Below are 72,089 nucleotides of genomic sequence, written 5' to 3' on the forward strand. Positions count from 1 at the left end.
TTGGATCACTTATGAAGAAGAACAGAAGATTAGAAGGATTGAAAGCCTTCTCCACTAGTGCAAAACTGTCCAACTCTTTCTGATCTCACAACGTTAAGCAGTTGTCCAAGATTAGTTGTGCCCTGGCCCCTTCATACAAATGAGTTCCATGAGGTGGATTTCAGCATGGTGGTACCTGTGGCAGAAATGGACAACTTATAGCTTATAGGCTGCATGAGATTTCATGCCCCCATTTTACTCCCCAAGTCTGCACTGCATTAAAAAAATATTTGGTTGGTGTGAGTTCCCACATTTCTCTTACCCTAAAAGGTGCAAATGTTCAGACTCTGTAAGGCTTGAGACACTATTTTGCATTTTGTCTCCCTCCCCCGCTCCCCATTTTTTCCTAAAAACAAAGAAGGCTTGAAAATTTCCCCAGCTCCTTGTGATATTATAGCATCAGTATGTATATTCCCTGGGCTGCTTAGGGAGAGGAAATCAGCATCATCTACAGCTACAGTAACAATAATCAGAAGCTGCAGCAACAATAACAGCAACACTTATCCTGGCCTAAATGGACATAAGTGCAATAATTAGTTTGATACAATTTAACCTTCACCATGAGCTTATTTTTCAAGCTGAGGAACTACCTTATTTACTTCAGGTACCTAGACTGACATGTTGGGGACCAGGCATTAAAAACATGATTTTAAATTATTCCCAAGTTTAACCAGAATTTTTCCTGTAACATGCAGACTGTAAGTCCTAGACATTCTTTCTCACCTCTAAGCACAGCGTACAGTTTGCCATCCACAAAAGGATGTGGTCTGTTATAGTCTGCTACTATGTGTTATTAGCAGTAAAGGATTCCTTTATACTTAGAAAACCAAATGACTTTAAATGCATGATGGGTTGGGTGTCCAATATAGGCTTGCTGACAAGCAACCTTAGCTGAATGATCAAACGTCTCCTTTCATTAATTTCTATGATGAGTTGAACATCTTGCACTAGTATGGTGCTGTTCTCCTCCTTTTCCTTTTCCTTTTCCTTTTTTTTTTTAATATATGTATTTTCCTACAAAGGACAACCTTGGTTTCTTAAATATTTCTCTGTTCCCATAGCTGAGTTATAATTCTCCTGCTTGCAACCCTACAATTAGTTGTAGAGATAGTTCAGATATATTGTATTTATGAAATTATTAGTATTGTAAGATAATATAAAAGAAGCAGGACAAGAAGAATCAAGCAGCATAAATCGTACGTTAATGCAGATGCCTGTTTGAAACAAACAAAAAATATTTAAAAAGACATGCATAAAATGTCTTTCTCTCCAACTTCAGGAGGCCTCCATACGGCGTTGTCACCATGTTTCCTGTCGTTGCTTTTAAAGAAAACTTTCGCAATGTCTGGAGGCCTTGATGTCCTACAGATGAAGGAGGAGGATGTCCTCAAATTCCTTGTTGCAGGAACCCAATTGGGAGGCACCAGTCTAGATTTTCAGATGGAGTAATATATTTATAAAAGAAGAAGTGATGGTATTTATATCATCAGGCTGAAGAGAACCTGGGGAAACATCCGTACGTTGCTTGCTTGGTAGCCATGTATATTTATTTTGTATTTTAATTGTTTTAATTGTAATTGTTTTAACTGTTTTATAGTTTTATTGTTGTAAGCCTCTCAGAGTCACTTGCTGTGATGGGTGACTGTAGAAATTGAATGAATGAATGAATGAATGAATAAATAAAATTAAAAAGAAGGCAAATAAACAAAACAAATAGGCACATGCAAACTTTTTTTTTCAAAGGCATTAATATTTGAAAGAAGCTCGATATCTTGATTCAGGGTCTTCAATCATTTTCCAATTGAGACAATGTTTTTATCAGTCTAAATTTAGGAATTGTACTCCTATGACATGGATGACCAAGTCAGCTAATAGTCCAACCAGATCTCACCAAGTGGTTGAAAGGTTGCCTTTTTGAGAATACAGTTATTTTTCTCCAGAAAGTTACCAGGACAATATAGGCAAGGTTTTGTCACTTTCCTCATGGTCAGACAGGCAGCAGTGGATTTTAAAAGGACAGAGAGGAAAAAGGAGGAAAAAAACCAGAAAAGCTGGCAGTGTCCCAAACCCTGATTCATTTAAAGATCACAACTTAAATGTTTATGCTATTTGGATAATTCATTAGGTTATTTTTTTTTTTGTTAGTTTAGTTGGCAGAAGGTTAGAGGTTAAGGCACCAGGCTAGAAACCAGGAGACTGAGAGTTCTAGTCCTGCCTGAGGCATGAAATCCTGCTGGGTGACCTTGGGCCAGTCACTCTCTCTCAGCCCAAGAGCCAATCAGGCATGGTAGGAGAGTTCTAGTCCCGCCTTAGGCCTGAAAGCCGGCTGGGTGACCTTGGGCTAGTCATTCTCTCTCAGCCCAACCCACCTCACAGAGTTACTGTTGTGGGGAAAATAGGAAGAGGAGGGAGTATTAGGTATGTCTGCTGCCTTGAGTTATTTTTAAAAACAGTAAAGGGAGGATAGAAAATAAATACATACATACATATGAAAAGAACAGCCACAAGTAACTCAAGACATATTCCCCACAAGGAGAAGTAGGCCCCCCAAAATATGGTAGCATGTTATGCACCCCTATTCTATAATCTATATCAGATATCTAATCTGATATCTCCAAATAGTGTTATTTACAGAATTTCTGTTCACTTTACAACCCAACTCTATCATCCCAACTTTTTTCTTGGCAAACTAAGTAGGCAACTACCCCATTTTGACTGGGTTAGGGTGTTCCCAAGACAGAGCTGATTTGAGAAGGGTAGTTTGGGGTTCAGATTGCTTTGGTTAGGAAAATATTTGCTACAGTTTGTTTGATACGAGGCTTTGCTAAACTTAAGAGTTTTATATAAGCTGCTTTATAGATCAGATTACAGTAGGCATAGTGGAAATGTGGACATTAATAAAAAATGTGTGGATGGAAGCTGGATGGCTTTTTTTTTTCAGAATAACTGTGTGAGATAACTTAGACAAAGAGTCAACAATACCAAGGTCACTGAACTTTAAGACTGAGTTATGGTTTGAACCCTGCCCAAAATCCAGCATTCAAAATCCAACAATTCACTCTCACTCCAACCATCCAATGACTCCTGGTTATTACCCAGTTAAGTGATGCTTCCATGAAATAATAATAATAATGATAACAACAACCATGCAACCTCCAATCAAGCTCCTGCCAGCTAGAATTCATTGGTTCAACCTGCCTCTCCTAATAGAGACCTGGGCAGCCAAAACCTCATTTACCAGTGCTCCTATCTCTGCTCTCATTGACCACAAGGGACATGACCTAATAACTCACTCTCCAGCAGCAGCAGCAGCCCTATATTATCATCTGTAGCCATATTAAAGGTGGCACCTTGCTGGCCAGCCTCTGCAGAATTCCGAACAGAGCAATAATTTTCTGACATGGCTCACCATATTGTAGCTTTGGTGTTTGGGCAACATAAGCACTGGTCCCTGTTGGGATCCTTTAACCTGGCTAAAACTTCCACTTCAATTCAAATATCCTAAAGCCAGCTAAACAGTCTCAGACTCATCTACTGTATATTATGCCACTGATCTTTGCTTTGATTTCCTGTATATTTCAATTTGTAAAGTACTGATGGGACAAATTTGTGTATGTCACATATCTTTCAAAGAGCTGGGATTTACAATCTAGGATACCCACTGTACATTCAGAATTAAATCCAGATTCTCCATGTACAGAATAAACAGTAAACAACAACAACAAAATTCATATAGCTGTCATTGGAAGGGAATAATAGTAGCAATTAGTCATAACCAAAGTGACTTGACCCTCTGTCACGTATGAGCACACACACACAAGAAAGTAAGTGATCAACTTTAGGGACAAAAAAGAAGCATTAGCAAATTATTTGAAACAAGTGAGTACTTGAAATAGAAGTCATCTCCATAAAAAAAAAAAAGCTTGCTAATTGCAATTAGAGGCAAAGAATGATCTCAGCAGATGCTATATGATGAATTTCAACTCATTCCAATTATTTGGTTGCTTGATATACCTGAAAGAATATCAGCTTGTTTGAGCAATGTGTAAAGCTGTTATGAGAAAATTCATCACCACATTTGGCTTTTCTGAGAAAGACATCAAGACTCTAAACCTGACAGTGCAATTATAGCTGATATTCTATTTTTTTTTAATATAATTATGTGTAATTTTTCAAAACTGAAATATAATTAGTAAATCATCACCACCAGGTGCTGGATTACTTAACTAATTAAAGAAGGGCAGCATTCTGAGAACAGAAGAGAATGATGACTGATATTACAGGTGATCAAACGGAAATCTTTATTTTAATTGTCCTTATTATATTTTCCAGAAATTATTATTGATTTTACCAACCACTGTCTCCTCCTACTCCACCTATATCACTTTTAGTTTATTAATGCAAATCAATCACTAGTTAATCAGAACAGTCACTCCAGGGTAGTGTAGAAACTCCTGAGACATGTAGCTTGCGTTAACAAGGAATACCATAACATCCAGCCAAATTCCTCTGTTTGGCCTCACAGGGAAGATTCTAAGGTTTCAGGCAATTCTCTCTGGACCCAAATGAGAAACAGCTGGTTTGACATACCTTGGCTGCAAAAGCCTGGGTGACCACTTACAGTAGATGGGAGCAAAGGATATAGACAGCTGTAATTCTTGCTGCTTTCTAGGAGTTGCCTGGATGTTTGCTGTCAAATATGACAATCCTAGGAACATCAAACACAACAAGACGATCCATTGCTCTCTCCTATGTCTGCTCACAACTCACATTCCAGGTCCAAAGAAAGGGGAAATCATGACTTGAGAATATAGAAACCGGATTCGCACAATAGATTTCAGAAAATTGGGCTAATATAGGGTAGGGCAAGTTGTGGTTAATCATGGAATGAAGCCAAGATTTTCTCAGCATTTTTATAAAACAGGCCATTGTGTTGATTTATAATCTGGCTCATATGTTTGGGTATAGTGTGCCATGTGAACATGGTGATTGCAATTTGTTAACCCAGTCACCCTGTTCCCAATCTTGTTTAACACACCTCAGTATTCATAGGCCTGCGTTGTCTGTAAAACTGTGAGTTCTTCTTACTGAAAATATTCATCCAGCTATTGCTTTGAAGGTGAGGGAAAAGTGACTTAGATTCCCCAAATTTTGACATTTGAGCTGTTGAAAAGGATGGAGACAGAGGTCAGCAAGCAGTAGTTCTTGGCAGACTCTAGTGGAAGCAGAATTTGCTATTTTCAAAGCCTATGTGATTTGATAAAATCTCCAAGTCAGTCCAACTTGCTGAATCTATTTTGAGCATTCAGTTGGATGTTTCCAAATGCACCTGGGGGGAAAAAAATGTATCTGACTTAGCCTGGCTTGATTTGCCATACCAAATCACAGATTTGATTTTGATTTGACTTTCAGACAGATTTAGAATTTTAAATCCAATCAAGTCAGATTTGCACACCCCTATTATTTTGTGATAGAGCTAGTCAGTATAGAGGGTTGGACCACTTCCTAAAATATTCTAGGAGAAAAATATTCCTGTAAGTTGTTCCCATTCTCTGCCACTGCCTGCCTGTACATTTTAACTGAATCAGAGATGTCTGATATTACTTTCTCATAGTAAATTAATTTTGCAAAATAAGCCTTGAGAATTTCCATCTTTAGCTTCATCTACAGCTAAATTGCTGGACTGCTACTGCTGGACTGCATTTATACCCCTTAAGGCCAATCATGTTCTACTTGGTTTGATAAGAGTAATCTGAAACCACAAGTTAAATAACGTTACCAGTCAATGGGTTATGAAGAAATGGGCAAATATACTGCACACAATGGGGAAATCTGGCAGCAATTGATGAGAGAGCGAGAGAGAGAAATGTGGGTGGGTGGGAGAAGTTATTTGAATGTAGAATAACCCATACTTTCTATGTCTGACTTCTCAATAATGAAGGGCCCTTTGTACTCAAACCCACTATGAATTCAACTATGCACATATATGTCCACCATAGCCTGAATTCATGGAACTTGAGTCTGAAGGATTTCCCACTTCCCTTCTAAATATTAGCCAATGGCAATTTTGACTATGAGTGAAATGAACTAAAGGCATTGTCTTTTCTATAAGAAGTATGGAAATCAGCCCTGATCTGATCGGAACTGAAAAACTGAGATTAACAGGTGGCATGATTTGATTTCATACTTTGAGCCTTGGATGTAACAAGATCAAATCACTTTGAAAATGCTTGACAATTGACTATAATGATGAATCATAAAATGCCTGTATCTTCTTTATTTTCTGCCAGAGGTAGGATAGACTATTTGAAGGAAATTAACTTCTACCTTTCTTCAGCAAAGGATCATTACTTTGTCGTGATGCTGGAGCTTGAGCACCTCAATGATGCCATGAGCTAAACCATGAAGGGCCACCCAAGACGGGAAGGTCATGACAGAGAGGTCAGACTAAATGCGATCCCTGGGGAAGGCAATGGCAACCCACCCCAGTATTCTTGCTGTGAAAACTAAATGGATCAGTACAACCAGAGATATGTCGGTATACCATCGGAAGATGAGACTCCAAGCTCAGAATATGGTCAAAATGCTACTGGGGAGAAACAGAGGATGAGTTCAACTAGCCCCAGATGTGATGACACAGCTGGCTCAAAGCCGAAAGGACAGCTAGCAGCCGACGGTGCTGGTGGTGAACGGCGAATCCGATGTTCTAAGGATCAACACACCATTGGAACCTGGAATGTAAGATCTATGAGCCAGGGCAAATTGGATGTGGTTATTGGTGAGATGTCAAGATTAAAGATAGACATTCTGGGCGTCAGTGAACTGAAATGGACTGGAATGGGCCACTTCACATCAAATGACCACCAGATCTACTACTGTGGACAAGAGGACCACAGAAGAAATGGAGTAGCCTTCATAATTAATAGTCAAGTGGCTAAAGCAGTGCTTGGATACAATCCAAAAAACGATAGAATGATCTCAATTTGAATTCAGGGCAAGCCATCTAACATCACAGTGATCCAAATATACGCCCCAACCACAGATGCTGAAGAAGCTGAAGTAGAGCAGTTCTATAAGGATCTGCACTACCTACTGGACAACATGCCTAAAAGAGATGTTATTTTCATCACAGGAGACTGGAATGCTAAGATGGGCAGTCAAATGACACCTGGAATTACAGGTAAGTATGGCCTGGGAGAACAAAACGAAGCAGGACACAGGCTAATAGAATTTTGCCAAGACAACTCACTCTGCATAACAAACACTCTCTTCCAACAACCTAAGGGACGGCTTTACACATGAACTTCACCAGATGGACAACACCGAAATCAGATTGACTACATCCTTTGCAGCCAAAGGTGGCAGACATCTATACAGTCGGTAAAAACAAGACCTGGAGCTGACTGTAGTTCAGATCATGAACTTCTTATTGCACAATTTAGGATCAGACTAAAGAGATTAGGGAAGACCCACAGATCAGCTAGATATGAGCTCACTATATTCCTAAGGAATATGCAGTGGAGGTGAAGAATCGATTTAAGATATGGTCCTGGAAGAACTATGGACAGAAGTTCACAACATTGTTCAGGAGGTGGCAACAAAATACATCCCAAAGAAATAGAAAACCAAGAAGGCAAAATGGCTGTCTGCTGAGACACTAGAAGTAGCCCAAGAAAGAAGGAAAGCAAAAGGCAACAGTGATAGGGGGAGATATGCCCAATTAAAAGCAAAATTCTAGAGGTTAGCCTGAAGAGATAAGGAATTATTTTTAAACAAGCAATGCATGGAAGTGGAAGAAGACAGTAGAATAAGAAGGACAAGGGACCTCTTCCAGAAAATTAGAAACATTGGAGGTAAATTCCAGGCCAAAATGGGTATGATCAAAAACAAAGATGGCAAGGACCTAACAGAAGAAGAAGAGATCAAGAAAAGGTGGCGAGAATATATGCAAGACCTGAATAGGAAAGATAACAATATTGAGGATAGCTTTGACGGTGTGGTCAGTGAGCTATAGCCAGACATCCTGAAGAGTGAGGTTGAATAGGCCTTAAGAAGTATTGCTAATAACAAGGCAGCAGGAGATGATGGTATCCCAGCTGAACTGTTCAAAATCTTGCAAGATGATGCTGTCAAGGTAATGCATGCTATATGCCAGCAAATTTGGAAAACACAGGAATGGCCATCAGATTGGAAAAAATCACCTTACACCCCATACCAAAAGAGGGAAACACTAAAGAATGTTCAAACTATCGAACAGTGGCACTTGTTTCACATGCTAGTAAGGTAATGCTCAAGATCCTGCAAGGTAGACTTCAGCAATTCATGGAGCGAGAATTGCCAAATGTACAAGCTGGGTTTAGAAAAGGCAGAGGAACTAGGGACCAAATTGTCAATATCCGCTGGATAATGGAAAAAGCCAGGGAGTTTCAGAAAAAAAACCCCATCTATTTCTGTTTTATTGACTATTCTAAAGCCTTTGACTGTGTGGACCATAACAAATTGTGGCAAGTTCTTAGTGGTATGGGGATACCAAGTCATCTTGTATGCCTCCGGAAGAATCTGTATAACGACCAACTAGCAACAATAAGAACAGACCACGGAACAACAGACTGGTTTAAGATTGGGAAAGGAGTACGGCCGGGCTGTATACTCTCACCCTACCTATTCAACTTGTATGCAGAACACATCATGCGACATGCTGGGCTTGAGGAATCCATGGTTGGAGTTAAAATCACTGGAAGAAACATTAAAAATCTCAGATATGCAGATGATACCACTTTGATGGCTGAAAGTGAAGAGGAACTGAGGAGCCTTATGATGAAGGTGAAAGAAGCAAGTGCAAAAGCTGGCTTGCAGCTAAACCTCAAAAAAACCAAGATTATGGCAACCAGCTTGATTGATAACTGCCAGATAGAGGCAGAAAACATAGAGGCAGTGAAAGACTTTGTATTTCTAGGTGCGAAGATTACTGCAGATGCTGACTGCAGTCAGGAAATCAGAAGACGTTTAATCCTTGGGAGAAGAGCAATGACAAATCTCAATAAAATAGTTAAGAGCAGAGACATCACACTGACAACAAAGGTCCTCATAGTCAAAGCAATGGTGTTCCCCATAGTAACATATGGCTGCGAGAGCTGTACCATAAGGAAGGCTGAGAGAAGGAAGATAGATGCTTTTGAACTGTGGTGTTGGAGGAAAATTCTGAGAGTGCCTTGGACTTCAAGAAGATCAAACCAGTCCATCCTCCAGGAAATAAAGCCAGACTGCTCACTTGAGGGAATGATATTAAAGGCCAAACTGAAATACTTTGGCCACATAATGAGAAGACAGGACACCCTGGAGAAGATGCTGATTCTGGGGAAAGTGGAAGGTAAAAGGACGAGGGACCAACCGATGGCAAGGTGGATGGATGACATTCTAGAGGTGACAGACTCGTCCCTGGGGGAACCGGGGGTTGTTGTTGACCAACAGGAAGCTCTGGCGTGGGCTGGTCCATGAAGTCACGAAGAGTCAGAAGCGACTGAATGAATAAACAACAAAAAAAACTTCTACCTTTACATCAGTCATTCTTGGAATATTTCTCTTACATTTCTTTTAAAACAGAGATAGACAGAATTCCAAACTGTTCAACAAAGAGCCCATATGGAAATTCTGTTGGACAAATAAAATGTACTATTATGATCATTCCCCCATGCCGCCTCCTCCTCCTCCTCCTCCTCCTCCTCAACATTTTTAAAAAATAAGCTGCTGTATTTCCATTCATGTCTCTGGCATGGCAGGGTGACTGGCTGGCAAAAAGATCCTAGGAAGGATTTCCTGATTACTTGCTTCTCTGAGCTGGCAGACTTGGCATGGTGCATTTGCAAACCGAGCCTCTTCTAAACAAGATGCTTAAGATTGGCAATCAACAAGCTCTACTGCTCTACTAATTAAGGTTCCAAAAATGAATAATGGGAGGTAACAATATCACATGGCATGCTGAATACCCTTTCACTTGGAAGGCTGGTTGGCAGGCATGATATGTGTTCTTGGCCAAACATGGTAAGATCCTGCTACATCTGGCTTTGCTTGATGAATGTCATTGCACAAAATTGCACAAAATTCAGTGTGCTAAGCAAAGTAAGTGGCAATGGACACTCGCTCATCCAGGATTTCGGATTCTGGTGGTGGAGTTTTTGGCTTCTGCTGAAAGCCCTGCTAGCCATTTGTGGATGCTGATTAGAACATCAAGAACATGCTGGCAGAATGACTGCCAAATTAAAATGAAACTTTCCCTTCCATTTTTTTCTGCCATCAGTTTTGAGTCTCTCAAGCTTGTCCTTCCCCTGCTTCAGGAAATTTTGATATCCTTCTGATAAGGGTTGCACTTGTCAGTCTGTGTAAGGCTTCTCCCTGGTCACTGGATCTAGATGCCTCATGATCTTCTTCACCACAGCCTGCACTGGTGAGAGCAATAGCCCTGGAACATTGGTGAGGAGAAGCTCTCCATCTACTGCTTTTTTTTTTTTTTTTTTCCATGTCAGAAGCACCTACCAAGGCACTTCTGTATTGAAAGGATTTGCTGATGACATCACCGTTGCCTGGTGGACGCCCAAGGGGGCTCCTTTCATGTCCCTGTTATTTTCCCAGAAGTGGTACCCATGTATCTACTTGTATTCGCATGCTTTTGAACTGCTAGGTTAGCAGGAGCTGGGGCAAGTTGACAGGAGCTCACTCTGTCATGTGGCTCGCACTCTTGGGTTTCAAACTGCTGAGCTACCAACCTTAATGGTCCTCTGACTCAGTGTCTTAACCACTGAGCCACCGTGGCCCCAACTACTGCTGGAATGATTTTACAAGAAGTGTCTGGTTGAGGAGGGCAGTGTTAACATATATGATTATGCTCTTAAGAAATAAGGTGAGGACCAAAATTATTTGCTGTTCAACTCCTGCCTGCTGAGTGGTCTGCTAGTGCCAATAACTCCCATGAAGGCTACTTTGTGGATTACTTGCTGCTTGGCCAGACAGTCAAGCCTCAGTCACATGGTGTTCCATCAGATTACCATGATACAGTTGGGGCTTTGGGAGATTCATCACAGTCTGCTTCTTCTGCAACACTTCGTTGCCTTTCAGGCTGTGAGGAATTGGGTTTTCAGTTTGGCCTCATGACTCTATGAGATGGTCTACACTGCCAATACTGGTTGGTTTACCAGTAGTTTTGCTCCATTTCCACAAACCCAAATGTCCAGATGAGAGATAGGAGCGAGCCAGTGGATGCTCATGGGTTGTCCAGATGAGAGATAGGAGCGAGCCAGTGGATGCTCATGGGTTGTACACTGCCTTGACCATTTTGAAATTATTTTTATAACTATAGATAAGGTTGCCTTTTCTTCCTAGCCACCTATCTAACTTCTTATTTATGGTGTGACTCAGCTCACACACCATGTAGGACCTATCCATCTCTTTGCATACAAAAGTACATACAAATAGCCTGCCTCCTGGCTCACAATACTTTCACAGGGCAATGATGAAAATGAAAGTAAAAAAAAAGTATCTCCAGCTCTGCTGCTTCCATGCATGGGAATTGAACTGTGACATTAGAAATGGCAAGGATTCCCTGCATGAAGTAAACAGGACAGCACCATCATTTGGCTGCTGATAGTGCACAGGGTTATGTTGTGCCCTGAAACCACTAGCTCCACTAGATCAAAACAACATCATGGCCCACCATTCTACAGGACTGCAATCTAACGATTACATCATCCCTATCTTCTGAGTAACGTCACTTGCTTTGGTAACCTTCTGTTTTTGGCCTGCCATGCTGCAAATTGGTCTTCCCTTGTGTGCTGAAAAAGAGCTTTGGAATTAGAGGAAAGAGCTTCTTTCACTTGCCAGAGCTACTGTCATCTTGTAAAGGTGGAAAGGAAAGACGATCCTTTCCCAGCACTATCCTGGCAGTAGATTCAGACAACAATATGGGCATTGTCTTCTGACTGATTCCATATAATCTTACCTGCATGATTCTGGGATGAGGGTGTGGTTCCCACACACACTCATTACCACTGCAAGCCACAGGTTCAGTGGAAGTAGTGATATGGCTGCCTGCTGATGGAGAAGGACACCTTGAAGAGGACTGAATATAAGATTCCATTCTCCTCCCAGGAGCTTTCTCTCCTTGTCACAGATGTCCTCCTTCACCATGAAAACAATCTCTGCCTCCTGCTCCCTTTAACAGTTGTTTTTTTTTTTGATACAAGTATCATAGAAACTGTCTCCGCACTATTATCACAAGCCACATTAAAAGGCTGCAGACAGTGGTTTGTCATTGTAGGTATTTCAGAAATTTCATTGGTACCTTGCCCTTCTCAGCTAGAACTTAAATTTGGAACACCACCCTTCATATATAACACAATAAGATAGATGTGCTGCAGTGCCTGTACATTTTTTAAACTATATGTTATGCAGCATCATTATTGTGTACTGTATATATTATACTATGTATATTATACTACTGTATAATTAAACAATCCATATCCTGTTTTTTTAATTTTTTTAGTAGTAAATTTTATTAGGTTTCCAGAGAAGAATAAAAACTACAAAAAACAAAAAACTACAAAGAAAGAAAAAAAACTAAAAAAGTGCAGAAACAAAAGAGAATTTTCCCCCCAAATTTACAAAAAGATGTGGTTTTTGACTTTTAACAGCAAGAATATACAAAAATTTCAACCATCAATCTCTTACTCTATATCAAACCCCAAACACCACATCATTTCTATAAATCATTCCACTTTAACACATAATAAAAATTATTAAGTACAGTTACTCCTCCCCTTTATATTAAAATAAAGAAAAAAAAAGTTCATATAAACCTCCTAAACATCTTTCTCCCCTCTGAAAGATAAAACATATTTAATCATTCCCTTCCTGCCACTATTCTATGCATTTCTGTCTACTATAATAAGAATCAAATTAAAAAGCACATAAGTTGTCTGCTACTATACTTAATAGTACAACAATGTTAATAATCCCAATCTTAATAAACACAAAAAATAAAGACAATTCAAAACAGTAATTCCATATCTTTAAAAGGGAATAACACCAATCAAATCCTTAAAGCAAACCAGATAAACATTATTTAACCCTAATAAAACAGTTTTAATAATTTTAATCTTAATAAACCCCAAAAAACAAAGCCAATTTAAAACAGTAAATCCAAATCTTTAAAGGCAAATAGCATCAATCAAATCCTTAAAGCAAACCAGACGAACATTCTTCAAGCCTTATCCCACTTCAAAATAAACCAGAGCAGTTACATATCCCCACAATGTGCACAGAGCTTTCCTCTTGAAAGAATCAAATAGCCCGACTGCCCCCCTCAAAGATTCCTGGTTCTTTTCATGGCATTCCACCAGGAGATCGATTTTACTTATGGCTTGCAGATCACTCTCTCCCTTAGATTTCTCCAACTCCATTATCCAATCTTCATCCAGCATCTCGATAAAAATCCCAGTCTCAGTCTTAAAACCTTTCTATCACTCTTAAATTCCTCAATTTCATCCACCCCATCCCCAGCCTGATGGCACATTTTAGATCACATATTTTCCACAATGTCCTGGATATCTTGCCTAAAAGCTTGATAGAAGTCAGAAGAAATCTGTTTGAAATCCTCCATGTCTCACACAGTAGATTATGGCGCTTCCTAGGGGCTTAACCAGCAATAGTCGAAGATATGGAAGAGTTCCAAAGAGTGTTTACATAAAGTGAGAGTGAGATAGCAGACAATGCTCAAGGGAAAGTGAAAACAGAAATCTGAAGGTTCAAATCAGCCGATTCAACATGCAGGAAAATGCTAACATCTTCAAATTTAATACAAAAATAATAACAGGAAGACAATTGTTTACTCTCATTCTTTGGAGTTTCCTTTGGAAGGAAACAAAATCCAAAACTTAAAAGATTTTTTTTTTAAAGTAATCCGAAAAATAATATTAAGCACCAAGAGAACCAGCTTCTCCTCTCTGTAGAAAGCCTCTCTTAGGGTACATATACTTAAAAAAAAAATACAAATTGGTGATTTAGAAATGGGGTGGCCATCTTAGTGTCCCTTCAAGGCTACAGCACAGCTTGGAAAGTGATGAAGTTCCCACCTCCCAGCTGGCTCTTACCAGTTGAATGTGAAATGTTGTTTGTAATTTTCTGGCTGCAACCAGCTGTCCGGAGCACAGATGGGATGATTCCAGATATTCTCCTTGATCCAGAGAATATTTCTGGGCTTCAGGAAAACCTTCCTGAGCCCCAAAAAGTTACTGTGTTGTCAGCTCTGCCTGCTGAACCAGCAGGCACAGCCGTTCAGTCTGCCATTCCCACCAGAAGCCCCCACAATCCATATCCTGAGGCAAAATAGGTAGTTGAAAAAACATTCTGGAAGAAGGCAAGGGCAATCCATGTCTGAATCATGACAAGAAATCTACACAGATGTGTCCATTTAAGACACCACAGTTGAGCTAAACTCAAAGTCATATTTTTATTTATTTATTTAACATGTTTCTCTGCTGTCACAATAAAAAGGTATGGAAAGAATTAAAGTGTATGGATTTGAGGACATAGTGAGCCTCACGCACGATAGCAAACATAGGCAAAAAAAACACAGCAGAATTGTGTCAACCTGTCTGAGCAAATTCTAGAAGAAGCATGAGTTTCAAATATCTGAGCATCATCTCCTCCCCCAAACAGTCTGATAAGCAGATGGTAATGCTCATTGGCCAGCTATTCGTGTCGATATAATAGAGTCCATCATGCCACTCAGAATTTTTAAATCCAAGCTTTCTGTATTCTAATTTTATGTGTTTTGACTTGCAATTTGACTAATTTTCATTAAGAGGTAGCTAAGATGTTTTCAGTGTCTTCTATTTTACTGCATATTCATTTCTCCAATAATCTGCAACCTCCCTCTGTCCCCACATTCAATTAAATCCCATTCAATGCAATTCAGCTCAGCGGCCTTAAAAGAACAATTTATCTTTGCTACTTTGCAAATATAAGATAAGCTTAAAATATTACTGAAATAAATTCTAAGGAATTAAAAGAGAAAGGTGAAGCCCTTTTCACTGGGGAAGTAACCTTTTTGTAGCAGCATTAATTTGGGAAGAAGCAACATTAAACTCAGTGAGAATTTCCTCTAAGTGGATCGTATAGAATTGAACAGTCACTAATAGTCACTGAGATACATGCCAAGCAGCAATAGAGACCATAGGAATATACAAAAGACATTAAATAAGGTGGTAAAGAAAACATACACATCCATTTTGGCTCCTCTCAAACAGTAAATGGTACTTGGTAGTTTGTGGTTTTTAATTCCCAGTTTTATTGAAAGCATTAATGCTAGCATTGTAAAAATTTGTTTGCTGATGGAGACAGTCTTGTGGACTGCAGCCTTCAAGATGCTGAAGCATGCATCTTGGAAATGGAACTGGCAGTTAGTAAAAACCCAAATGTGCTCTTCAAAGGAGAACTAGTACCTTTGTCTTTCCTCAAGGGTCACTCTATAGACTAGGAGATGATCCACAAAATTTGCAAGGTTGGTAAGAGGCTCCCTGAAGAAGTAAAAAATGTAGCCAAATGAGCCAAGAAAAACACACCAAGTAGTGTTGGGGATAGGCTAATACTCTAAGGGCAGATGGAGTTCTTGCAGAGCAGCTTGTAATTATTTCCCACACCATCTGAGTAGCACGTTTCAAGGGACTGTCAGTGCACTGGCTAAGATAAAGATTTTAATATCCATTGCTGAAAGCATCTGTACCAGCCTGATGCTTTGATTTAACCAGTTTTGCACTGTGCTTGTCCAACGAGTAAACTAAAAAGGCACAGTAAAAATTCCAATGATGCTTCTAAGAAGTATTGTGCTCATTCATTCTTTCACTCTTCTGGTTACATTTAAGGTAACTGTTTTAGTGTTGTTTGATCTTTCCATTAGTTTCCTTGGTTTTAATATATCACTGTACATTTTTACTCTTTCATACTGTTATTTTATTGCCTGATAGTTATACATCCTGCATTAAATTAAATTTACCTGGATGAAGGGAAGGAGGGAAGGAAGGAAGGAAAGGTCAGACCTGGGTAGTATTTGGATGGAAGCTGTCAGGTGTCAGGAAATTGGAGAGTTGTAGACTGGACTGGGAAGTCAAAAGACAGCAGTGACAAACCACAACCATATTACTTCCACAAAAGCTATGTGGACTTGCACAGGTACCCAATGGAATATAACTTGAGGAAGTCTCTCTTTACCAATTAATTACTACCTTACCTGTTGTATTCTGTTCCATTTGTCAAAGCTACACCGCCAGCTTACTGTTACGCCATGGGACTTCTGCAATGTTTATTCTTTCCAGCTACATTGTGTTAAGCTGACTGAAGTCTTATTTCCTTTCACACTTTTCTCCTCCAAAAAACTTGCCCATCAGAAAAGAGGTGGTAGGATTTTCTTCATCACTTGGCATGATGTTACAGACTCCCATTTTTATCAAGGGGGTAATCAAGATTTACATTCATTCAGCCACACAACTGAAATAGCTAAACTTTAACTGACTTCAATGCATCATTTGAAGTTCTTATCTCTCTTTCTTGACCTCTTCTTTACACCTTAACTCTTGTATCATACAACTACATCCTTTCCTCATATAGTTGCTCTCCAGCCTGTCAAATAAGCAAGCAAGCAAGCTTTTCCGCCTTCTCTTTTGGCTGGAACAGAACACAAAGGCCAAAAAGAAATGCTGTGGTTCAAGTCAAACAGGAGTGGCTAAAACCTTCTAGGTAAAAACTATTGGTTTCCTCTAAGGAAGGTTTTGCATATATTCTACACAACTTAGTGGCTGTGGGTGAAGTATTGAATTTTGAATAACTAACCAGCCCATTTTAGATGTAAGTCACAACTGAAACTTTCAGGGCCGAACTGGTGAGCAATCCAAATTTCATATAATAATTAAGGAATAATTCACAAGTCTCTGAAAGGTTATTGGCTCAAAATATTTAACATGAGAATCATGAGTAATCTATATTATCTTCACTGCCTCCAGAGCTAATTAACTGGCAGGTTGGGAGCTTATAATGCTATTACAGTCTGCTCAGTATGCTGTGAAACTTCCTTGTTAGTAAGGAGCAAGTAGCAAAGTTTTAAGTGGGGATTCAATACTTTGAACTACAGCTACATGAGAATGCTTTTATTCAAAGAAATATACAGTAGAAGATGAGTTTTTCAAACAATTACTTGATAGATGAAAGCCCTCAACAAGAAAAGGGAAAAAGGGGGAAGATAATGGTTATTCTACTGATGATTAATGTTGTTTCTGAATGCAACTCACATTTTCTGAAGAGCCTAAGCCTCTGCACAATGTAGGAATCCATATTCAACATGTTTTTATTGTTGTTTTGTTTGTGCCTCTGAATCAGTGTTGACTGCTAATTGCCTGGACTAGTCCCTGCAGTTTTCTTGGCAACATTTTCAGAAGTGGTTCACCATTGCCTTCTTCCTAGGGCTGAGAGACAGTGACTGGCCCAAGGTTACTTAGCTGGCTTCATGCCTAAGTTAGGACTAGAATTCACTGTCTCCTGGTTTCTAGCCTGGTGCCTTAACCACTACACCAAACTGGGTCTCTTATTAAACACATCAAGACATTTAAAACGTTAAGCATTCCCAGCCTCTGCTAACATCCATGAAGAGGAGCTGACTACCTTTCTGGGCAAATGGTTCCACTATCAAAGTGCTTTTACCATCACAGGTAGTCCTGGCTTACTGACAGTGATTGGGATCAGGAACTCCATTGCTAAGTGATGCAGTCATAAGGCATGATGTCACATGACTGTGATGACTTACAACGGCAGTTCTGGCAGTCCAGTTGCCATCATTAGGTGAATCCCAAAGAGTTGCAGCATCCTGTGGTTACATGAGCACCATTTGCAACCTTCTTGCATTTTCCCATTGACTTTGCTTGTTGGAAGCCAGCAGTGAAGGTTGCAAATGGTGATCACGTGACTGCAGGGACACTGTGGCAGCCTTAACTATGAGGACCCATCATAAGTACCCCCTGTTCAGCACCATTGTAACATCAAATGGTCACTGAACGAGTGGACATTAAGTGAGGACTACCTGTACAATGCTTCTTCATAATATTCATCTGCCCTCCTGTAACCTGAATCTATTATTTCATATCTTGTACAATTAGACACTAGAGAAGAGATCTTGATCATTTGGGTAACATTCTTTCAAATATTCATATCCCTTTGTCCTCAAATAATCTCTTCTCATTCCCAGTTCCTTAAAACTTCATTCTAGTTTCCTGATCACCCTCATTGCTCTTCTCTGAATTTGTTCCAGTTTCTCTAAATCCCTTATAAAGTGTGGTGCCCAGCATTTGAAACAATATGCAAGGCTGATCTGACTGATAACAATTAAGGTGGAACTATTGCTTCCTAGGATTATAAATGATGTTTCTATTGATGCAGAGCTACACTGCATTTGTCTTGTGTCTTGTGTTTTTCTCTCTTTTTTGCTCATTTCTATTAGATTTGAAATCAACTTATGTTCCAAGATTTTCACAAGTACTATTTCTCTCTGAATTTGATTTTTCTTTTCCTCCATAATTTTGCATTTGTCCCTGATACATTTCATTCCATTATTTTTGAGCCCATTTTTCTAAAACAATACTTTGGATTTTTATTTTTGTCTTGTAGGATATTAGACTTCAGCAAAGGATCGTTACCTTGTCATGGTGCTGGAGCTTGAGCACCTCAATGATGCCATGAGCTAAACTGTGAAGGGCCACCCAAGACGGGAAGGTCATGACAGAGAGGTCAGTCTAAATGCGATCCCTGGGGAATGTAATGGCAACCCACCCCAGTATTTTTGCTGTGAAAACTAAATGGATCCAGGAAGCTCTGGCGTGGACTGGTCTATGAAGTCACGAAAAGTCAGAAGTGACTGAATGAATAAACAACAACAGGATATTAGATGTTTCACCCAATTTTGCATTCCGTCTACTTCTTCATCTGTTAATTAAAAAAAATGTTTTGAAGTTCTAGGCCTGAATCTTTTGGCACCTCTCTTGATACTTCTGTCCAGTTTCTTTTGGACTTTGATGAACATTTTTTGAGTTTAGCTTTTGAGCCAGCTATGTATCCACTTAATTGTTAGTCCATCCAGCTTTCTCAAAGCAATTCCCTAATGTTGCGTTGAGGATTTTTAACACAGTATTCTTTATCAATGCATCAAGCAAGCATCTATGCCCTAATTTATTGATCTGTTTTGATTGTGTTATTATTCCTTAATGTGGTTAAATGCTCTCTTTCCTATTTGTTATTCTAATCTCATATATTTATCTTTACTTTACACCTTTCCCTTGTCATGTTACAACTTTTTCAGTTTACTAGCTCCCATATATTTTTTGGCTTCCCTTTTTTCAGTTCCTCCCACAAATCAATCTTTTTCTACTTGATCCTAAAGAAACCCACTTTTTCAAATTCTATCTGAAAAGTCTTTAGTTGACTCATGTATTCAAGATATGGCATTCTTGTTCTCTTCAGCAATTGTGAAGCAAGGATAATATGCTAAATGATAAATGCTTATTCTTTAATGTATCAGTTTCATTGGATCCTCCTTGGATGCATTTAAGTAGTTCATAGAATTCCCCGGCATGCCTGCTTTTACCTGTCTGAGACCTCATCAGGCTTTAGAAAGAGAAAACCAAAAAGATATGAAGGTTTCAACTCATATGACAGTCTTTTTAACAGAACCAGCTGCATGATTCTGCCTTATTTTGAAGATATTATTCTCTTTAGTTGTTAAGATCCCACCATTATATCATTTATGAGTGCTGAGTGAAGTGTAGGCACAGCACAGTCCATTCTAAATCAAATGATACCATCTCACAGAAATAATTCATTTGCTCTCCACAGAAAAAATAAATGAAAGCCATTTTTTGTTATTAACTTTTCCTGGACTTTAATTTCATCAGGTGCTGAAGGAAAGGTCATTCAAAAACTTTGACAGTATAACCAAAAGAACTGTAAGGAATATAACATTAAGCATAAACAATAAAAATATTGTTAAAAACCCCAAATAAGAACTGTAAAGGAATGAAATTTGGTGGAACAAATGCTCTCAGCATTACTTATAAACCAGTAAAACATAATACCTTATCCTTATTATGAACTGGGGACTTCTGTAGCACCAGTTCTGTAGAGGCCTTTAAGCTATAGGTTTTTAAAAAGGCTAATGCATTCAGAAAATTCAAAAATGAAACTCTAATAAAAGCCAATCAAACAATTTATTAACTAATATTTGAAACTAATAGTAAAAGGACTATAAAATAAGCAGTTGACAATTTATGGGAATTTTGCTCCCAGGCTATTTAAAGCTAATATATAAAGCAATCAGATAAAAGCAGTGATAAAGAATTAAGCCCATTATTCAATTCAATCAGAGAAAAGATAAAGGGATTAGAGAGTGGCTCATTTCTATGGTTTGGAGATCAGCAATTTTATTCAATTGAACAAAAGCCTGGCAGGGGAAATGGAGACTCATCACAGGAGTGTTTGTTTATAGAAAAAGGCAGAAACAGAGAAACTCAGGTGGTGACAAAGAAAGCCAGAATTTTGGAAGCTTCTTGCTACAAGAAAAAGGGAGAAAAAATGACAAGTTGTAGCATTTGCACACACACGGCTGTGTAAGAAAGAACATCTTTTACCCAGGCTTCAATTCCCTTTGGAATGGAGAATAAAATAGAACATTTCTAGATTGAAGGGAGAAGGGGCAGAGGGAGAATCAGCCTTCCTTTGCAGCTTGCACAGAAACCTTGAAGATTAATATAGAAGAATCTTCTAACAGTTGAAAGGGGAATAAAATAGGGGATCCATATCAGTGAAGGTGTTACCAGTGCTCTTTGGCTGGGTTTGTTCAGTGTGCTCCTTGGCTTCCTGAAACCTTGGTTCTCCTGGAGCTTGGGACTCAGATAGCTCAAAAAATGGTTTTGGTATATTTTTTTGGATGCTGTGAAGCTAGCTGACTGATGCAGGGTGACCACCTGGCTCTTCAAGGATTCAGAATTCCTGGGCTTTCAAAGTCTAATAAGGCAACCTTCCTCCTGCAGACAGCCCTACTATACTTATGGACATCCAGTGCAGGCTAAGTTACATTTGAGAATCATTAGTGGGAGGTTAGTCTTCTCAGAAATGTTCACGTTGCTGAGATTTCCCTATTTTTGAATGCCTGGATGGGGCTAGAAAGAAAGCTGATAATTCTAATTCAATTTTATTTTCTGTGTAGACTTTGGAGTCAAGTCTGAGAACAGAATAGGACTCTTCTATCCATTCTATTGAAAAAAAAAATGAATGACTTCTCTCTAACTGCAACCTAATTTGACAGTCATTCTATCAAGCTGAGAAAGAGAAAAGCAGAGCTATTTCATTGACTTTAATGAGACATTGGCTTTCTCCAACTATCACTACCTGACAGCACTACCTTCAAGCTACTTGAACTGTTTCTACCCTACCTAGTCATAATAAGAACTGTAATTGTAAGAACAATGCCTGAACTCATTTTATTTCTTTTCTTTTTCACCCTCTGAAACTGTTTGGAGATGGTAGGTGGAAAGCAGTCTTTCCTGCATGGGTAATGAGAATACCATCCTCTAGCTGCAAGCCAGAACAGAGGCGGTTTGGATTGGCAATGGGGAGAGAAAAATCTATGCCAGTTTAGTGATCTCCTGGCTGTCCGATGGGAGGAGAGCAATTTAACCAAGTATGGAGAAGGAACCAAAGTCTTTGGGCTGCAGGGAAGATGAGAGCAAATACAGCACTTTCATATCCCCCCACCCCAACAAAACTGTTACAGTTTTCTTTTTCCATGGAATACCATGATCCACCAAAGCTGACTCCATCATTGCACAGATGGCTACTCTAAAGTTCATCATTATCTATAATTTAAGGATGGAAAAGTTTGTAAAGTTATCCTATATTTGGATTATGTCCGAAGGTAATACATTAAAAACTTGTGCCTGAGTTGTTAAATGTTATGGATTTAAATAAGCATATATTATATTATAGAATTTGTCATTTAACAATATTTTACAGGATGTTGCCTAGAAAAAAAATGTATAATATCTAATCATGAAACTGTAGACAAATATCTACTTTTGAAAATAATACATGAGATACTTTATGACAGCAGCTGTGGCTTTTCTAAACATTTTTTTTTAAAGATTCACCTTAGACATTGGATGGAATGGAATAATATATCAGTATTTGCAACACTGATACAGAGCAGTTTTCCACTGATCTGTGCATCCCTAATCCAGATAGTTCTTTAAATAATAGGATATTCCACAAAGAAGAAAGGGGAAAAAAAATCTCCAAGCAATGTGAGTGGTAGAAAATAAGTAAACTACATTAAAGAAATATTGCATAACAATTAAAAAATAATGGTCATGTTGCTTCACTATCCACTGCAGACAAATGCCGACAGCAAATATATATAGGAGAAAAGTATAATCTAGAAATGTTTTTGGATTATATTATAACCTAACAGTAGATTGGTAAACTTTTAGGGATTTCTTAGTCTGGCTAGAAATGGCTAACTTGCTTTTTAACTCCACATTTTATGATTGACAAGAGGAAGCTTAACTGACATCATTAAGTGGCCTGAATACAAAGAGATCAGTAGAAATACCTAGGGAGACTGTTATCCCCTTCATTTTCTGGTAGGGCTCCCTGCTATTTCTCCTTGTTTTACCAAGCCCCCCAATCAATATAATGTTAGCCTAGCACAAAGCGAATGGAAAATACAAAACATTGTTTTTCCTTAGCCATCTCTCAAAAACCTGGACCCTGAAATAAAAGGAAGCACAAATAAACCTGCTTTAAAGAAGGCTTTAAAAAAGCAGCAGCAGCCGCCACCACCACACTGTTCTACCACGGGAATTTCTCTGTACAGTTTGTTCTGCTCTTTTGATTCTCCTTGAGGGAGATTTTATTGCAGTCTAATTAGGCTGACCATTTTGGAAAAGCTAATTTCATGTCATAGCCCTCCACAGACTAAACAATAGGAAGTGCTTTGTGAAGGAAAACTGTCATGAAGTGCAGAGTATTTGAAAACAAGACTGGGTCCCTGATAGAATCAACCACCCAGGTTAATTGACACAGGTTCTGAAGCTGGCCTGAGACGGGAGCCAACTGAACAAATCAATAGAGGACCAAAGTTACTTGTGGGCAGACACTGATAGTCCTTTTTTATTCAATATGGTGCAAAAGTTAATTAGCTGCAGCTAAAGCAATATTAGTGGAATATCAGCTAGGGATGGAAAATACTTTAAAACACACTGGCACCAGAAGTATTTTGCCTGGCAACTTATATCACTCTAAATTGGGTTTGATGGTTTTTAAGGTTCATTTTACCTATAGCTATACAATAGCATGTGAACAGCTGTGGATTTCCTTTTCTAAGATATCCACTGAAAAGTCTGTCCTGACACAAAGCTGCCATACAGGTGAGTATCAGGTCCAGGACAGTGCACTTGATTGCCTGAGATGGAAGAAAGATGTTCCCTAGGAGGGAGGTGAAAACGGTCTAGATCAGTGTTTCTCAACCTTGGATCTTGAAGATGTGTGGACTTCAACTTCTAGAATTCCTCAGTCAGCTTTGGCTGGCTGGGGAATTCTGGGAGTTGAAGTCCACACATCTTCAAGGTACCAAGGTTGAGAAACACTGGTCTAGATGATAGCTGTAACTGTGTGATCTAAGCCACACCCCTTTTATCTGTGCTGCCATCTAGACTTTTTGGATGCTCCCACCCCACCCCACCCCACCCCACCCCACCCTTTTGCAGGGAAAATAAAATTTCAAGGAAATTGGAGAGCAGCTCTTGGCACAGAATTAGTTATGCATTTCACTCATCAGTTTGGTAAAGGTCTCTTATTTGTTGGCTTCACAATATTATCTGCCCATTCACTGTTGAAAATTGAATTTTGGAACAGGAAAAAAAAAACAGTGTATGTTCCCATGAATTTAAGCTACAGAAAACATCCTAAAGTCTTGTTTGATGTCTCAAAAGCTTCAAAGAACATGCAGATTAAAAAGGGTAAGATATCAATTGCAGCACAAACTAGTTTCACCTACCATCATGTGACCAATATTCTATACGGTTAATTTGGAAGAAGGTAGGAGAGACCAGCATGCAGAAAAACAACATTAGAAGTTAGAAGGCTAGCTCATTTCATGATGGAAGTAGTTAATGGCTTGTATTTTTAAGCATTTTATAGTCAGACCACTTTTCCATTTCTAAATTAACTATAAGCTATTTTAGCACAAAAGGGAATTAACCCGAAGAGTTTTACACAAATGCATAGGCAAAGCATTTAAAGTAGAGTTTCTTTATTAACAACAAACTTCTCCTTAGGAAAAGTGATGCCTCTCAGCTTTAAGAGGAAGTTTATAAAGGAGATTTATAAAGTGGATTTATTATCAGGTTGTCCTAGGCTTTTTCATGCTATAAAGCTACTACTAGTTGTAGCAGAAGCAGCAGATTAAAAACGGAAATAATCACTACAAAGCAGCAGATAATATTTTGTGCTACAAATTTAATTGTTGACCATGGCTCATCAACTATTGCACATATTTCTTTTTAATTCTAACAAACAGAGGTAGGGTTATCAGATCCAGATGGGGAAAAAAGGCTAGGTTGATTTTTTTAAAAGAAAAGTACATATAACTGTTTGTTTGTTTGTTTTGGATAGAATTAGAAGATAGAAGCATACCATGTTCCTGTGGTAGGAGTTGAGTGATCCAGTTTCAAATGATAGGTGCCTAACATTTCTTTACAGATTGGGGAATCTTTTTTAAAAAAATAGTATTGATAATCTCCCAAATTCTTTGTTAGGAAACTTCTGAGCAAGCTGCTGAGATGATTTGTTTATCTAGATGATACTAAAGTCTTATCCTCATGCCTACTTGCCATGTCACTAAGATACTTTACAAACTTATTTTGTGGCATATCCTCATGATGTCATCTCCATCTCATATAGGATGATCTCAATGCCAGTTGGACTAGCAAGTCAGCAGAAAATGTCTCTCTCCACCCAGTGGCTAGGCACTGCACCCCATAGGCATAAGAAAGACCAGATATTCTGCATTCTTATCTTGATATGAAAGCCATTTCTAAAGTAATCCAATACTGAAACAGGGCAGTATTAAACCAAAGAACATATGAAAACCATTGCCCACCCAAGAGAGAATCACTTCTAGTCCTTTGTGCAGAGTAGTGGGAAAAAAGACACAAGAATATTGCTTATCACAAATAGAACTCACTTTAACACCCAAAAGTTGCTAGAATTCTTTCATAATGGCTTCTTAGTTTTCCTACAATAAATTACTTATCAGAAGTTCCTGCATTATTGTGTGCCTGATTGATTATTTTCAGCTCAGTCTGCAAAGGAGGACCTGGAATATAAAACTCCCAGGAGACTAATAGGTCTGCCAGCCCAAATTCCTGTTATTTAATGTGTGGGTACATTATTTGTATGCATATGTGTATGCAATTTGAAGATCAATCAGGAAAACATGTGAGGTACATATACATGCATGCACATGCACATGCACACACAGACACACACACACACAAGAAATAGGGGATGGGAGAGATAAGAGACTTTTTCCTGATCAAAGCGATTCAAGGGGAAAATTGGCTTCAAGAGGGAGAAAGAAAGAAAGAAAGAAAGAAAGATCCAGAGGCACAATAATAATTAGAACTGTCTAGTTTGGTCTTATCTGCTTTCTATTTCACATCAGTTCTTCCAATCGCTCAGACAGACATTTTGGGGGAAAGTGGTTGCTTGACATAGGTATATTGACCTTTTATTTCTCTGGCAGAACTAGAACATTAACAGCCATATGAAATGGTTTTATAGATGCTGCCATCTAGTGGTAACCTGGATTACTGGGATGGAATCGGATATTTCCATGCAGAAACTCGGATACCTCTACAGGCAGCATCTATGAAATCATTTCATAGGGCTATCAGTCACCTGGGAGAGCAATAGGGGAAAAGCTAAATAAATAAATCAAAACATAAATAACATTAAAGGCAGCAATTGATTAAGGCTCCCAACCCCATTCTACCACACATTCAGGAGCGTAATTCCTGCCAATAAGTGGCACTAGGTGAGAAGGAAAAGGACAGCAGGGATTCCATCAATTGCTGCCCTGAAACTCTCCCATATTAAATTGTGTGAAGGCAGGAACTGCCTAGCCTCATTGCTGAATGAAGGTGAAGATAAGCTGTGGGGTCAGCTCAGTTTATTTCAGTGTACTTTCCTTCTAACTCAAGAACAAAAGAAAAGCCCTGTAACATGCAGAAGAACTCTAAGTATGAATGAAGCAGCATTGTTCTCACAGAGTGAAAAAAGCAAGAAAATATCCTTCTCTCCCTCATTCTCCCAACTCCCTTCAAATCAGGGAAAAGGACTGTTAAGGAAGCTGAAACAAAAGCTAAAATACATTCAGATGGGAGACATTCTAATACAGCTTATAATGTGGCTGAGAGCTGCTGATTTTCTTACTTTAATTAAAAATGCGAAGACATGCACCATTTCTAAAGTTCTCCGCTCAGCACTATCAGACAGGAACCACTAATAAAGAACATCCTATTTCATAGGAAATGTGGGAAAGTCATTCCCACTTCAGGAAAGCTATTACCTTTTTAATACATATTACAATATGTGGTAGAAAAAATGTCTAATAAATATGCTTTGTATGCATTAGTACAGAATGTGAGTAAATCATGATGATGAATTAGAATGAATGAATGAATGAATGAATGAATGAACAACAATGGTTCCTGGTTGTGTGTTGATATAATCATGGATTTTCTGATTAATAGAATGTGGACAAGAGTATATTGGACTAGAAAAGAGACCTTAGTTTGCATAAAAAACTGTGATCATGCTTGGAGTAAAACTTGGCTTTGATTGTGCTTGAGGAATTCTGGCCAAAAGGTGCCTAAACTGACTACTACCCTTACTGTTAGCAAGGAATCCTGCGTGTGGTATGGGTATGATTAAGGCTGAAGTCTACATCTTCTCAATCTTACTAAATATGTTACATGAAAGCCTTGATTGACAAATTCCATAATGGGCAGTGAGGGTCAACATTTCTGCTCCTATTTTCTAATTACCATAGTATTTGAAAGATTGCAACTTGGAATGTAAGAGGACTAAATAGCAAAAAGCATGGCATACATGAATGAATGAACAGTTGTATATCTGTGAAACTAAGAGAAAGAGGAAGCATATAATAGATCTAAATGAAGGTGTTCTGATGTTGAAGAATACAATTGTTACATGGAAGTAAAGGTGTAGGGTTAAATAATGAAAGAGCTAATTTGTTTGTCAGAAAGTATGAATTTATGTAATATAAGCATGGTGTATAGAGATTAGATTTTGCTCATCAACAAGTCACTGAGAAATGTATTGGTGTGAGAAAATTATTGTATGAAAATTTGGAAAATGTGAATAAGCTTCAAAATGAAACGTTTTTGTTCAAATATGGAGTTCATTGATGAACGTGGTAAGAGTGGTTTATGATTAATGTGATGCATGCATTAGAATGAATGGACTGTTTAATGAATATTGAATAGTTTACAATGAACAGGAAACAAGACAGGGATATGTGATGTTCTCTTAGTTGTTTACTATAAGTATGTGAATAGGGTTTTTAAATGTGATAAAACAAGATGGTAAAACAGTAAACAAACAAACAAATAAATAAATAAGATAGGGTCAAGAATGATTGAGTAATGAACAAATGAATATTGATTGTATACAGAATACAGAAGTGGTCACCTAGAATGTGTAAAGATTGCCTATTCTAAAACACCATCAGACTCATGAGCAGGATCACAAAGATATCTGATTTATTAAAGAATAGTATGCAGGATCACAGAGAAAGCTGAGAATGAAAAAAGTGCACCAAATGCAAACTAAAAACCCTCGGTACAAATGAGATCCCTCCCCCCGTAGAATCTTCCCAAGCTCACAATCCCAGGTGCTCCTAACGGCTTCTGATGGTCTGTGGGAAAAGTCCTTGAGCAGAGCACATAACCCAAATGTATTCCATTGAAATGAACATAGATACAGAGCTTGGCACAAGGTTTCACAGCAACTCCCTCCCAAACAGAAACGCACATCAGCATCATGGCATGTGAAACGTTACGATGTACAGTGCACATCGAAACAGTGAACATGACATACTGCCCCCCAAAAGAAAGAAAACACTAAGCAGCAGGCTTTAAAGGGTAAGCTAAGTGGAAATGGTTAACTAAATCAGGAGCATTAACGTGGCGAGCAGGCACCCATTCAGGATGAGGAAAGTGTTTCCAGCGGATCAGATACTGGAGGGTGCCTGGAAGCTTGCAAGAATCAATGACCTCCTTGACTTCAAAGTGCTGTTGGCCGTCAATCATGATCGGAGCAGGAGGAGGAGGTTGGGGATGCCAGTGGGAAGAGTGGTGGACAGGCTTGAGCAGGCTGCAATGGAAAACAGGGTGCAAGCGTTTCAAATTGTGAGGCAGGTCCAACTTAACAGTAACTGGATTGATAAGATCAACAATAGGGAAAGGACCAATGAACTTGGGAGCAAGTTTTTTAGAGGGTTGTGGGGACTTGATGAATTTGGTAGATAAATATACTTGATCCCCAATTTTGAAATTGTGTTGCAAAGAACAACGTTTATCGGCTTGAAACTTGTAAGCATCCTGGGCATCAGCCAAAGCCTGTTGAATCATCGGCCAGGAATCAGCCAGCTTAACAGCCCAATCAGAGGCAGAACAGGATTGGGGAGGGGTTTGTGGCAGCTCAGGGATGGGAACAAAGTTGTGACCAGAAACCACATGGAAAGGGGTTTGCCCGGTACTCTGATGGACAGCATTGTTGTAAGCCACTTCAGCAAAAGGCAGCAAGTCCACCCAATTGTCCTGATGGTAGTTAATGTATGCTCTAAGGAATTGTTCAAGGGCGGAGTTCAAAACCTCAGTAGATCCGTCAGTCTCAGGATATGACGATGTGGACAGCGCCTGTTTGGTGACAATCAATTTTAAAAATGATTTCCAAAACTGGGAAGTAAACTGTGTCCCACAGTCGCTGACCAAACAGGAGGGGCTACCGTGGAGACGGTAGATGTGGATGAGAAATAGGCGGGCCAATTGCAGGGCCGATGGGATGGACACACATGGAATGAAATGGGCTTGTTTGGAAAAAAAATCTTTTACAACCCAAACAACAGTTTTCTTCTCACTGGGAGGTAGGTCCACAATAAAATCCATAGAAACCTCATCCCAGGGACGGGATGGGCTGGCCACTGGCTGTAGAAGCCCCTGTGTTTTTCCTCCTTTTTGCTTTGACATGGCACAAACAGGACAGGAAGCAACATAGTCTTTTACATCACGCCTTAAGGTTGGCCACCAAAATTGATGGCGAACCAAATGCAAGGTTTTGACAAAACCAAAGTGTCCAGCAAGTTTATCATCATGGGAACACTGCAAAACATCAGCTCTTAAAGTTTCAGGCACATAAAGGCGGTGTTCCACCCATGCCAGACCATTGTCAAAAGAAACATTGTCTCTTTTGAGCCCAGTGAATTTGTTTAGGACTGAGACGCTGGGGTGTGTGGAGGGCTTCCAAATTCCTGTGATCGGTCCAAACCTTGAAAGGGCATTTAGCACCTTCCAGGAGGTGATGCCAGGCTTCCAAAGTGGCTTTTACAGCAAAAGCCTCCTTTTCCCAAACTTGCCACCGGCGTTCGGTTTCAGAAATTTTTCTGGACAAATAAACGCAGGGTTTTAAGTGATTTTCAGAATCTCTTTGTAACAATAAACCCCCAACTGAGGAGTCAGAAGCATCAACTTGGACCACAAAGGGGCGTTCAGGATCGGGGTGCTGTAGAATAGGCTCAGCAGTAAAGAGGGTTTTTAACTTCTCAAATGCTGCCTGGCATTCAGGGGTCCAATTCAGCACTGCCCCAGGGTTTTTTACTTTGTGTGTCTCCCCCAAGCCCTTGGTACGGAGTAGAACAGTGAGGGGCAAAGCAATCTCAGTGAACCCCTGGATAAATTGGCAATAGTAATTACTGAACCCGAGGAAAATTTGCAATTGCCTCCAGGTGCGGGGACATTCCCAACTTAAAATCACCTGAATTTTTCCAGGGTCCATTTCAATGCCCTTGTCAGACACCCTATAGCCTAGATAGTCAAGTTAGGTCTTGTGAAACTCACATCTGGAAAGCTTGGCGTAAAGCTTGGCATCTCTAAGCTTGCTTAACACCTGTCTGAGGAGGCGTTCATGTTCCTCCTCGGTTTCAGTGTAAATGAGAACATCGTCTAAATAAACCAGGACTCCTTTAAACAAATGAACATGTAATACTTCATTAATCAATTGCATGAAGACTCCAGGCACCCCTGCCAACCCAAAAGGGAGGACTTTGTACTGAAATGAACCCAGTGGACAATTAAAAGTGGTTTTCCATTCATCTCCAGCTCATATGTGGATGCGGAAATAGGCTTCGCAAAGATAGAGCTTGGAGAAAATCTTGCCCTTAGACAAGTGAGCTAACATGTCTTTCATGAGCGACAGAGGGTACTTGTTGGAAATTGAGATGGAATTTAACCCCCGATAGTCCGTACAGAGTCGAAGCATGCCATCTTTCTTTTCCGGGAATATTACAGGGGCCCCAGCTGGGGAATTTGCAGGTTCAATAAACCCCCTTGACAGATTTTTGTCAATAAAGTCCCGTAATGCCTCAAGCTCCTTCTGAGTCATTGGATAAATTTTCGGCTTGGGCAATTGAGCGTTGGGAACCAGTTTTCCGATAGGGGGGTAGCTGATCTGCTTCCATTTCCCCAAAGACGTCTGCAAAGTCTTGGTATTGATTGGGCAAGCCTTCTAAATGTGCCAAACTAGGGTATGGCATGGCAATTGCAGCCCTTCCCACCCCCGCACTTGAAGCTCTCTCTGTGGTAGCGGCTTGGTAAAACCCATTCTTAAAAGTCAGAGTTCTGTGTTCCTAATTTATATGTGGGCTTCGATAGGTCAACCAGGGAATCCCCAGAATTACCAAGGGGTTGCCAACAGGTGCTACTATAAATTTTAAAGTCTCACGGTGGCTACCCATTTGCATTGCGACAGTCCCAGTGAAATGGGTCACACACACCCCGCCGCCATTGAACCATCCAACTGTGTGAAGATCAAAGGCTGCTGGAGGGGGAAGCTAGGCAGGTCCAAAGCAGCAACCAGATCAGGGTGAATCGGACACCTGGAACACCCAGAGTCAACTAAAGCCCAGACCTCTGTAGTCTTTGTGCGGGAGCCCAATTTCACTTTTACTGCTAAAGTGGGACAGTCAGCACTCACCATAGCATCCTCGCACCCATCCTCCTCCACCTGCCCTCAGGCGCTCTTCATGGCAGGTATCTGGCATTTCCTGCTGGCTCCTTAGAGCCATCTTCAGCCTCTCCTGAGAAGTAGGACACTTACTGCCCCCTTGGCTGCTGTCATCTGCTGCGAGGAGGGCGGCGATTTGGCCGCCTGCTTGCCTGCTCGATCTCCAGCCTTGGCTTTTGGGCAATCAGCTGCTCGATGCCCTTCCTTTCCACATCGTAGACACTGACCCCTCACATAGCACCAATCTCTCTCCTCTTCCCAGTCTCTATAGCCTGGCCGGGCAGCAGTTGCACCACTTCGGGGTCCCCTCATGGTGGCTGGTTGTTTTTCAGGTCATTTGGTTTGCATGAAGGTATGCTGGGCGTTCTCAGCCTTGCCGGCCAGACAGATCCATACATACAATGTCTCTGGGTCGTCTCTACACAACGCCCACCGCAGGATGTCCTGGTTGAGTCCCTCTTTAAACCGTTCTATTAAGGTTGACTGAGACCAGTTGGGGATTTTCGCAGCTAAAGCCTTAAACTCCAGGGCGTAATCAGCTACAGACAGTTGGCCCTGGGTAAGATCCTTCAGTGCCTTTTTAGGTCTTACCTTGGCTAGAGGATCCTCAAAATGCAGCTTTAACGCCCACATGAAGTCCTCAAAATACTCAAGCTCAGGGGAGTCAGCCTCACTTAATTGAACATACCAGTCAGCCTCTCGACCCTTCAACTTGGTGGCAATGGCAGTTATTTTAGCCTCTTCGGAAGGGAAGTATGGTCCAAACTGCCTCATGTAACTTTTAGCATTAGTGAGAAAGAAAGATGACTTGGTTGGATCCCAATCAAACTTGACAGGAAAATTTTTCACCCCCACTCCTGTTGGAGCTGAATCAGCAGCTGCTTGAGTGGTTGGGCCCCAGGTTACAGTACTTCTCCATCCTTGGGGTGGGGATGCTGGTGGTTGAACTCTGCGGGGTGGAGATTCATCCCCGTGCCATCTCTGGCCCCGGTCTGCCGGCGGTCTGGGTGAGGGGATGGAGGATGATTGCATGGAGCTGGAATCTCCTTTGTGCCTCAGCTGCCCCCCCCCACCCCCCCCATGATAGAGACAGGTTTCTTAACATGTACTCCATTGATTCTATTTTGGTCTCCACCACTCTTAGCCTTTCAGAGGGTTGAGATTCCTCCCCCCCTCGCATGTTAGGCTGTCTCCCTGTTGATACCGTGGTAGATTCTACGTTTGGGGTCAGTGGGAACCAATAATTCCAGGATGCCTGGGACATCCCTGGCTGAGGTTCTCCCATTTCATCCCAGGTGATCAACTCTGCGGGCGATTCGCTGGGTGCCGGTTGCTCTGGTTCTCTCCCATCGTCGGATTCCTCCACCTCAGGGCTGGAACTCGAATCCTGCCAGAAACCTTCAGGTTCTGGGGTGAGGCTCAGTTCTCCACTCTTGACTGTCGACTCGGGCATCAAGCCAGTCGGTTCCTCAAGTCCCCCGGTCATGAGCTTGGACTCGGCCATCGTTAACTATTTTCCCTCACAAGAAACTAATCTTGGTAGGAGCTAACGGTACAACTTTGGTGATTCTCAGCTTTATGTAAAGATTGCCTATTCTAAAACACCATCAGACTCATGAGCAGGATCACAAAGATATCTGATTTATTAAAGAATAGTATGCAGGATCACAAAGAAAGCTGAGAATGAAAAAAGTGCGCCAAATGCAAACTAAAAACCCTCGGTACAAATGAGATCCCTCCCCTCATAGAATCTTCCCAAGCTCACAATCCCATGATTGTGATGGTCTTCTGATGGTCTGTGGGAAAAGTCCTTGAGCAGAGCACATAACCCAAACACATTCCATTGAAATGAACATAGATACAGAGCTTGGCACAAGGTTTCACAGCAGCTCCCTCCCAAACAGAAACGTGCATCAGCACCATGGCATGTGCAACGTTACGATGTACAGTGCACATTGAAACAGTGAACGTGACAGTATGAAAAAACAAACAAACATTGAGATTGTTTGGTCAAAAAGAAAAAAAAAATGAGTGAGACCCAAATTACAAAACAAATATATGAAAGAAGAATAAATGGGGTGGATGGACAAAGAAAAACATGATTGGAACTAAGAACTTTAAAGGAGATTATCTTACTAGGCATGCAGTGTCTTACATATGGGGGCAATGGAAGAAAATAATGAAAGCAGCATTGCTTTGTATTAATAGAAGTTCCACATCTTTTGTATGTGCTTCATGACTTGCACATATTTACAAAACAAGCAAAGCATGTGTCATGATGGCACAATGTTGTCTCTTTATTTTCCTTTAAGAAGTGGATTCTGCAGATGCTTTTGGGGGTGTGAACATGGTGGAAACAAGCATAGTTTGCACATATAGAAAGCTTCACCTAGGTTTCTTTTTCTTTTTCTTTTCTTTTCTTTTCTTGTTTCTTATTGCAGGATATTATTTTGGGGGGCATGTTATTACTTACTTCTTTTCTGCACTGCAGATTAATGTTCTTATCCTGAAAGGGAATAGTATAATGGGTAAGAATTAAGCATAAATACATACATGGGATCCTCTTACTCACTTCTTTTCTTATTTCACACTGAGGGGCATATAGATTTTACAGGTAGTAGACAAAATGCTGTTTTAACCTTCCCTTCTATTTGAGGATCCTGGCAAGCTGTCAGCCTTACGGGGTAGACCAGACAGGAAACATGACCAGATGAGCTACTTCTACTTTATTGTAAAGCTACATTAACAGAATCTTGCAAGTCTGAAAGTACAGTTCTCCCGCAGTCTCCTTTACAGCCTGAGAAACCAGGGAGGGTCCCTTCTGAGCCTCTTGCCCCACCTACTATCCAGCTGTAGGTTATGCTGTCTCTTATCTGACTGTTCCCTAGGCAGCGTCTCTTTTCTCCGTCTTCCAAGGTCATTCCCACATACCATTACACAAGCTTATTTGGTGATGGTGGCATTGGTGTTGGTAGAAGAATGGCAATGTTTAAAAAAACATTTAATTCCTCCCTCCCCCCCCCCCCATGAAATACATCCATGGTAGTCTTTCTCTGATTCATTGCATGAAATATAAATGGCACTAGACTCACTTCAGATATTGCCCAGACAGGCAGGTAGACCATGAAATGCAAACGGCAAAAAGGGGCCTATCAGTTTGCTAGCACAACTAGTATCCTGAAGCTACCAGATGCTGACCCTGACCCTGATTTTATAAAACAGGTTTTCTAGTTCAGCTCAGCCCTAGAGTGGAGAATAGCTAAGACAAAGAGCACCATAGGCATGAGCTAGCCATAATAAACCACTCTAAGTGTTATCGATTACAGTAAGATAGATCTAAGGATTGCTGAACTCTTCTTCTGATGAGACTGGAAAGAGCTTGATAACATTTGAATGTACCTTAAGGTATTGGTCATGAAATTCTTTCTTCTTTAATGCTTGTAGGAAGGAAGGAAGGAAGGAAGGAAGGAAGGAAGGAAGGAAGGAAGGAAGGAAGGAAGGAAGGAAGGAAGGAAGGAAGGAAGGAAGGAAGGAAGGAAGGAAGGTTCTTTAGAGAATCTTTCAAGAATAATCAGAAGTTAATTACATATCATAACAAAATATAAGAAATGACAAAGAACAAATAAGCTCTTGGATCAGGGTAAATCTATGAGAATTCTTAATCAAATGCATGCTGTTAATATCCCATCTGCCTTTTAATTTTTCATCAGAGAAGCATAATTATCTTAGCTGCACTGAGATTGAGTCACAGATGAAAAAGCTTCCTGCTTTTATATAGGGTTTATGAAGGTCATTTTTTTCCTTCCATAATCTGATGATTGCCGCTTATGTAACATTTTAACTGATACTGATGAGACTAGTGATTTCATAACAGTGCACGGTTTTGCAGGTTCTTATGCATTCTTAAGGAATCATATTTAAATTGGCTGCACCACAGGCTGACATATTCAGCATTTAATGGAGAGAGTATTTCACATTATTTAACCTAACTGAGTGCCTTTTAGGATGAGAAGGGAAGTAAAGATTCAGGGAAGCTAACTTGACAATAAAATAAATAAATAAAAATACGAAAACAGAGCAGGGAATGTTTGTTTTCTGTGTGAAGGGGCAACTATTCCATATACAATGCACACATGTGATGCTATAAGCAGCTACATTTATGAACTAGAACTTAACATGCCTGACAATATTATTTGTTGGGACAGACAGTCTTTCTTCATCATTTTGGCCTCCAAGGTAATCAGGAATACAGTGGTGATATGGTAAGAAGTGATATCCAGATTTTTTAGTCTCCAATTATTATTTTTTTTCCACTTTGGTTTTGTTTTGTTTTTTGTCCTTTTTTATCACCAGCATGGAGATAAGGGATCTTGGGACACCTGGAAACGAAGCTGGAATTTGTAGCCCTGACTTTTGGAATGATTTTTAGGGTCCAAAAAGTTCCACATGTTGCATTTATTTACAAATGTTGATAGAGTATTTCTATGTAGTAGGTATTAGAGTTAAAAGCATCATATCATCAATAAAATTGTATAGTATGATTTTGTTTAAAGTATTTTGCATATATACCTGTGCTATGCCACTGACACTACTCCAATAGTAAAAAATGTAAAGGATCTGCACAGTCTAGTAAATAAAGTCAAGGAGCACAGTGAAAAAATGGGACTAAAATTAAATAACAAGAAAACCAATCTGATGACAAAAATACAGCAACCAATCTTAGAATTGATAATGAAACTATTGAAGTGGTAGCTTTTGCCTTTTAGGATCAACCATCAACAGTAAAGGAAGAAGCAGTCAAGAAATACATCACAGACTAGCCATAGTGGAGCAGCCATGAAGGCCTTGGAAAAGATATTCAGATGCTGTGATATGTCTATACCTAAAAAGAGTGCAAGCTATGATATTCTCTGTGATACTCTGTGGAAGCAAAAGTTAGACTATGAAGAAGCAGGATAGGAAGAGTATTGATGCTTTTTTGATGTTGGCAAAGACTCCCAAAACTACTGTGGACACCCTAGAAAACAAAGAAATGGATCATCAGACAAATAAACCCAGAGTTTTCACTTGAGGCACGAATAACCAGGGACAAATTATCCTACTTCAGACACATTATGTGAAAACCTAGTTCTCTAGAGAAGGCTCTAATGCTGGGAAAAATGGAAGGAAAGAGAAGAAGAGGACAGCCAGCAGCAAGATGGATGGAGTCAGTCACAGTGGCAAATGGTGCACCATTAGAAGACATAAAAGACCAGGTAAGGGACAGATGGTCATGGAGAAAATCTACTTATGTGGTTGCTAAGAGTCAACAAGACTTGATGGCACATAATGAATCAATTTTGCACTTATAGTTCCCATAAAAAAACAAACAAGTGGTTAATCTGAAGTGAGGCAGATATTAAAAATGATGTCCATGTTCAAAGCTTCTTGGAGCTTCATTAGATGTGCACAGTTCTGAAGGTTCAGAATTTGGCTGCCTTCTGAACCAGGGAATACTGGAATATGAAAAATTCCTTAGTTCACTGGCAGATTTTTTTCTTGACAAACGCAGAGTTCATATGCACACTAAAGTTAAGTGATGATGTGTATGTCTCTCAGTATTGTTCATTGCTGCTTGACCATACTTCTTCCCTATGTCTAAGTATATACTGTATATGATAACTTTTCTCTCATTCTCTCTCTCTAAAGAGAATTGAGATTAGCCAGGTGGGGCTTTATTAAATTATTCTGTAGAGCAGAAAATCCACTATTTGAATTCTTTTAAATATCTAGAATAAGACAAGAGATATGTTAAAAGTCATTTGTCAGGTGTGTTTTAAATCTTAGACTCAAAAAATGATAAGACTCTCATTAAAATGAATAAAAATAGATTTGGTTGAAAATGTGAGTCAGAGGAATAGATTAAACTATATAAAATCAAGTTAAAATTTAATTCAGTTCTCAGAAAGGCTAAAGTTTCTTGTCCTCGAGGATTTCTTGTAATGCAGTTGGGCTTTTACTATCAAGCATGATAAGGGATAGCACAACATTTTAAAAGAAATTGAACTCCATTTAACAAACTTTTTCACTGACAAGTGATGATTTTCCATCCCTGGAAGTATCTGAGTCAGGACTGGTTTCTTCCACATGAAAGAAAAAGGGGAAAAATCTTCCTGATTTCACTCTTCTCCCAAAATCTATTGACCAAGACCTAGGCCAGTGTTTCTCAACCTTGGCAACTTTAAGATGACTGTACTTCAACTTCCAGAATTCCCCAGCCAGACATGCTGGCTGGGGAATTCTGGGAGTTGAAGTACAGTCATCTTAAAGTTGCCAGGGTTGAGAAACACCAGCCTAGGCTCTGAAATTCCTCTGGGGGGGTTGTTTTTTTGGTGGGCTGCAGGGAGAACAGGTGAATTCTTCCAGAGATGCCCATGTGGGGAAGGATGGTGTCAATAATATAGATAGAGTGGTAATCAGTATAACATTATTTTATAAACTTGGCTTGTTAGTAGCAATCTAGACTTTGATCCTTTTCTTTCATATCTGGATTATTTTTGACAATCAAAAAGCAACCACTGAATATACTGAACTGAGCTGAAGCCATATTTATTTATTAAATCTATACCCTAGGTCACAAAGGAACCATGAATACATATTACAGCTCATTTCCTATACTCATGTGTACATAAAGATCTCCTGCAATTGGAGATGTAGAACTTCTGTAGGGGAAACAGCTTCTACAGTATATTGAAACAGATGCATATCCACTTTGGAGGTACAAAGCTACCCATCTTTTTGAAATTGATAAGAAGTGTTACATATGCAGGAATGCTCTACACTTACAATGATATTTGGAATTAGATAATATTCTTGTGCCATGCTGCTGTCATGGAGTAAAATGACATTTCTTTGTATACTAAATCATGATATGGAGAATAAGACCATACAGTCCCAACAGACATTACTTTTGGGTAAACATCACAAATGTACTGCCCAAAATTTGATTAATTTTAAAGTAAGCATGCACAAAATCCTTCCCTTCTGTTTCTGATGTTGAAATTTGTTGCACAGTTGCCGACTGGGGATTGCCATCATAAATCCAACACCCAATGTGGAGAGTTGTCATCTTATAGAAATCATTTCAAAGTCATTAGCTCTATTCAACCTTATTAGCAGCTCAAATAGAGATTGTAATTAGAGATATGGAGCAGGAACTTTGAGAGATAAAGACTGACACTGATAACAAAACAAAACAAAACAAAACAGCAAAGACTTGTGCTCCTTTTGACATAACCTAGAACAATGCTTTGCTATGGATGAAAACTAGAGCTAACGAGATGAAGATACTGTGAATAAATAGTTCCCAAAATGCAAGAATTAGGAGAACTGCCTGCCTGGATAGTTTTGTACTTCCCTGAATCATAGTTGGGGTGGGTGTGGAGTGGGGCTCCTGGATCCATTATAGTTATTTGAGGTCCAGGTGATACGTTCTACCTGTTCAGACTGGTATAACAACTGTGGCCTTCTTGAATGAAATAACAATTGTTTGGATCCATGTATTGGATTGACCTTAATATACTGTACATGTTCTTTAGATGGTTCTGGAGGCTACAACTGTAAAATTATATAGAGTGGCTGGGTTACTTATGAGGGAGTTTTATTATGCACATATTAAACTTTGGTTAAAAGCCCCATAAAAGGCTTCAGTACAATAGCATATCCATAGGTACCTAAAGTATATTAGCTTCATAGATACCTATTATCTTCATGAGTGGCTCTGCTGCCCCTGTAGAAATTTGCTGATGACATGGAGGTCACCTTTCGTTTCTCCTCTACAGTTACCTTCTCTCTGCCATACATCAGGTCACCAAAATTTAGACATATTTCTAATGTCTTTTGAAAACACACATTGATTCAGAAGTTGGGAAAAGTACTCCAAATGATTAGAGCAATCTGCTAGATTCTCTTATCCAGCAGAATAAGGCAAAGCAGTCTTTTTCAGGCTGGCAGAAGGAGCAGATAAGGTAAAATGGGAGATCATCTGTGCAGGAAGAGTTGCTGTTCAGCACAGTCCAGCTGTTGAGCAATAATAAGGTAGATGGGAAAGGAGCTGCACTAAAGAAGAGACTCAGTGGAAAATGCTGATATCTTTTTTGACTACTGGATATGCTGGAGGAGGCAGTTGACACAAAGCAAAGGGATGTGACAACTTTGTCTTGCCCTGTGCTGGAGGGCTGTATTTCATATGAAACAACTTCAGGAGAGTGTGCTGAACAAAGCATCACCAGAGCAAAACATACCTTTGAAGCTTTACACAATCCTGCTAACATTCCTTATTGCATATCATATTTCTGCAGCAGTTTTAGTGGATCTATGGCAGTTGGTTCTCCATCAGAAGAGAGTAAGGAACCCAGTAAGGAGAGGATGCCCTGAACTCTCAATTATATATCACAAACTGCTAATGGTAATTAATGCTAAGTCCAATGTAAAACTCCAGTCATAAATGGGATATTTATAACTTGTTAGCCTATGTAACCCCTTTTACACCAAAAAGTGGGCAGAATTTTTGCATCAGGGTCAAGGTGATCCTTGTCAACTTTTTCATTCTCCTTGGTGATTGGCTGATCATTGAAACAGATGAAAAGCAATTTCGAATCAAACAAAGATCTATCTACTTCAACTTTCTGTTTCCACAGTAGTCACCTTATGGGATCCTTGAGCTCTCCAGCATTTGATATTCAGGGGAATATTGCTTTTGATCCTTTTGTTGTTTATTCGTTTAGTCGCTTCCGACTCTTCATGACTTCATGGACCAGCCCACGCCAGAGCTTCCTGTCGGTCGTCAACACTCCCAGCTCCCCCAGGGACGAGTCCGTCACCTCTAGAATATCATCCATCCATTTTGCCCTTGGTCGGCCCCTCTTCCTTTTGCCTTCCACTCTCCCTAGCATCAGCATCTTCTCCAGGGTGTCCTGTCTTCTCATGATGTGGCCAAAGTATTTCAGTTTTGCCTTTAATATCATTCCCTCAAGTGAGCAGTCTGGCTTTATTTCCTGGAGGATGGACTGGTTGGATCTTCTTGCAATCCAAGGCACTCTCAGAATTTTCCTCCAACACCACAGTTCAAAAGCATCGATCTTCCTTCACTCAGCCTTCCTTATGGTCCAGCTCTCACAGCCATATGTTACTACAGGGAACACCATTGCTTTAACTATGCGGGCCTTTGTTGTCAGTGTGATGTCTCTGCTCTTAACTATTTTATCGAGATTTGCCATTGCTCTTCTCCCAAGGATTAAGCGTCTTCTGATTTCCTGACTTCAGTCAGCATCTGCAGTAATCTTTGCACCTAGGAATACAAAGTCTTTCACTGCTTCTACATTTTCTCCCTCTATTTGCCAGTTATCAATCAAGCTGGTTGCCATAATCTTGGTTTTTTTGAGGTTTAACTGCAAACCAGCTTTTGCACTTTCTTCTTTCACCTTCATCATAAGGCTCCTCAGTTCCTCTTCACTTTCAGCCATCAAAGTGGTATCATCTGCATATCTGAGATTGTTAATGTTTCTTCCAGAGATTTTAACTCCAGCCTTGGATTCCTCAAGGCCAGCTTGTCGCATGATGTGTTCTGCATACAAGTTGAATAGGTAGGGTGAGAGTATACAGCCCTGCCGTACTCCTTTCCCAATCTTAAACCAGTCCGTTGTTCCGTGGTCTGTTCTTACTGTTGCTACTTGGTCATTATACAGATTCTTCAGGAGGCATACAAGATGACTTGGTATCCCCATACCACTAAGAACTTGCCACAATTTGTTATGGTCCACACAGTCAAAGGCTTTAGAATAGTCAATAAAACAGAAATAGATGTTTTTCTGAAACTCCCTGGCTTTTTCCATTATCCAGCGGATATTGGCAATTTGGTCTCTAGTTCCTCTGCCTTTTCTAACCCAGCTTGTACATCTGGCAATTCTCGCTCCATGAACTGCTGAAGCCTACCTTGCAGGATCTTGAGCATTACCTTACTGGCATGTGAAATGAGTGCAACTGTTCGATAGTTTGAACATTCTTTAGTGTTTCCCTTTTTTGGTATGGGGATATAAGTTGATTTTTTCCAGTCTGATGGCCATTCTTGTGTTTTCCAAATTTGCTGGCATATAGCATGCATTACCTTGACAGCATCATCTTGCAAGATTTTGAACAGTTCAAAATCTGGGATGCCGTTGTCTCCTGCTGCCTTGTTATTAGCAATGCTTCTTAAGGCCCACTCAACCTCACTCTTCAGGATGTCTGGCTCTAGCTCACTGACCACACCGTCAAAGCTATCCCCGATATTGTTATCCTTCCTATACAGGTCTTCTGTATATTCTTGCCACCTTTTCTTGATCTCTTCTTCTTCTGTTAGGTCCTTGCCATCTTTGTTTTTGATCATACCCATTTTGGCCTGGAATTTACCTCCAATGTTTCTAATTTTCTGGAAGAGGTCTCTTGTCCTTCCTATTCTATTGTCTTCTTCCACTTCCGCGCATTGCTTGTTTAAAAATAATTCCTTATCTCTTCTGGCTAACCTCTGGAATTTTGCATTTAATTGGGCATATCTCCCCCTATCACTGTTGCCTTTTGCTTTCCTTCTTTCTTGGGCTACTTCTAGTGTCTTAGCAGACAGCCATTTTGCCTTCTTGGTTTTCTCTTTCTTTGGGATGTATTTTGTTGCCGCCTCCTGAACAATGCTGCCAACTTCTGTCCAGAGTTCTTCTGGGACCCTATCTACTAAGTCCAGTCCCTTAAATCTATCCTTAAAGACACTGATATACCAATCTTCCATGAATTAATCTGATTGCCTTTTAAAGCTATCCTAAGTTTGCCAATTTGAGTAGTGGGTTTCAGAGTTTATGTACCATGTAAAGAATACCTTCTTTTTCTTGGCTCCAATCTTCTTCAGTTCTTAACATTATTATTTCAGGATATAATTTCTTGATCCAAAGCCTAATTTAATCTCTGCCTCCCGACTTTTTTGCAAATTATGTGCAGCCAGTCCAAATTGCCAGTTGCTGCATTCTCATTTTTGTCTCCCATCCAATTACTACCCCACCACTAAGCCTGGGTGTGAATGAGCCATTCTTTAGTCTGGTCCAATCTGAGTGATTCCTGGACATTTGTTCTGGTGACCATTAGAACCAAAAATAGGTATATTTGTTGTAGGAAACAGAATGGTCGATCACTGGTCTAAAGCTTTTGTTGCTGTGCTGAGAATTTATTACTGTGAAATGATGTAAATCAAAACTCATTTACAGGTGTTGTAAACATTAAGAGAAGTCACCAAGTGTGTGGGGAATTGTGTTAGCTGAGTCTTGCATTGACACTTCTAAGATGCACTGAATTGCCCGTGAAGTCTTGACCTTGGAGCTTCAAAGTTGTTCTTATGGGATATTCAGACTGGAACAGTTGCTGACTCAGAATTTGATTATTCTAAAAATAGGATTTTTAAAAATTAATTCAGGATTTCAAACATCAGGATGTTTTACCCTGAAAAAATAACTGTTTTATATTTATATTGTTGTAAGCTGATTGTTAATGTGCATACCACATTTACAGTATTAGTATTCAGTGGGCACTGCTTAAAAATTCTCTTAAAATAAAATACAGCATAAGCTATTAGACAATATAATTCAGCCCCCAAGAAGTCCATTCAACTGCTGCAGCTTGCAAACTGAATTTGCCAGGATTTCTATATGTTTTGTTACTTCATGAAAGTATAGTTATATCCTACCTTAATGTTTTCATATGTATAGAAGTCAAGGACCAATATATTATAAATTAACACTCAAAAATAACAAAATCCAGTTTTTTTCATTAGATAAAAGTGCCTTTTCATTTTCAGTATAAACTCAGAATTTTCCTTAGTGGAAACTTTTAAATTTGCCATTGGGTCCCATAAATAGTTTTAAAACTGTACTGTACTGTATAATTAAACTACAGGGGGATTTGAGGGGCCATTGGCTGACTTCCTCTTGATGCATTGTCAACATTCTCTCAGCTTTCACTATTCTACCTAAGCCTTTAAAAAGCAGACAAAACAAAATACAACTTCTATTTGTTCCTGAGTCCACCCATTATTTAAGGAGAGAGGGAGATTTGAAAGGGAAATCTTCACTCCCCAGTAAAACACCACCAAATGATAGTTCAAAGAAATTCATCTTTTAAAAAATCTGTTTTTGCACCAGTGAAGGTTGTAAATATTTGTTTCCAGCATGGAAATAAAAAAAACTTACTTTCCTTCAGCTCATGACTGGAAATAAAGAGATCTTTTCTGCATAAGTCTGTGTGTAGATGTGTATCCAAGTTAGGGAATGGGGTCAGTGTATATTACAAAGGACTTCAGATGCAGGGTCCCCGTTCACATTTTCTGGTATCCGATGTTTACTTGGCATTATCAAGACAACTTGGTTCAAAAGTCTAATATCATCTGAGCGTTCCAACATCATATTTATGGTGAGAATAAAGCAATATCCAGAATGCTTTTGGAATGTTATCTCGATCATCACAATTACCAATTTAGCATCACAATACATGGGTAAAAAATGAACTTTCAGAGAAGCAAAATTCATATTATTTAATATTTATTATTATTATTATTATTACATATATGAATTAATATCTCTATGTAACTAAAGAGGGTCCAATGATATTTTCAGACCAACATAACTGTCAAAGCAATTCTTTTCAAAATGGGTAACTCCTGTCAGCCATAGGAAGAAAATTACCTTCATCATAATTACTGGCAGCTCATATGAAAGATCTGCATGAAAGCACTAGATCTCAAGCACAGATTATGTTTCTGTATTATCACCACTGGTTCTGAGGTTCTCACTGAGCGGCTTTGGGGAAATATAGTTATATGGAATAAGCAGCTTTGATATTCTGAACGCACTTGTGATTTTAAGCACTGGGCAAAATCTGCCAATTCACTTTTATATCAGTTGTAAATCCGTGATTATGCTTCAAATATATTTGAACAAATAGTGGTAAAAGATTGCTATAATGGAGAAAGCAGGAAAAGATTGCCATCTGCCTTAGCTTGTTTCCCCAGTTGCAATAGAATAATAATAGTAATTTAAAAAAAAACCCTGTGCTTTCATTTATGTAATAATCTGGAAAGAGTTGTTAAAGAACTGTCATTTCCAAAACAATTAACGTATGATTCATGGAGGAGCATAAGACATATCAAGTGCCTTGCTAAATCAGAGCAAAGTTCTGCCTAGCCTAGCATTTTGTTTCTAACTGTATGACACAGGGAAGACCACAAGAAAGAGAAGTTGTAGTTTCATTTTCCCCCCATGCTAATTAATTAAAAAGCAATAAAAACTAGTTCTGTATCATTTTACATCACAGTTATGTCATAATTATGCCTATTTTTTCATCTCTCTCTCTCTCTCTCAAGAAATCAGCACCTGGCAGAGGAAAAAAAAGTTGGAGTATAGCCTTCAGACTGACTTCTGATATTGAAATTCCTCATAAGTAGGCAGCAGGAGTCTCCCAAACCATACAATTAAAGTATTTTCATAAGCAGATACATGCATAGCATTAGCTTTGTGCTAGCAGTAGACAAGTGCTGGAGATACACATAAATTTGAGGATTATTTCTGTGCCCATCCAGTTATAAGGCCCTCACCATGCGGAAGTACCATCACCAAGATCAAGCTGACAATAGTGGCAAGGAGCTGCTTGGTGAAATGCCTTCTAGTATACAGTATTTCATCCTCTGAAAGGTTCTGCTAGACTTTATGCTATGATGAAAGGAAAGAGACACAATGTTCTCATAACAACATGTGGCTGGATCTCTTTGGTATTTACATTTCCCACAATGCAGCAGAATAATGCTACTTTGGAAGCATTGTGGGAAATTTAAATGTTCACTAGATTTGGTCATCTTAGAACCTGGCAGATAATCTCTTTACTAGCATTACTGTAACAGATTAGGAGACCTTAAATAAGATATCCTTTTCTGACACTCTAATATCTCAGAATCCAAGTATTGTGGAAGCTAATTCTAAAGCAGTGACGAAAATAAAATCAGTGTGCTGTGGATTATTTCCACATGATCAGTTGGATCTAGGATAACTGAGTGGTTCTGGAGAGATACATGACTAACAAGCCTTTATTTTATACGTTACCTGGTCAAACAAATATTTAGCAGTTATAGTAATTGGTTATGCACCAGAATAATCTCCAGGCCAATTACAAACAATTATTAGGTTAAAAAAAAGAGAGAAAATAGAGAGAGAGAGAGAGAGAGAGAGCTATTCAAGTTACCATGTACATACTTTTTCTAAGGAGATACTTCTAAAATATTTGATTGGGCATAGCTCTGTTATGATGCACTATATATGATAGAGTGACTGAGAGAGAATAAAAATTGTCTTTGTATAAATGTTTATATATTTTCACTGAGTTGAAAGACTCATTTACATCTAGTTTAAGAAAATATAAAGGGAGTTTAGTGTAAATGATAAAATCTTTGGAGATTTTCCCCTTTAAGTCTTAGTGCTAAACAAAACAGAAGCAGAAACAGATGGGAGGTATTTTGATGTCTTCACTTCGTATGACTACCTAGGGAAGAGGGGATCTCACTGCTGTTACATTATGTCCAAGTGCAATACCTTCTATTAAAGTGATCACAGAACAGCCTGTCTCCTGGTAGGCATGGGCGATTGGATATAAAGTTTTTCAGCAGGAAAAGTTACTTTAAATTCTTTTTCTAATAAGTGTCTTCTTTAGTTAATGCATCTTTTTATATGACAATCACAAGAAAGTTGGATACTTTAACAAAAAGAGAAGAATCAAGTTTGCACAGGCGATGGCATTGGTTTCTAATTATCTCAGTAGGGATTAGATCCATGAACTACAGTGGATATTGTATTTTTTCTCCACCTTTCCTCAGACAAGTGCAAGGATTGAGGACAAAACTTTGAAAGTTCTACTCTAACTTGAGATCAGTTCAGTGACCATTTCTGTTCTAAGTAGTTCATCTCTCTCCAACCTGGAAGAGTGCCTGCAGATTGCAAGGAGTTTGAGTACATATGATTTGACCAGTAGCATAATTCCACAAGTGGAATTACATCTTCCAGTACAAAGGGATCTTCCAGTATGTCAGATTTTTCCTTCCTATGTCTTGCATCCTCCAATTCATCTGCTCATTCTGCACCATGTTATTGGGAAACTTTCCGTAATACATTTTGGAGATACTAGGAAGAGGATAAGGAAAAAGAAAAAAGCAGAGAGAGAAAAAATCAAATGGAATAGACAGAATTCCACTTGTGCAATGTTGGGTGAAGCCCATTGCATTTTCTGTGCTAGATAAAACATTAAGGAAGCTGGTGTCTGAGCACTGCCTATTGCTAGTGAATACATTCATATTTTAAAATATGATAAATTTAAATAAAAACTATTTTTTTTTAAAAAAAAGATATCTGAATTAGTAGCTGTCACAGATTCTGGGCAGGCACAGCACACATAGATTATGGACCATTCTTTTTCCCCCCACCTATTGCTAATCCCTGCTCCAATTCCACAGGACAAATGGGTAGTATACACTATGCAAATTTGCCACTAAATATTACAGAGCAAGCTCAAAGTTTCTCTTTAAGAAATAACATCTGGGAGTTATTTACAAGATAAACTGTTTTTTTCCTTCCATTTATACTACCTGTTTTTTTTTTCCTTTTTCCCCACCTTCAGACCCCCCTCCCCTGCATGTCTCTATCCTTCATCTTTATAACTTTTCTCATTTTCATTGCATCCACGATTCCAGACCACACTCTCAGCATTTTCCCACACTCAGCAGTGCCTGGACGGTTAGCTGGCATGTTTGTTCTCTCAGCTTCATAATTAATCTGCAGCTCTTGCTGTTCCTGTCATTCAGAGACAGAGGAAAACAGAAAGATGACAGCAAGTATAAACTGTGGCTCATGGACATGGTCTTGTCTTCAAGTGGCTGAGCCTTCTCTCTGGTGTATACGATTCCCCTCTCCCACCCTGCCCGCCGTTCCTCCAGCTCTGCAAGGTTCTTATATGTTGCAGTAAACCCATAGCGTGAAGCTGATTTTTTCATCTTCTAAAATTTTAAAATACAAATAAAACCCAGCTTCATCACACTTTAACATTTATCCTCCCCCTTTGATAGTCTTTTATACAAATCTTCATTGATGTCAGTGGAGGCTTTGGGTAACGTGTTCCCACCTGGTAAATGTGTAAATCCAGCTTGTGTTACAGGCCTTGGAAATTGCATTAAAGTCATATAAAATCTGTGCAGCTGCAGAACATAATTTAGAGTTACGGATGATGCGTTTTGCAAGCCCTGAAAATATTGAGCCAGTATAAAAATATGACTTGTGCTATTGCTTCTTAAATACAATATCTGCTCAAGTCTTAAATCTTGACACAGTGGATGATTATTATTTAAAGCTGCTGTAAAACTAGCAATTTACATTTTGACCTCTTAATTCACCTTAAAACATACAATTATACTGTATATTACAGAGCAGACAACCCTTTAACAAGCAATAAAATAGGTTGCACCTTTTTTTTTCTTTTGGAAGCATAATTAACAGTAATGCTGAATGCACAATAGTAATGTTGAAATTCTGTTTGATGTATAAATGATTTGGCTGTTTTCATTAAGTTGCTTTCAATAAGCATTGAGTGATCTCGATTTAAGGCAGACATTTTCAAATTTTGTGATGCTGTGACCCCATAAAATGATAATGCGAATTTGTGCAATTCCCCCACGAATAAAGCTAATGATTTCATTCAGGTTAGGATTGGGTAAGAAATTAATGTACCATTTACTTTTAAGAATTGAATATTAATTTATAACTTAGATAAACCTATGATAGACACATACAACCTTATAGAATACAACCTTTTCATGGAAATATGGAAAATAAAATAAATTTTGAAATCATGAATGTCTTATTTACAAAATCCCAGCTGTAATAGCCAGGCCTGAGTTCAGCAGCTGAATCCCCCAGAGATCTGCTAAGCACAATCTCGTCTAAGAACTATAGATTTTATTCAAATGAAGCCTGCTTTCCTGCCACCACCACTTCTAACAAAAGGAAAAATATTTCTCCCCCACCCGGGGCATCCAGTAATCATAATAAAAAAGAATATGCCACTGTGTACTTTTTACAGCTTTTACTTACACCATTAGGAAACCACATACAGGTACATGCATATGGGATATGCACACTGATACAATAAGAACGTGATGCTAAGCTATTAAATGAGCAATCCAGTAATCAAACCATTCTTCTCCCCCACCCTTCTAAAATGTGCTCACTCTGATTGTCTCTGCCCATGTTTCTTGTAGCTGATTGCTGTCTGCTACCTTCATGGGTCAGTTCTTCAATCCTCTTTTCTTCTTTCCCTCTCATCCTTTCTCCCCTTGTGATAGATCTCCAGGCTGCTCCTCAGCTTCTTGTTATAGATGAAGCTTCCAACATTTCACATTACCTTGACTCAACTGTCAAGAATGGCTCTGGTATTCTTTCCACCACACCTTGTGCCTTTTCTCCTTCTCCTTTTCCTCACAGCCTTTCCTCACCCTGCTACCTTCAAATATTCTTTCTCCTCCCTCCCTCCCTCTCTCTCTCTCTCAAAATTAGAACCTTACACATAGTCCTGAGCTAGCTCTTTCTTTGTCCTCCAACTAGCTTCCTTTTATCCTTTCTATCCACCCTCCCATTGCCTGTTCTTTAGGGCTGGGTCTAGTTAAACTATAATCTAGTGATAGCATGCCTTGCAGAAAAAACAATCCTATCATTTCCCAAAATCTATACCCCAATTTAACCTATTTTCACAACTTAAAGATCCCATTTCCTGCGTTCTCTAATCTACCTATTTAGGATGCAGCTCTAACCTTTCTTGCCTTTCACTCAATTTCCTGGGAAATTCCAGGTTGCATTTATATTGATGACTTATCATGTACATTTTAAGTTTTCTTTGCAAGTCACCATGAGTCTGATTGGAACTGGAGATAAATAAATTCAATAAATAAAAAAAATGAAATAATATTGTAGTGAGCAATGAGCTTGAGTATATTTGCATAATTCCTGAAATCTGGGTTTGATTTTGAAGACAGGCATTCTCATTATGAAAGTCAGGAAAAAAAATAAAACAAAAGGGTATTTCCTTACTTTAAATTGGTTCTATTAAAATGCTCTTAAAATGCTGCAGCTTGCAAAACATTTGCAAACTGTAAGTTGTTCTTGGTGATGTCTATCCCAACACACCTGCACTGAGATAATTATAGAGCTGGGAGGAAGAGACATGTCAGTCTATGCATCAAAATAGACCCAGAGTCTGGTAACATCTTTAAGATTAACCAACTTTATTAAGCTATTAGCTTTGGTCACAAAGTCTTATACACTAACAAAGTTGGTTAGCCTTGAAGGTATTACCAGATTCTGTGGCTACTGAGTCTACTGAAATAATTATAACAGCCCTTGACCCCATTTGTTTTTCCTCCATTGTAATTTCCTCTGTAGAAGGTCAGATGGACAGAACTTTGGACAGAAGCCCTGCAGGTATGATTACTCCTCTTGGCAAGGTAAACCCAGTGTTAAACTAAAATAAACACTTGGATTTCATACAGTACTCTGGAACCTTTACATTGCTTTGGACTCAGCATACTTTTGCATCAAACTGGTAAGTCTGCTCAAAAAAAGTACAGTACAAAGAAGACACTCTCCTGTGACCTTTTATTCATTGTTTCATATCCCACTCCTTGAGAAATACTGGCTTAATACCAATACCATATACCAATACCATATACCAATACCAACTAGATATTGATATATGTGTGTCATTATGTGTACTCAGATAGGTACTCAAATATTACATAACATGGTAAACTGTAGTAGTAATTAGTTTTTTTTAGTAGCAGATAGATAGATAGATAGATAGATAGATAGATAGATAGATAGATAGATAGATAGATAGGTGATAGATATATGATAGCACTGATTGAAATAATAGTCTGCAGTTGTTTAAATTCTACATGTAGATTCATATGTATGTAATGTATAATTGGTATCTGTGCCTTTGATAAGCTATTGCCTATGTATTAAAATTCTCTTTTCTGAATAATCAGGTGCTTCCATATTTGAAAGTTTGTAAAACAATTATTTAATTAGCCTGTACTGCTTAGAATTTGATGTAACTCCTTAGATTATGATCTAACCTAAGCCAGATTTGTGTTGATCCAATATGGGGGATCTTGGAATTGCTTGCTCCAAGCCTGGTGACCACCATATTTATTTGTTTGGATTTCTTTAAATGTGAGTTTAACACCACAGTTATGTTACAATTTTATTTAAATAAAATAAACCCTATCTGTAGCATTTAGCATATTAATTTCTATGTATTCTGAATTTTTTGTTCTACATATTATTAAATATTTAATTTATTCTGTACACATTACAAAGCCCAGCATCTTATATTGATGCTGCTGATGTTATATTGATGCTATTGTTAACATACCAGATCACAAAGTTACATTTGCCCAATTAATCTTATAACCAGAATATCAACCAGTTGTTGAACCATCTGTATCAAGTTAGGAAATGAAGTAGTATAATTATCAAATATTGCCAAAATATTACCAGCATATAGAAATAATTTAATCTCAGAATCTGGCAGTATAATACTATCACGAGGTTGCCTAACACTAATACCTAATGGCTCAAGAATTAAGTCAAAAAGCAAAGGAGAAAGTGGGCAACCTTGATGGATACTACACTGTAACTCAGTTGGTCAAAAAATAATCAGTTTGCTATTATGCTTGCTGTTGTTGCAGACAGTAAATTTCAATCCATTTAAGAAAAGATGGGATCCACAGCTATGGATAACGTACTTTAGAAAATTAATCTAATGTCAGAACTATGTCAAAAGCTTTTTCAGCATCCAAAGGTATTAATACAGTAGAATCCAATCTATCTTGAACTGTATCTAAAATGTCTATTAATAAATATATATGATGTGATACTTGTCTACTTTTAATAAATCCAGACTGAGTTGGATGAATTGTGTATAGTAACACTCTCTGCAATTGCCTAGTCAGCAAAGCAGTTAATATCAGTATCTTCATTAAGAAATGTGTCCATAACTTATGCAGAACTGAGAATCTTTACGCAGTTTTAAAATCAATGCTGTATTAGCTTCAGAAAATTATTATTATTATTATTATTATTATTATTATTATTATTATTATTATTATTTAGAAGCTGCAGAATTCCAGAATGGCTCTGGGAGGCTTACACTTATAACAATAGAAAAGAGTAAAAATAAATAAATTTAAATGGCTCATTTAAATAATTCATTATAACCTGTAGTAATATTGGGAACACAAGTCTACAAAAGATTTAGACCAGTCAAAAGGAAAGACATTGAGTCTAGGGGCTTTCCCATTTTTAATCAATTGAATTGTCTCTAATATCTTGTTGTTTCAAATGTGCTTTGAAAACACCCATACAGTCCTGTGATAATGGTTGAATATTGCTCTCACCCCAAATCTGCTGTTGATCCAACATACCAGGTTTGTACAATTGTTGATAGAATTCAAAACAGTGTACATTAATAGATTTAATATCTGCAGTTCTCAACCCATAATTTGTAAAAAAAATCAGAGATTTTGCTCTTTTTGATGCTAATAATTTTCTGCTTTTTCACCAGATTCCCAATATTTTAACTTCAGTCTCTTCAAATAACGTTCAACTTGATCAGCATAAAAGTTAGCTATCTGTAACTTAGCTGACATAAAACTCATTATAAGTCTGCTCCATGGAATTCCTTGCATATGTCAGAAATATTTTTTTAACTCAATTTTGCATAGATTTCTATAGTTCTTTGTGCAGAGGCATAAGCAATAACACACCCATATATGCAAACCTTATATGCACCTGATGTAACCTATAGACTAGTAAAATTGTGGTTATCTTCTCCCCAAATATTGTGTTTATATGGCTGCGAGAGCCGGACCATAAGGAAGGCTGAGAGAAGGAAGATAGATGCTTTTGAACTGTGGTGTTGGAGGAAAATTCTGAGAGTGCCTTGGACTGCAAGAAGATCCAACCAGTCCATCCTCCAGGAAATAAAGCCAGACTGCTCACTTGAGGGAATGATATTAAAGGCAAAACTGAAATACTTTGGCCACATAATGAGAAGACAGGACACCCTGGAGAAGATGCTGATGCTGGGGAGAGTGGAAGGCAAAAGGAAGAGGGGCCGGCCAAGGGCAAGGTGGATGGATGATATTCTAGAGGTGACGGACTAATCCCTGGGGGAGCTGGGAGTGTTGACGACCGACAGGAAGCTCTGGCGTGGGCTGGTCCATGAAGTCATGAAGAGTCAGAAGCAACTGAACGAATAAACAACAAAATCATTTAACTTAACTTGAAAAATCATCATCCCATATCAAAGAAATGTCAAAATACCACCTACCCTTAACTAACTGAAGATCTTTAAAATGAAATGTTAATGTAACTCAAGCATCAGCTGAGATCACAACAGAGTTAATTCTTGAAGCTAAAACATTATCAAGTAAAGAAGAAGAAATAAAAAAAAATAGTCCAATCTAAAACAAGGTCTGTGGCTGTTGGAAATAAAGGTATAGTCCCCTTTTGTAGGATGATTTGATATCCTTCAAATTAAATTCTTGCATATAAGTTTTCATCACTTTCCCATTTTGACAATAAATACATTTTTAGGGCTTGAAAATCCATAACAAGATTAAGATCTCTGGCAATGATTAAATGATCCCAAAACACAATAAACAATTTGCAGCCAGTAATTTGAAACACAATAAAAATGCATCTAATAATAGAAAGTGTTAAAGAAATTAACTCAGGGATGGCATTTTGAGCAGCACATTTTCGTTTCATGTAACATGTGGTTCTCACTTTAGTGAGAATCAGTTCAAATGAACAGAGTGTAATCTCTGTGTTTAATTCTCCAGTAACAGCAAAACCCCCCTTAGAATAGGATTTTCTAAGAATAATTTATGGGTCTTACCATATACTTAGACATGCATTTTCCTTATATATTGAAATCCATTGAACAACAAAGCAATAGTAGAAATCACAGTTCATTTATCAGCAGTTTATGCTAAAAATTATTTCCAATTAATCTCATTGCCCATCTCTAGTTAATTAGCCTGAGAGATAAAAATGCAGTGGAAGGGGCAAAATGATAACAGAGATGAGTGTTCTCAGGAGCACTGCTTCACTAGGGTTTACCTCATATAAAATTAAATAAATTAACAATTCCTCCCCCCCCCCATTTTTTTCTTCATTTAAAGTACCTTAACATTGTATAACAAAAGTTATATTGAAGAAAAAATCCTGGGTCCATACTGCAGTTTAGTAGGTTCATTAGCTATGAATGATATAAATCTGTAGCTTTGTGGTACATGTATATGTGAAAAAAGGTAGGTTTGATTCACGACTTAAGCCGCACATCTTTTGCACACGTGGCAACGTCACACCCAAGAGGTGGGCCTTCAAATGCAGTGCTATTCTGTCCATTTTGCAGATTTTGTCCATTTTGCAGATTTTGACCCTCCATGGACATCATAATGTAAATCACTGTTATTTCAATTTTCAAGAAAAGTATTATGATTTTTTTTCTAAAAAAATATAGCTTAGATCCAGTGAGGTACAAGCTATGTATATACCACCATGTTTATTGTTACAATAACTCACATATTCTCAAATATTGAAATTTGTTTAATAAAGATACATTTTAAATAAGGGAAACAATTTTTGCTGAACCTGTGTTAATCTGAGCAAACCTTAAGCAAGTCTAAATCACATTTTGTTCCACATTTGGGATGAAATTTGCAGGATTCCCTTCCGCTCATGGAATCTTGCTGAATGTGTTTTATTCTATTTTCTCTCTGGGCTTTTTTTTTTTTTCCTGTTTTCACTTTTTCATTATCAAACAAACAAACAAACAAATAAAGGCAAGAATAAAGGAATTTTCCTGAATGAGGTATAGGAGCAGAGCAAGGGATTCTGGAAAACTGAAAGAACTGATACTTACTAAGGGATGACAGCATTGGATCCAATCTTTTTTGGTTTTTTCAATGTTATACTGTATATTCCATCATATTATTCATATATGTGTGTCCTGCATATATTATATTATATAAAATATATATTATATTTTAGCATAATATATTGCAGGGCTATCCTACATGATTTTTTTTTTATTTCAGAAGCAAGTCTGGCATTTGTTTTTAATTATTGCACTTCAGAAAACAATGCCTATGGGATTTCTTAGGTCACTCTCATTAGATATTATATAACCTTTTAAAGGCCTCACTTTTCTAAGTTTTATCCCTTACATTATTGAAATTAGCACCATCCATATGCAGTCATTAAAGGCGATCAAGACCCACCAGTACACTGAGGGGTGGTAATAATAGGTTTGGGGAAACCACAATATAGAAAAACCCTTCATGGGAGATATCTTCCCCCAACCAGTTAGAACTATTACTTGTCATTAAAGGAGCAAATCACTTCCTTTATACTTTATGCATTTCTTTAGCTCTTCTACCCATTTTGATTTTACAATGCAAAATTAAATGTATTCCTTCAATTTGAAGTGTTTGTTTTTTGAGTAACTGTAACTTTGCAATTTTTTTTCCTGTCATCTTATGTTTAAGGAAATAAACCCTCTTGAAGGGAGCAATATACAAAAAGGCATATAAAAATAAGAATCCCACCTTGTCCAGAAAGAGATATAATCTGCCTCTGAGATTATGTAAAATGTACATAACAAAAGTGATATATGATTGGGAATGCACACACAAAGTGAAAATGTAGGCTTTTTAAAAACTGTAGTTGGAGCATGAATTTACACTCTGCAGTCCATATATTTTGATGCATAAAGAAACCACAGAATTTACTAATAGAAAACACTGAATTTCCAAGCAAAGTAATCCAGAATCCCAGTCTTGCTCCACATGTGATTAGGATAGCCACATATTATTTACAAAAAGGAATTTGTGCACACATATACAATAGGGGGAAAAAAAGGTAACAGGATAAAAAAAAGGATAGACAGGATAGAGGTTTATATAAATTTCAGCTATGCAGCAGACTTGAAGTCATAATTTGTTCTAGTGGTTAAGGCAATGGGCTAGAAATCAGCAGACTGAATTCTAGTCCTGCCTGAGGCATGAAAGCCAGCTGGGTGACCCTGGGACAGTCGCTCTCCCTCAGCCCAAGTCACCTCACAGGGTTGTTGTTGTGGGGAAAATAGGAGGAGGAAGGAGTATTAGGTATATTCGCCGCCTTGAGTTACTTATAAAACTAATAAAGGCAGGATAGAAAATAAGTGAATAAATAAATAAATAAAATTTCCAGTTGACCTGAGGTAATATTTAGGGAAACAAAACTGGAAGAGGGAATTCCCCCCTCTGGGCCTCTTATAGGGAAAATATAATTGACAAAAAAATGACTTTCATCATTTTTCCACCGCTTTCCCACCCACTCAAATATCATCCAAATTGCCATTAACTGTAATGTCACTAACTAGGCTGACTTTCGGTTGAAATGTCATGTCTTTGGCCTTGAGGTTGAGAAGCATGCTATGATTAGCTATATGTGATATTAGATTATTGATGCTCGATTGAATCATAGTATAGTGCATATCTCACTGTCAGTGAGTAAAACAATGGCCATTTTGCTGACAGTGTCTGCCATTCTGCTCCCTGAAGGAATGCAACATGATTCATGAGTCAGGAAGGTCATATTCAGTTCCTTTGATCAGAAAGGAGATCCTGCTTCAACCTGGAGAGTCACATACCCTTTCTGCAGTTTAACAGTTTAATTCAGGAATAAAGTTAATAAATTAATAAAGTTAATAAATTCTCTAACAATTCTGAAGAATTTGGCACATTTATGTAATTTTTATTGAAAAGTAACTAGGAAGCAAGCAAAATTCTAAACTATCTGTACCACTATATTCAAAAGTGTGTGTGTGTGTTTTACTGATAAGGGTTATTTTGCATCTCCATCCCACGAAGCTACTAAATCTGAGGAGACTATCAGAAAAAAAGAAAGGGCAACTCTTAGTCAGGACTCCAGTCTCTTTTTTTACTCTGAAGCTTTGATTTATTTTTTACTGCAAATCCCTTGGAAAATACTATGGTCGTAGCTTCACAAGCAATCAGAATTTTGACCTTAGGACATGTATATGAACTTCTTTAATTTTTCTTTGCCAAGCAATACATTTTCTTCAAGATTTGAAAGTTTGGCTACAATACAGTGAGTTCTTTGGCTTTAGCTTGTTTTGCTATTTCAAGTGATATCAAATATAGCGATCTTCTGACTAATGGAATTATATTGTCACGTGATTATCATTCACAATTTTAATACATTATTATTATTTTCCATTCAGCTTTTCATTGAGCATAGGAAATTTACATATAAGTGATTATATCCTGTAGTTTTTTTTCCCCCCTTTATTCACAAGTATGCATTAGCAATGTGCTTGAAAAAGACCAGAGCAACTTTGATATATAGCTTATACTTATAATATTGGGAAAAATATTCAAGATGCACTGCTTTGTCAGGCAGGATGAATTCAGTAGGGAAGGAAGGAAGGAAGGAAGGAAGGAAGGAAGGAAGGAAGGAAGGAAGGAAGGAAGGAAGGAAGGAAGGAAGGAAGGAAAAATATTACAAAGTCTATAATTAGACAGACGTGATACTGTTAGTCAGGAAACATACATTTATATATAAGTTAGTCTTACTGAACTCAGCAGAGCTTTAGAACAATATATTTAGTACTACATGTCTGTCCTAAAAAAGAGTGGCACCTATTAATTTTTAAAGAAACAAAAACAATATAAAATTCTAAAAGCCTTTGGGTGGTAGGGATTGTGTCTTTCTTTCCCCTTGGGTGAATTTCTGATGGGCCTATTCTGCTGCAGAAACCAAAGAGTTTATAATTGCAGGCTTAAACTTGCCTTAGTGGGAATAATGGTACAGGTTGATGAAATTTACTTCTGGGCATTTCCCCATCCCTTTAAAGCCACCTCTGGTGTTCAAAATATGTACTGTATATAGGGATTGATGAAATCCTTGAAAATAGTATGAGGGAATGATGCAGGGCATCGCAGAGAGAAGGTACAATTGCTAAAATAGCTTTGCCTCTCTGTTATATTTAAATAACAACAGTGACAGCAGAAGATTCTGTTAATGTTGGTTTTTAATTGAGCAAAATGTCAGAGGTGAAAGGTTACATTTCTGTGGATAATGCTTTGTTTTCCACTCCTGTGCAGAGAGTGATTTATCAAAGCTGAAGAGAAGCTAATGTGTCATGCTGCTTTTGCATCTTGTTGAAGAGGTGTTTGTATTTTAAGGATAACTTTTTAATTGATATGACAGAGGAACATTCATGACTTCTGTACTACTGTGCCTCTTTGGTCTTTATCATCATATGTGTTTTGTGACATCCATTTAATGCATTTACCTTTCAGTTTGGGCACAAACTATTTCTGATATAGCACTGAAATTAAGCTGCTGTTTGTTCTGTTGTCTCTGGAAACAAAATAAAGCATAAACGGATGCAGGAAGAGTTCAGAGCACTTAGATTGCATGGATCAAATATAAAATGTCAAAAATCAGAAGCTCCATGCATAGGACACTTCCATTACATCTTCTAACACAAAAACATATGACAGAAGGGGTAATATATTCTCCAAAGGCAGCTAACTCTGGGAATTACTCTAAGGCACCTACCAGGCTGGCTTTCCTATTAGCCAAATTTCTTTGTTCAACTTGCAATAGAGTGCAGAATTATTTTGCTCACCACCAGCAGGAAGAAATTGTGGGAAGGTAAAAAAAAAAGGCTTTAAATAATAGTCATAGTTTTTCTGAGTATGACTTTAGTAGGACTAGCTGCATATTATGGTAGCCCAATTATAAGCTAGTTTCAGAGAGCAGGGCCTTTTCTACCATTAAGTAGTCACACTATCAAGCTATTACATTAGGACATAGATGGGCAAACAGCAAATCCTTGCAGAGAGGGCTCAAAGTTCAGAGACTGAAACATATGCTTTGAATTCTGAAGATCCCACTTTAATCATAACACTCCTAAACAGAGCTGGAAATTACTCTCTGAAACTCAGAAGTGCTATCTGGGCTAATATGATCAACACTGGTCAACTGGACCATCAGTCCAGTGTGGTGTAAGGTACCTTTATGTATTTCACTACCCTTATCACCTTCAGCAAAGGATCGTTACCTTGTCGTGGTGCTGGAGCTTGAGCACCTCAATGATGCCATGAGCTAAACCGTGAAGGGCCACCCAAGACGGGAAGGTCATGACAGAGAGGTCAGACTAAATGCGATCCCTGGGGAAGGTAATGGCAACCCACCTCAGTATTCTTGCCATGAAAACTAAATGGATCAGTACAACCAGAGATATGTCGGTATACCATCGGAAGATGAGACCCCCAGGTTGGAAGATGGTCAAAATGCTACTGGGGAGGAACAGAGGATGAGCTCAACTAGCCCCAGACGTGATGACGCAGCTAGCTCAAAGCCGAAAGGACGGCTAGTGGCCGACGGTGCTGGTGGTGAACGGCGAATCCGATGTTCTAAGGATCAACACACCATCGGAACCTGGAATGTAAGATCTATGAGCCAGGGCAAATTGGATGTGGTTATTGGTGAGATGTCAAGATTAAAGATAGACATTCTGGGCGTCAGTGAACTGAAATGGACTGGAATGGGCCACTTCACATCAAATGACCACCAGATCTACTACTGCGGACAAGAGGACCACAGAAGAAATGGAGTAGCCTTCATAATTAATAGTAAAGTGGCTAAAGCAGTGCTTGGATACAACCCAAAAAACGACAGAATGATCTCAATTCGAATTCAGGGCAAGCCATCTAACATCACAGTGATCCAAATATACGCCCCAACCACAAATGCTGAAGAAGCTGAAGTAGAGCAGTTCTATGAGGATCTGCAGCACCTACTGGACAACACGCCTAAAAGAGATGTTATTTTCATCACAGGAGACTGGAATGCTAAGGTGGGCAGTCAAATGACACCTCGAATTACAGGTAAGTATGGCCTAGGAGAACAAAATGAAGCAGGACACAGGCTGATAGAATTTTGCCAAGACAACTCACTCTGCATAACAAACACTCTCTTCCAACAACCTAAGAGACGGCTTTATACATGGACTTCACCAGATGGACAACACCGAAATCAGATTGATTACATCCTTTGCAGCCAAAGGTGGCGGACATCTGTACAGTCGGTAAAAACAAGGCCTGGAGCTGACTGTAGTTCAGATCACGAACTTCTTCTTGCACAATTTAGGATCAGACTCAAGAGATTAGGGAAGACCCACAGATCAGCTAGATATGAGCTCACTAATATCCCTAAGGAATATGCAGTGGAGGTGAAGAATAGATTTAAGGGACTGGACTTAGTAGATAGGGTCCTGGAAGAACTCTGGACAGAAGTTGGCAGCATTGTTCAGGAGGCGGCAATAAAACACATCCCAAAGAAAGAGAAAACCAAGAAGGCAAAATGGCTGTCTGCTGAGACACTAGAAGTAGCCCAAGAAAGAAGGAAAGCAAAAGGCAACAGTGAAAGGGGGAGATATGCCCAATTAAATGCAAAATTCCAGAGGTTAGCCAGAAGAGATAAGGAATTATTTTTAAACAAGCAATGCGCAGAAGTGGAAGAAGACAATAGAATAGGAAGGACAAGAGACCTCTTCCAGAAAATTAGAAACATTGGAGGTAAATTCCAGGCAAAAATGGGTATGATCAAAAACAAAGATGGCAAGGACCTAACAGAAGAAGAAGAGATCAAGAAAAGGTGGCAAGAATATACAGAAGACCTGTATAGGAAGGATAACAATATCGGGGATAGCTTTGACGGTGTGGTCAGTGAGCTAGAGCCAGACATCCTGAAGAGTGAGGTTGAGTGGGCCTTAAGAAGCATTGCTAATAACAAGGCAACAGGAGACGACGGCATCCCAGCTGAACTGTTCAAAATCTTGCAAGATGATGCTGTCAAGGTAATGCATGCTATATGCCAGCAAATTTGGAAAACACAAGAATGGCCATCAGACTGGAAAAAATCAACTTATATCCCCATACCAAAAAAGGGAAACACTAAAGAATGTTCAAACTATCGAACAGTGGCACTCATTTCACATGCCAGTAAGGTAATGCTCAAGATCCTGCAAGGTAGACTTCAGCAGTTCATGGAGCGAGAATTGCCAGATGTACAAGCTGGGTTTAGAAAAGGCAGAGGAACTAGAGACCAAATTGCCAATATCCGCTGGATAATGGAAAAAGCCAGGGAGTTTCAGAAAAACATCTATTTCTGTTTTATTGACTATTCTAAAGCCTTTGACTGTGTGGACCATAACAAATTGTGGCAAGTACTTAGTGGTATGGGGATACCAAGTCATCTTGTATGCCTCCTGAAGAATCTGTATAACGACCAAGTAGCAACAGTAAGAACAGACCACGGAACAACAGACTGGTTTAAGATTGGGAAAGGAGTACGGCAGGGCTGTATACTCTCACCCTACCTATTCAACTTGTATGCAGAACACATCATGCGACAAGCTGGGCTTGAGGAATCCAAGGCTGGAGTTAAAATCTCTGGAAGAAACATTAACAATCTCAGATATGCAGATGATACCACTTTGATGGCTGAAAGTGAAGAGGAACTGAGGAGCCTTATGATGAAGGTGAAAGAAGAAAGTGCAAAAGCTGGCTTGCAGCTAAACCTCAAAAAAACCAAGATTATGGCAACCAGCTTGATTGATAACTGGCAAATAGAGGGAGAAAATGTAGAAGCAGTGAAAGACTTTGTATTCCTAGGTGCAAAGATTACTGCAGATGCTGACTGCAGTCAGGAAATCAGAAGACGCTTAATCCTTGGAAGAAGAGCAATGACAAATCTCGATAAAATAGTTAAGAGCAGAGACATCACACTGACAACAAAGGCCCGCATAGTTAAAGCAATGGTGTTCCCTGTAGTAACATATGGCTGCGAGAGCTGGACCATAAGGAAGGCTGAGCGAAGGAAGATCGATGCTTTTGAACTGTGGTGTTGGAGGAAAATTCTGAGAGTGCCCTGGACTGCAAGAAGATCCAACCAGTCCATCCTCCAGGAAATAAAGCCAGACTGCTCACTTGAGGGAATGATATTAAAGGCAAAACTGAAATACTTTGGCCACATAATGAGAAGACAGGACACCCTGGAGAAGATGCTGATGCTAGGGAGAGTGGAAGGCAAAAGGAAGAGGGGCCGACCAAGGGCAAGATGGATGGATGATATTCTAGAGGTGACGGACTCGTCCCTGGGGGAGCTGGGGGTATTGACGACCGACAGGAAGCTCTGGCGTGGGCTGGTCCATGAAGTCACGAAGAGTCGGAAGCGACTAAACGAATAAACAACAACAACACCCTTATCACCTGTATGTTAACAAGTCTCTCTCTCTTTTTGTACTGGTTCCATCTTTGCAAGACTGCATTCAAAAGTCGAAGGTCATATTTATTTCTACATGTTACTACAGCTATCTAAGCAAATAATTGTGACCCTGCTGTTGTGATCTTTTCTGTACAAAATATCTGAGGTAAGAAGAATTACTGAAACCACTGTATAGTTGATTTTATTTCTTTACAGAATCAGCTGAATCTATTCCAAAATACAAACATCAATCATTGCATTTATTTGGATTTACTTTCCTAGCATCTGTTCAGTATCCAGTATTTATGAACAGAATTCACTACCTTAAAATGGAATGAGGCTACTGTCATCTGTTATAACTATGCTGATTAATTTTAATATACTTTAAATATTCATATAACAAAACATATGGAATTCTGATTAACGACCTCATCATAATAATTGAAGACCTGTTCATTTTCATTACTGTGGCTGCAGAACGGCAACTCAAAAGCCACCTAATGTTGCACCAGGAAAGAAATGAAGAAAAATGGTTCTAACTTTTAAAATATGCTTCACACTTCATTTGTGATCCACCTGGAAAAATCAGACAACCAGATTAAATCATAAGCTAGGTTTAGCCAAATCTACATCTGGGAGGGGGGTGGGGGGGGGCAAGCAACAGGCAAAAAATGAAGAGAGAAACAAATTGCAAAAAAAAGTGAACTTTTTTTTTTTAATGTATACATTTCTAAGGATAAAGATGTAGCAGTAGCATAACCTTAAATTCAGTACAGCATAACTTTCTTTTAGTACAGGTGTGTATTCAAAAGCCATTTCCACCACAATTATAATTTTTCCTCTAACAAAAATAAATTTGTCACCAGACATCCACAATCAAAATACTTTAGCACAAAGCTTATAATTAAAAATTAATATAACTTATTTACCCTGACAATTATGTCATATTTAAGAACAGTATTTTTCAGATTTCCCAGAAAAAAAAGCTAACTGGAGAGCCAGTTTGGTTTAGTGGTTAAGGCACCAGGCTAGAAACTAGGAGACTGTGAGTTCTAGTCCTGCCTTAGGCATGAAAGCCGGCTGGGTGACTTTGGGCCAGTCATTCTCTCTCTCAGCCCAACTTACCTCACAGGGTTGTTGTTGTGGGGAAAATCGGAGGAGGAAGGAGTATTAGGTATGTTCGTCACTATAAAAATAAAGGCAGGATAGAAAAAAATAAATACATAAATAAAATAATTAGATCATTTCTAAATTCAGAATGGAATTTTAAAGGATTTTATGCAGACATGCATGCACATTAATGCTGTGCATGCTTTGAAAATATTATAGGATAAATGTTTTGGATTTTCTGCAGGCACAGCAGCTCTCCACAACTGATTGATTTACTGATTGTTTGACCTATTCTGTGGAGACAGGCAAGAACCACTTCTGAAACCACTGCACAAGCTGAGATAAAACTTCTGCTGCTCTAACAGAGCCACTGACAGAAGCATTCATATGTACAGGAATCATAAGTCCCACATTTTCACTATAATCTATTACTCTATTAAAATAGAATTGCCTTTACAGAAACTCTTGTCCAAATAGGTACCCTATAGATCAAGCTGTCACTATAAAAAATATTACAGTTGCTCAAGCAAGATTTATTATCTGTTATCTGCATGTAAAGTTTGTATATATTGGCATTTTCTTCCTGTTGCAGGCCAACTAGGTTTAGTGAACAATAAACTGAAACAATCTTTCTTTCTACCACATTGACTGGAGCTAAACACTATAATTATTAATCCCTATGTAATTAGTTTTATATACACTATAATGTACTTCTCCAGTATGCTGGGAAAGGTGGAAGGAAAGAGAACAAGAGGACAACCAACAGCAAGGTGGATGGATTCAGTTACAGTGGTGCTGAATGCCCCAGGTTGGAAGACCTGAAAGACCAGATTATGGACAGATTGTCATGGAGAAAAATCTGTCTATGTTGCTGCTGAAAGTCCACAATTATTTGATGGCACGTAATCAATGAATCAAAATTCATCCACTAAGAAAATTATTGATTCTGGGATAGATGGATGTTTCTGCATTCTCACATAATCATCGGTAATTGGGAAACTCTGAAAATTATCTTAAAAATTCAAAAATTCTATAGCTAATTTTAAATGATCAGTTTTCACCACAGAAGATAGGTAAATTTGGTGCTTTGAATAGATAGCCATTATATACCATTGCAAGGGGGCATGGTAGCTCAGTGGTTAAGATGCCAGGCTTGTCAACTGGAAGCTTGCAAGTTCGGCAGTTCGAGACCCAAGTGCTGTGCGGCAGAGTTGTTGGAAAGTCCTGGCAAATCCAGCATGCCTTATTAGTATATGGATGGTTGCTCTAGGATGCAAATTCTCTGTGCTATTGAGGAAGCTGATTGTTGCCACTCCCACTTCTTCTCTCTCTCTCTCTTCCTCCTTCTTCCACCAGGAGCTAAGCACATGGCTGTGTGCTGCTCCATCCCTGGGCACCATGCAGTGGGCCTCAAATTCCCCTTTCTACACACAGCTCTTAGCAGCTGTAGGGCTAAGAGATCACCAAGTATAGGTAAAGAACAGAAGAAACAAGTAACTTCATTTTCGACCAAAGATGAATGTAACTGGACCAAAGAATAAAGTCAGTAAGACTCTTTTTTACTTTACTTTGAACCTACTATGTCTAAGTGTGTAATTCTTTGTGCTTGGGAGGGCTGAGTGTGTAAGATCACATTTCTTTGACGTGCTCATTAAAGCTAAGTTAATATTCTTTTTCTGTGCACAGCCTCCTCCGCTGTGTTAACTCTGCTCCATTATGTGGTTCTAGCTGGCCACTAAATGGCTTCATGAGTGAGCTCCCGCACTTGCCCCAGCTCTTGCTAACCTAGCAATTCGAAAGAATGCAAATACTAGTAGATAAATAGGTACCGCTTTGGCAGGAATGTAACAGCATTTTCATGATTGTCATGCTGGCCACATGATGCAGAAGTGTCCTTAGACAGCGCTGGCTCTTCAGCCATGGAAATGGAGAAGAGCACCGCCCCCTAGTGTGTCATTAGACATGACTGAATGGGAATCTTTACCTTTTCTTTATATAACAATGTGCCATTTGCAGAACTAATTGTTTAAATGACCTGCTAGTTTAGATCTTTAAGTTTAACCAAATGAATCTTATATATAACATGACTTCAACTAGCTATCTAGAGGAAAAGCAATTATTTAAGTCCTTTATAAAGATTTGTATAGGTTTGTGTGGAATAATTTATAAGTTGGATTAATTATTTAGCCCTCAGCACATGTTTTGAATGAACCTGAATGGATTAAATTTGTAAGGGGCAAGGCCGTCCAAGGGAGCCTTGCTCCTGATATCTCCAGAGTGGTGGTATTTCCTGTGATCTACACACACTCATAAGCTTTCCTGCAGGTGAGAACTTACTTTTTTTCAGAGTTCTCACAGTATGGACAATTTAAGTATACAAAATTAAGCATGCTTGTAAATCTTTTTCACCCTCTAGTATTTCAAGTGTGAAGATTATTAGATGGACCCATGTGTCTGGTGAAATTCAGGTGGTGCTTGTACACATACTCTCTCTACTACATTTCTAATATTGTGCATGAATGTTGACTGTCTAAAGTTAGACAACTATTCTAATTCATTTGGGATTTTCTTTTGATTCCAATACCTTGAATTAAATGTGTGTGGAATTAATTATATATCACAACTGGAATAGTTCTCAAGAAAGTTGGATAATGTTTTTTCTTTCAGTGAGTGACCAGAGAAAGCAAATATATACAAACAGAATACAACATCACACAAAGATCATGAATTTGAACATAAGAAAATAGATAATACAATACAGCAAAACTAAAGTTCTGTGGTTCTCATAGTTTAATGCTGAAGGATGGTTGTCAAGACTTTCAAAAGGAATACACATATCACCCACAGCAATATCAAGAAAATAATGTACACCCGCACAACAAACTTTACCTGTCAATCAGCATGAAGCTATAAAATAAAATGTCAGGTGGTCTGTCTTCGATCAATAAACCAACCGATAAATCATCAAGAAATCCTGGAATACACCTAGTTTCAATGTCAGAGATACATTGTGTCATGTTCACTGTTTCAATGTGCACTGTACATCGTAACGTTTCACATGCCATGGTGCTGATGCGTGTTTCTGTTTGGGAGGGAGCTGCTGTGAAACCTTGTACCAAGCTCTGTATCTATGTTCATTACAATGGAATGTGTTTGGGTTCTGTGCTCTGCTCAAGGACGTTTCCCGCGGACCATCAGAAGCCGTTAGGAGCACCTGGGATTGTGAGCTTGGGAAGATTCTACGGGCGGAGGGATCTCGTTTGTACCGAGGGTTTTTTAGTTTGCATTTGGCGCGCTTTTTCCATTCTCAGCTTTCTTTGTGATCCTGCATATTATTCTTTAATAAATCAGATATCTTTGTGATCCTGCTTATGAGTCTGATGGTGTTTTAGAATAGGCAATCCTTACACATTGTAGCTGGGCTGATGTGGTGAGATTGTCAATATACTATCCTTTTTGGTTCACTGTGCTGAGGATAAAAATGAAAATAAAATAAAAGATTCACAGTCCTAGATACAGAGGATTTTTTTTTCTTTAGATCTCTTTCTGCCCAAAGGTAACAAAAACAATATTAATTTTTCTTTTGGACATTACTGGGTGTCAGTGGATTTTTAAGTATTCATGAATACTCATGCTTGACATCAGGAATAATATGAAGATTCTTGATTATTTATAACCTGAAATATCAATGTGGAAGCTCTGAAATAGCTGAGAGTTTAGATTGTGTTCCTGCTCTTTATTCTGTTTTATTTTTTGCTTATTTATTTCTTGGAATAAAATTGTAATCCTGTCATGAAATAAATTCACAGTAGTGAAGCATTTGTGAATTCTCGTTCAGCATCACAGATATAGAAGTTTAGCTCCTAATTTAGTCTTAGATGTTTCTGGCTTTGCATGGGAAGAGTAAAAAATAGATTGTCAGAAATGGGTTCACAACACTTTTGATGGTGTCAGTTTAATTTTGGAATGGGATTTGCTTGTAGATGAAAGATATTTGATGTATTTCTCCCCCCACTTTCTCTTTCCCCCCACTAGTTACTTCATCAGAAGACTGACACTTTCCTTGATGGCTTCTTATGGAAACCCATGACCTAATATTGAATTTCCCTTTTATTACTTACATTTGCTAACTGATGTATTCCTTTTTCCTCTTAAATACATTTAGGCTGGAAAAAAAATAGTTATCTGAGAAGAAGAGGTAAATTGAAAAATAAAGTATTGGAAAAGAGAAGAAAATTATTTTTTCATGTGAACTGCTTGGAAGAAAATAAGTTTTCCAAAGATGGAATGTGAAAATGCCTCTCAAAGGATAGGAGAGCATTACCATTATTATCCAGCTGAAATTAAATTGTGAAGATAACAGTTTAACCCTTCCCATCCCCACCAGTCTTTCCCATGCCTCAAATACCATTCACATCACTGTCCAATTTTTGGACATGATTTATTTCTCTTTACTACTAGGGTAGTTATGCTGCTGGTCTAATCAGTGGAATCATACAGGGAAAGAGTAATACTGAGGAAAAATAAACCACTTCATGTTTTTGTCTCTATCTGCACTACAATCACAAACTATTGATGTCCTCTTCATGGTACATGGCATAGTAGTAGTCCACTCTTGCAGTCATGTAAATGATGGCATGGCTTCCTGCTTCATTAGGAGCAGGAACAGCAGGGATGGGGAATGAGTAGAACTCATGTGTGTATCGTTTTCAAAGACTGAAAGGGGCTCTACTTATGATCTAATTATTTCCAATCTGGGGAAAAATCCATGATGAGTAAAAGTTAACTCACTGATATGTAAGAATGAAATAAGAATGTCATTTAAACTTATTTTATGTGTTTTAACCCTACATGATTATCCTACATGTATTGCCTCAAGAAGAAGTCAGACCACTATATCCATGTATGGAGGGAACTTCTGCCATGCAATTCATCCCCCAAACAGTACACATAATGTAAAGAATACATCCCATACAATAACAATAGGATTATTGTTTGGGAGATGAATTGCATGGCAGAAGTTCCCCCCATATAGTGGTCTGGCTTCTTCTTGAGGCAATATATGTAGGATAATAATCAGTTCTATAAAATAGAGTGTTTCCACAGGGAGTTTTCATCTAGGGTTTTCTTAGTACTAGTTTGGTATGCTTCTGTTCCCCATGACACAATTAGTTAAGGACATAAAGTATCATAAGACTTGATAGAACATTGGCTTGATTCTGTATAAAACAAAGCACTTTTAAAGATTAACAAAATCTATGTTAACCAGTAGACATGGATAAAGGTATGGAGCTTTTGGGAACCCATGTTCAGATTTAAGGGAGCATAATACTAGTCCAACCCAAGTGATTTTGGTAGGTAATTTACCCATCCCGCATATTTAAAATAGCACTGAACAAACCACAGTGAATTAGATGAAGTCCAAAGTTATAATGCAGTACATCTGATGAAGTAAGCTGCAGCTCATGAAAGCTCATACCTTTTAATAAAATTTATTAGTTTGAATAAGTGCTACCAGATCCTGATTTTTGTGTACTTTAAAAGGTAATTAGTAAGCTGTGAGGCAGACCAAATGCTTTTTGTCAAGCAACAATCCACAGCTCTTCCAAGGACAGTCCTGCAATTTCCTTGATCCCATCCATTTACATTATCCATTGTCCCTCATTTTATGTCCTTCAACCTCACCAAGCATAGGATTTTTTTTTTTTTTTTAATCTAACAACTTTCACATCACTGGTACAAAATATGTTGCTTCCTGATATTTTGTCAAAGAAATCTTTCTTTGTCCAAGATTGATTGATTGGTTCTTCCTGTAGTTTTGCCATCTCCAGATTCAAAATTTGATGGTATCTATCTTTTTTTGCTTATTCTTTTTCAATATTCTTCTTACATATAATATGCAGTTTTAAGATTCGATGGAAGAAAGGAAATCAGAATATTTATTGCTAATTATAAAATTATTATTTCTGTACTCTTGATTTGCTTTGTAGATTAATGATATTGCATATCAGGGATTTGCTGTGTGGGGGTGTTTAGATCGATTGTATAGAACCTGGTCATTTTTGAACAACAAATGTAACAAATGAAAGAATTAAAGGATAACATATATTTTCAATATATTGTGTGATGTGGTTGCAATGTTAACCTAATACTATATATTCCCAACCATTTGTTCATATATGAAGCCATCTAGCAGTTGGCGATCATTAGGAACTATTTGCTAGGGATTTTGCTTGAAGAATATCCTGTATGTGTGTGGAAGGAAGCTCATGGGAATTTTTTTGTGTGTGTGAAAGCTCATGGGAGGTTTGCCAGGCACATTTACTTTTGAAAAGCTAGAAAAAGCATGTCCTATGGACTTAGATTTATGTGAAAAGAATAGGTCTGAGAATGTGTTCTATCCAGTTTCAATGGCTCCTTTTTCTAATGGTACTCATTTAAAATGATACATTTTTGATGTTATTGCTGGTTTCTGCATTATTATTATTATTATTATTATTATTATTATTATTATTATTATTATTTTCAATGATTCTATGAGACTTTGTTAAGCCTAAGATGCATGGATCAGTCTACTGACTTTTCATGCTAGTTGCACAGCTCCTCAGTGATAGGCCTATTCCATCTTGTTTCTGCATTATTCTGGTCAGTAGGAATCTTTGGAAAATAATCTGCATGAGAATTCATACATATTTTATATTCATTTTTACCAGAAAGTGGGTAAGTTTATGCTTTTGGGTTCATGTGCTTTTTGGAACATTTTGTTAGCTGAAAACTGCATCATGACATTCAGAGAAGTGTGAAATTGGAAGAATAACTGTATTCTGATCTGCACATTATTTTGGGAGGTATGAATCATGCTGTTTACTTCCAAATATGAACCAAAAGAACTTCTCAAGTATCCCCACTCAAGCCTCTATGAATACCAACCACTGCAAGTAATGGAGAGAGAGCATTATAGACTACTGTAGGGATTCTGCCATGAGGCCCAACTCCATAGCTTTCTGGTAGCAAATAATAATATGTGTGAAAGCACAATTAGACAATGATCTAATGATATTATATATATATATATATATATATATATATATATATATATAACTTACATTAACCAAGATGTCTAAATATGTATCTGGTATGTCATATATATATTTAAAATATATCCAAAAGATACTGAATACAAATGACGTTAAACTGCCTGCCATTTTTGGTATAATTGGAATTTGATTTGGCAAAGCACTAAAAATTAAGTCATGTATGCTAGAAGAGGGCAACTGGCAGAAGGGTGGATAGACTGTTACAGAAGCTGAATAGCTGAAGTACCAGGTTAGGGACAGATCATCATGGAGAAAATCTATCTATGTAGTTGCTACGAGCTGACAATGACTTGATGGCACATCATCATCATGTTAATTCTGTGTGAAACTATGTCTATTCTTTAAGAAATGGGGGTGGGTACAATACCAATAGTAATGCATATGAAAGATGTAGTGAAACAGAAATAAATATTTATTTTTGCTTTAGCTTTATAAGGATTGCTCAGAGAGAGACAGAAAAAAAATCACTGAAAAAAAAATTGGGAAAATGCCACTAACTAATTAAGCAGTCTTTCACTGAAGTCACTGTTAAGTAAACTGCCTTTAGGCAGTGCATAATGGAAGCAACGTAGACGAATGTATCAGAAGAAACTTCCATTCAAGCAACACATAATGGAACAAGATAGAAAAATAAAATGGAATATGACTCAGAACCATTCTAAAACCCTATACATAGTACATCAGTGTGGAATGGAGTGTTCTTAAGTGAACTGTCTTCCACAATACAGATAATGAACAAAACAGTACTTGTCAATACAGCTTTTTAATCAAAAAGTCAATTGAATGTTTGGGACAGGTGTTGGATCAGCCCTCATATCAGTTTTTTCCTAGAGTTCCATGTTTGAAATTACATTGCTCATAGAAAATTAACAACAGGGAGAGGTTATGAAAATGTGCCACTTTAAACATGCAGAGGGATTTCTGATTTAGTGATACACAAACATATCCAGACATTGAAGTCACAGTACTATCGTCATATGAGAACCAAAAGACGTGGTCCTCATTGTTTAAATTTGCTTGTAAGAGGAAGGAAGACAAAAAGCAATCCAACGATGTATAGATGGAGGTCTTTGGATAATGGAAACAAATGAAGAGCAATGAAATGCTACCAGTTCATGCACATTTTATTCCCAGCATACAACTATGGTTGCAAAGACTGAGTAGCTGCATAGCTTTCCAGTAAAGACAGGTGGGCTTCACACAAGCTACAGTTCATGAGAGTAAACATTTTGAAATGGTTTGCCCTGGCAACTGTAATTTCTTTAACTTTATCTGACAGTGATACCTATGTAATAAACCAAATAAGAGACCCAGCAGCTTGATTCCACATCCCAAGTCTCACAACTGTCAAAGATATCAAGACATACCTCTTGTTGGCTTCTATTTTTATTGCACTTACCAGCATGCATGGCAATTTGCAAACCAGCATTTCTCAGAAGGCTAGATCCTGTTTCGGAGAGACTGCATCCTGATAGATGAAAGACGGAAGCAAAGGAGGAATGTGGGTGACTGAGAATATTGGCTTCTCTTTCTGTTATGGGCTGTAACTAAAACACTTCCAAGAAATGAGGCTTTTAAAAGCAATTTTATCCTAAAGATCTGCACCAGAAGGGTGGACTGAAAAAACTGTGGGATAATAATGGGTAATGGGGAGAGGGCAAAACCCCTCAATGCCTATTTTCCTTTGCTCTTCTCCCTGAAAGGAACCCGGTCCAATTGGATCAAAGCAAAACAATTGTCATAAGGAGGGTGTGGCAGCTCAAGATAAGAAGAGATGGTTAGGGAACACTTGGATACCATGAACAGTTTTAAATCTACAAGATCAGGCCATTTATATACAAGAGTCTTGAAACAGCTTGCAGATGGAATTTTGAAAGAAGCTAAGGAAAGCTGAAAGAAT

Source organism: Candoia aspera, chromosome 1, assembly GCF_035149785.1.
Source record: "Candoia aspera isolate rCanAsp1 chromosome 1, rCanAsp1.hap2, whole genome shotgun sequence".
NCBI classification, from domain to species: Eukaryota; Metazoa; Chordata; class Lepidosauria; order Squamata; family Boidae; genus Candoia; species Candoia aspera.